The sequence below is a fragment of the Pecten maximus genome, chromosome 17 (genome assembly GCF_902652985.1).
Source record: "Pecten maximus chromosome 17, xPecMax1.1, whole genome shotgun sequence".
In the NCBI taxonomy this organism is placed as follows: Eukaryota; Metazoa; Mollusca; class Bivalvia; order Pectinida; family Pectinidae; genus Pecten; species Pecten maximus.
In genome coordinates, this window is record NC_047031.1 from 17,926,507 (window position 1) to 17,990,086 (window position 63,580).

The 63,580-nt window shown below is 36.3% G+C and overlaps 1 protein-coding gene across 1 annotated transcript; it reads left to right on the plus strand.

Moving 5' to 3' along the window:
- Positions 1 to 36,761: 36,761 nt before the first annotated feature.
- LOC117315796 (glycoprotein-N-acetylgalactosamine 3-beta-galactosyltransferase 1-like) lies at positions 36,762 to 60,678 on the plus strand. The gene is made up of 4 exons (XM_033870195.1): positions 36,762 to 38,129; positions 55,112 to 55,198; positions 57,415 to 58,079; positions 59,542 to 60,678. Exons 1-4 carry the CDS (start codon positions 37,946 to 37,948, stop codon positions 59,785 to 59,787), a joined length of 1,182 nt encoding a protein of 393 aa, XP_033726086.1. The 5' UTR covers positions 36,762 to 37,945; the 3' UTR covers positions 59,788 to 60,678.
- The last annotated feature ends 2,902 nt before the right edge of the window (positions 60,679 to 63,580 follow it).

Genomic DNA, 63,580 nt, shown 5'->3' on the forward strand with positions numbered 1-63,580 from the left:
CTGTACTCCACAACCTATGCACCCACGGCCTTCTTTGTTTACACCCCAGCTGTTTCCTGGAATAAATAAATACATTTTATGAAAATCCATCCTTCTTATCCCTTATAAACAATAATTTTACGCTGTAACGCGAATAATAAAGGCCAGAAATGTGTCTGAGGATTCGGTTTCAAATAATAAAAATCGTGAAATTACTTTAAGAATGGCCATATAGCATTAATAATGCAGAGTTTATTAACTAAAATAAAGAAGGGACGTTTTGGGACAAAGCTATTTGGCCGGTTTTGGCAAATATCCGGATTGGGCAGAGTCCGGTTTGGACAGAGAGCACTGTATATAATCAAAACAAGTCGTATATTACCAGGCGATATACCCAATGCCATAAAATAAGGCTCAATCTATTTATTGTTGAAAATTATTATACTTTTGACGTAATGCTTAGCTTGAATGTAATGCAAACATTATTCAACCATAGGATATTTCTTTGTTGATATGACGTTTAATGATCCGGTCAAACCCTAACCATAAATAGTCCCTACCTGTTCGGTACCGCCACTGTAACACACATTGTGAGCAGGATATTCCGCGAGGAAGGAACAGAGTAAGTTCATGCATGCCACCAGACTCTGGGTAATATCTGGTTGGCTCGCCTTGGTCGACGTCCGCTTCTGCGACAGGAAGTAGATATTTGTTCAAACATTCCTGGGTAACCGGAGCCGTGACATTATTGTGGGGACAGATCCGGAACTCATAATATCCCTTGTGATAAGCTGTCAAGTCAATGGTTACACGGATTCTGGACGTCCCAATCGGATACGATCGTACGATGATACCATTAGCGAACGCCCCACCAGCCTCGTTTTCACGAACATCCGCCTCATAGGGGTCGCCACATACACCACACAATCCGCCAAGTCGTTGAATTGCCTGGAAAAAAATACATACAACATTAAAATATTCATAAACTTATAATTCTGAACCTTATTGTTAAGTTTTTGTGAGGAATTTAATTTGAATCTGAATTTGTTTTGAGAGTTTTATCAAAGACACAAGATATTCCCACTTTTTAGTGCAAATTTAAAGTAACGAATGTAGCGGAGCCATGAAGGAGAGTTTCAGTTTCGCGGCCAAATGAAACCTTTTAGGCTGATTGTTATACTTACATCACGTCCTCCGCAGTACAATTGAGTGTCCTCATAATTTGGGGGCGTATTGAAACCTTTTCTCCACATTGATGACCTTTGAACCGGATCCATCATTCGACCATGTTGGAGAGATTGTCCAATCAAATTCACCAACACAAACACACTTATTAATAGTGTTGTAGCCATTTTTTCTCTTTTCAATTTTCACGATTTTTTTCGTTTCCTACAAAAGAAAGATATAGAATTGGAGATCACAAATTGAACATGTGGATGTTCGGATAGAGAAGCATGTCCTGTGGCGCATACAAGAAGAACAATGTTTCATTACCCTAGTTCTAATTTTGAGATTGTTAAATAGCTTTGCTTTGAACTAGATTAACAGGACGGCTGCAGTTGATGAAGATGAAGAGACGTTTACTATCTCGGAACACCTGGTCGTATTCGCATTGTCCTTCTTCAAGGAGTAGCATGCAAATATGTATATTTGTATTGTACCCTGTGTTTTATGGGTTTTGAACTGAAATTATGACTTTGTTATTATGATGTTATCCTTTGATTAATACCGGGTATGTCAGGTATGTCGCACAATATCTTCAAAGCATGATTTAAATTGTCTGTTTGAAGGGTTTAGGTTTCTTGCAACAGCGAGAGTTATGGGAGGACGGGTGTCAAAGAGACACCTAAAGAAGAAAAACAAATCACAGAAAGAGAAAAAGACAAAACATTGAAAAAAAGAAAGTGAATATATAATGTAATATAAAGTGTGGCAATGGGGGCAAAGGATCTATTTTGGTCTCTTCAATGTTTCCTACAAAGAAGACACGAAAGAAAATTCCCAATTCTTCAGGCGGCCCACTTCAAGTCGCATTCTACGAAAAAAACATGCGATGGAATACAGTGGGTCTTATTCTGGCGCTCTCTGATGGCCCATGATCCGAAGACAAAGGAGAAACCACCCACGTCTCTTAAAGTATGTCATACCAGCTAGCTATACTATAAATAACCTGAAAAGGCATTTCAATTTCATTTTTCATTTCCATTGATGGCGGAAATATCATCTAAATTTGACAAAGGTTTTGTTCAGCCACCACTGACATGGATGAGGTGGGATGTTTCTTGTTCGAGTGTGATAGCAGAAAACTTAATTAAACATCAAAAGTGATTGACTGACAGATGTCATGTGGTGATGTCAGTTTCAACTTCATCTGGTTTAATTTCCTTTCTTTATATAGGAATTGAAATTAAATCAATCCAATTAAAGATTTGGTTTCATATTGTTTATTGTATTTGAATGAATTCTGAACGAGATCATCTTATGCAAATGTGGCTATTTGATATTGTCGTTTCATTGAGAACGTCCATGTTTTTATGCATTAAACAAAATAAACTCTATGTAGTTGTACGTTTCTGCTTTGGTTTCGTATTGTAATTGAAATCCCCAGTTTTGTTTCAAATTGTGTTTCTTTTTTGCATGATTTGAACAGGGGGCACATGCGTCTTAAGTTTTTTTTTATGTTGTAAGAATTATTTAAAGGTGTCGGTTTGGTGAAGATTTCTCTTCTTTTCATGAAATAACCTCAAAATTTAAGTGTTGTTTCATATCTTATTATTTGTCTCGTTTTACTGAATTTCAAAAAAAAAAACACACAAAAAAAACTTATTTACATTACAATCTCGACTTCAAATATTCAAAGTTCATCGATCTTAATTCATAAGTTTCATAATTAATCATTACTTAATAGCGTGAATTAAATAACGTCACATATTTGACGTCGTTAATCTTCTGTTCTTTAGCTCTAGATTAAATACCATTTGTATTCATGTATGCATGAACTAAAGGTCACGCTGAATAGACAATATACAGTCGGTATAAGATGTTTAATTTCTCTGAATGAACTTTCATTTTCCTGTCATTACTAAATTGATCAAAGATTTGTACACGGATTGTATAAAAAAAAACACACACACAAGATATCAGTACCTCTCAAAGAAACTGAGAGTTAGATAAAGTGGAGCATTAATGAAATAAACTGCATCATTCAGCTGTTTGAGGCGATTGAACTCGACACAGATCAAACAATATGTCTTTTATCTAGATGCGGAGGTGCTAACATCTCCATAATTTCAATAAATTATTATCTTGAGATACTGTATTTCAACATATTCAAATGAATATGCTGAGAAAATATTAACATATTCAATTGTTTTCCCTCTTTCTACGATTTAATGATAATTTTAAATGTAGAAACCTATATGAGAAGTTAGGTAATGATATGTTTAAACATAAAAGGTTTTGTGTTAAACCGAAATGTAACAATCTTTATTTCAATGTCAGATATGATCCAACTTAAGAATAATACTTCTATTATATAAATATATGTTCTTGTCCTGAAATAGTTTGAGAGGCTTATGAATTACGATATACAATCACACTGTTTTGTAGTAAATTAACATCTATTAAACGATGCCAAAACAACGCTAACGAGTATATCTTAATTGACAATAAACAACTTGCCTGTTATTATAGATAACAAAAATATACTTATGATCCACAAGGTAATATCAATTAATTTAATTAAGATTGAAAAAGAATGGTAAACAATACATACTAAACTACATCATACAATAGTTCCGTCCTTTCGAAGACAAAGCAATTGTCAAAACGTATGGATATCAGTTGTTTACAGATCATGGAGATTTATGAATTCAAAACAACATCACACAATAGATCCGCCCTTTCTTAGACAAAGTAAGAGGCAAAAAATGTGGAAATCCAACACTATATTTTGAATAGATACAGATCAAAGAGATTTATGAATACAAAACTACATTACATAACAGTTCCATTCAACTAAATCTCAGCAAGAGACAAAAAATGTGAACATCCATTTTTTTAGAAATAGATACAGGTCATGGTGATTTATAAAAACAAAACTAAATCACACAACAGTTCCGTCCTTTCAAGGCTCGGCAACAAGCAAAAAAATCTAAATATTCCGAATGGAATGCAGGAAAATCAAAACTAACCTAAAATATTAATATCTAGTCTATCACTTACCAGTTAGTACAATTCCTTTCACTGTGGTTTAGTCCTTTCTCATTAGGCCTGTACAGTCGTTTGGTGACAACTGATTCTGTCGCGTCTTTTATATATGTGGAGAACTTGTTGAAATGATTAAGGTTAATATGAGCAGGAGGTCAAATGTCATCTATTTTCTTCCTCAGTTCGTGCAGAGCCATCCATCATCGGGATTACAAAGACATAGGCGAATGTTCACTGTCGATATGTCACGGTGACAGGTTCACAATGTTGATAAATTGGATATGAGCGTTGGCAAAAACCCTTCACGAGTACATCTTATAAAAATATGATTTCTGAATTTTTACTGAAGATATAATTATCTCAAATTAATCTTGTGTTTGAAATATTGGCTAAATCTTCATAGCTACGACAAATTTTGTTTTACAAATGATGTAAAGCTGTATTTATCAGAGGGTTTCAGTTCGAAAGAAATGTATCCCTGTATTTATTTATTTATTTATTTATTCATTTATCTATTTATTTACCAAAGAATGTTATTATTGTGTGGATACAGATTTCTTTTTTACTGATACTTGTCAATGTGCATGTTTTAACGTTTCAATTCCTTTTGAACAAATAGCGAAATGTAAAGTTCCTTGACAATAGCGACCGTTTGTTTTGTTTTAAGTTTGAATTTATAACTGTTATTGGTCATATTCGCGGGGTATTTGATTTTGCTATATTTGTGACTGATACACATACCACGAAAGCAAATACCCAGCTAATATTCAAATATACGAACAAATGAGTTAACTGTAGAATGTTTATTTGGCGGTGTTGCGGGAATTTAATACCCACGAACTATACTCTCAGGCCTGTATGTCGTATTGTGACAAATGCAAAATATCAACTTGAGTGTTTTTGCATTTGTGTAAAATTGATTTTCAGTAAAATGTATATGTTACCAATACTTTGTGTATACTTAGTTTATTATTGAGTACTGACGTGCTCGTACCACGTGACTGTACCACGTTAGTATACCGCTCGGTAATCAACCTAATATCATCCTCATTTTACGACTTCTATGTCGTAAAGTAGACCGTCGTGTTATTGAATTAGACAGCGTGAACGTCACACTCTCTCTATTAGTATTTACAGCCAATTAAAAAGATTGTTTGTCAATAAAGTCGACCAATGGCATGCCGCGTACTATGTAAGTAGATAAATCACATGTTCAACCCTTGTTCCGAATATATAATTCTAGCATGCAGGTATTTTACTCTATATTTACATCTTGACACAAACAATATGGGGCGTATCTACTATGACACTATTCGTTTATTGGGTCTCCTGCGTCAGTGATGAATGAAAGTCGGATGTGATTGTAAAAATGACGTCACGATGATTGAAGTGAAAGCCAGGGAACTCTCTGTATATTCCAAGCTCAGTAATGATGACGTAATATTTCCGAATATCTATCGATCTATCAGGGGAATGTGCAAAAACACACAAGATATTTACCCTTTTCAAAATAAGTTCAAGTTTAAGATTGACAGAAGCCAAAACTCAGTTAAACTTCATTATCCTTCCAGGACTCGTCAGTGATGCTAGGGACATCATACAACTGTTTCGTCCTTGATTCGTCCTTGAGGGACTCGACCAGGATGCCAATGAACAAAATATATCAATCCCTAGAGGCGATTAAAAACGCCAAACATGTTGATTGAAATATCAAAACCGAGATGGAGAAGGTTCATAGGACCATTAGTTAATTTTATGATTTACAACGTTGTATATTCTGATTGTGTTTCTATTCACATGAATCTAAATGATTTCACACACTTATGTATTGCATAACTTGCATACACACTAAAAAATAACAATTGCTATATGCGGGTTTCGTCTATTGTTTTGCGTTAAAGTCACACAAATGAAGATAGACATATATGTATCGTACTACAAGGTCTCCTCAGTAAATCTTTAGGCTGAATTAGTGATATTCAAAAGGGTTGTTAGGAAAGTCAATATGGGCCGAGACCAATGTTAATATCTAGCCATATGTTGATACAAATGTATCATGGCCGATTGTTTAATACAACCACAGAACAAAAATATTGACAACATCTTTAATAAAACAATCTCTTGGCGTTACAAATGGAATTCATCATTAAGTTTTTACATTAAAAACGTGGAGTTATTTTCATGAACCATTCTTTGCATCAGCATCAATAAGGGGAGGAAAATTATGTTGGCATGAGCAAAATATCAAAGAGGCATTAAAGAATAAACATTAATAATATTTCACTTTATGATTGAACGTTTTTGCTCTTCAGTTTCTTTTTTTTTAGATTGTTTTTAAATATGCATATATGTCATCTTGTTCATAATAAAATTGTAAAAATTCTATTTGGAAAAGAGCTTCATATACGTTGGGCAACTTGTGTCCAATCCCATTGTATGTATGGATATTAGTAAAATATGCTTAAAAGCCATGTTAAAAGCCATTGTGTTAAAAGGGAATTCGAAATAATCGTCCCATTCACAAGATGCTGAGCGTTAAACAGACGTAGAATCTCCACATCCCTACCATGGAATTGGTTATCAAAAGGGGATGAGCAAGAACTAGCACCTCTTGAACCTAAACATCCACGATATTTTATTTAGAATTCGGATATAATAGAATTCCACAGGATTTTACTGTCTTCCAGATATTTGTGCAGAGAAAAAAGTCAAATGAAAGGCACCTTCGCCTATGGTGGCCGTTTAGGGCCACTTCGTAATCTCGCAACCTCGCAAGGTTACGAGGTGAGGCGCGAGGCGAGGTCGCGAGATCACGAGGCGAGGCGCGAGACAAGGTATCACCTTTTAAAGCGATGACTACGATAAAGCATTGACCGATGTAACCTAAGGCAAATATCCGAGGTAGGTGATTCGACAATCTAATTAAAATATAGATGGTCATTCTCATCACTACGTTACATGAACATCTAACAACATCCCATTAGGGGTCACGTTCTGATGACCTCTGAGATATGTGTATTTCACTTTCACGGCGAATTGGCAATTTTTTGATGTCATCGAAGCAAAACATTTCGTCACAGCATGCATCTGAAGCAAACCATTTCGGCACAGTATATAGCTAAATGCTTTCTGTGACGAAATGACTTGAAACAAATTGACAGATTATACAAGCTATGCACTCTAGTCATGCTAATTCGGACATATAAAATTAACTTCCAAGATTCTAGAAGTAGTCATTTGATTGGCTAATCCAAAAGGTCACCCTGACGTGACCCCTAATGGGATGTTGTTAGATGTTCATGTAACGTAGTGAGAATGACCATCTAGATTTTGATTAGATTGGTGATTCGACGTTCCCTATCCGTGACGGTTTGTGTTTCTCAGGAAGCTAAAATGCAGTCCTGCCTGTGCAGGCGTGTTTATGTCTTTGCGTAAGACACTAATTGCTCTGCATCGAATGCAACGGACATCGTTTATGCTTTTTAGAGAGGTGGTCACCAGCTACTACAAGGAGATCATATCCCAAAATGATTTTCGCTGTTCACGGGGCGATAAACCAAACAAGAAAACACTCAAAGCTCATTAAACCGGAAGGTACCAGTCACTAGAAGGTCATTAGGTACGTTAAACCGTATGACGTTTTTTTAATTGATTATCGGGATGTATCTCACCTGGTTTGTGTTTTATAGTTCTGATGTTTCATTGACAAAATATGATGCATCATAGGAGACTGGCACCAGTAATTACTAGACGTACGCCCTCACCTTGGATAATTACCTACCACTGACACGTCTATACCAATACCTATTGTAGTATATATACAACATTGTACTTTAGTCGTGAAAGGATTATTGAACGTTTAAAACACATGACATGTTTCATTGAATAATCATTTTAAATTGGTAAGACATATTTGAACTCCATATCAACTACTTTCTTATCAATTTGACCTTTTTATAGAATGTTTAGAACATAACATATTTTTAAAATATATTAAAAGTCATTCATATTAACTACATAAATGTAGTTCTTTGCACATTATTTTTTTTTCAAATGGTTGTTTTTGGAATGTTAAACAAATTTTTGAGAATGAAATATAACATTCTTTCAATTCTGGTCAAGCATTTTCAATTATTTCTAAAGAGTAACGTATCGAATATAGAAAAAACGCATATAGGTATAAAGAAATCCAAAAATGGTCGGATATTACAGGATGTCGTTCAAGACAGTGGTCGGTAAAATCAGTGTCGGCAATGACAGCTGGGCATGTCTCCGTTCCTATGGATATGGTCGGATATTACAGGATATCGCTTAAGTCAGAGGTCGGTAAAACCACTGTACTGTATTTATATTAAAATGTGTTATACCTGTGTGTGTTTTGTAAAAGTCTTTATGTTGTGCTAGATTTAATAAGTACATTGGATGATTGACATCAGACCGATATAACCAGGTACCATCGTGTGTAGGGACGGATATGACTAGTAATGTATTCTGACGTACACGTGGTCATGTCGTGATCAGGACCGACCCCAGACAATTCTGTGGTGTTTTGGTCAGAATCTGATATATCTATATGACGTAAGTATACACCTTTTATTTTTTGTTATTTCTTTTTGATCTATTAGATTGGTCGATTAAGGTGAAGAATTTTGATATCAATGTTTACAATCATTCTTAACTATCTGTATTAGGTATCGAGAAACCTTTCAGACTAATATTTTATTGATTTTGTTGCATTTTTTTCGTTTATCTGTCATTACTTTCTATTTATTTATTTTATTTTATCATTTGTACAGCTATGGTCATATGAGACATGTATCGATCTTGGGGCGGTTGTAACAGATAATTCGAAAAAAAAGATGTTAAGAAAACTAAACTTGGTAAATTTTCGGTAACTTGTTCGCTTTTCAAATCACGAAAGAAAAACTCAAGATCGAGAAAATGATCTAACAAATTGAAATCTTATATTTCTGGTTTTTTTTTCTCTGATATTGGTCGTCATCCCACATCTTTACGCTTGTAAAAAACAACACTTCTCAAACACCACAGCTTAAATCACAACAACTTTGCTTGAAGATAATGTGCTGCCACAGCTGTAAATCTTATTGTTTTTTTACTAACCAAATTATAACAGATTATGGTTAGATATGTTATTCAAAATGCGGTATACCTGACACAATGACACAAATACCAGTTTTAGATTGATGGGGTGTACGTAGTATGACGTAACAGCCGAAGTCTTCCTCCAATCTTCAAGAGTTATATTACAGATAAATATGTACATTTACCATATTATTTTATTTACGATCAAATGCCATAGAAAAGCAGATAAAGAAACCATTTAAACTGCTTTGATATCACATGATTCTTGATAGGATATTAAACAATACCTCAAAACAAATCATATTTTCAATGTACATCTTAAGGGTCTCTAGACTTTTGTTCATATCTCGAGTTAGAATTATGGTTTCGTTATTATGTCAGCATTCTCTGTTGTGACTGTAGGTCAAGTATCACGCATTCTTTCATGTCTGCTGTTCTTGATCGATATGTAAGAAAGTAATAAAATTGTAGTTGGAAGTGAAATCTCTCACCTTTGTTTATATTTTAGGAAATAACATTAATGAGGCTGTCAAGGCAAATCAATCATTATGATTAATCCATTTCAAAATAATGTTCTATTGTAAAATATATAAGGAGCAATGCTTAAACAGCCGCGACATTCTTGTACTTAGTTTAGTCTGATTCGTGACCGATATTACCAAATGTGATATGTAGATATGTCTATTTTCGTATAATTTAGATTAACGAAGGTGTCTATTTCACACTACCGCTGTATACATTTCATGAATCATCTGAACAGTATGTGTATAGATAAATATAATTGGATATGAAATTCACTAAAAATGTTCGCCGTCGTCAGTGACATATTAATTCGGTAGAACGTAGCTTCACAAGTGGAACTAATTTGATACTTAATTGTTAATTTGTAATTTAGGAAACGATTATGACCTTACTTCGTGAACTTTACGTTATGTTTAATACATACCTAATATAGTGTACAGAATTCGCTCTAAGTAAATGGTAGTTTACCATGCTTAACGCTTAGCTTTTCGGGAGTGGGAGGACTGGTTCGCCCGTTGTCAGTATAATGTGACCGGGTGGGGTGTCCTGCGGTGTGTTCTGCAGTATGTTTCAGTGAGATAGCACTATAAAGTCGGCATCAGTTCCGCACTATCACAAGGAGACAAACAATATTATACTATATGTTAGGGAATTAGCTTTGTGAGTTTGTTTGCAAAACACGTAGAATCGCCATCATGATCATCATTTCTTCTTATTCTTTTATCTTCAAAAACAATAACAACTATAAAAAAATCATTATCCAGGTACATTTATCCGGAATTAATTACAAACTAATAAAACGAAATATAAAACCAAACAAAAATATCAGAGAGAGAGAGAGAGAGAGAGAGAGAGAGAGAGAGAGAGAGAGAGAGAGAGAGAGAGAGAGAGAGAGGGAGGGAGGGAGGGAGGGAGGGAGGGAGAGAGAGAGAGAGAGAGAGAGAGAGAGAGAGAGGTGTTCTATTTAAAATATAAATGAAGATAGAAATAAAAAATATTCATTATGACTATAGATTATCAAATGAATAAACAATTCAAATAAACAATTCCGATGCGGACAGCAGAAGTTCACACTATTCACTTTTCAAAACACTGCTGTTTCTAAAGTTCATCACATCCTGTGCCATGGTTAGCTCTCTCCGTTGGCTTCCTATGCCTCCTGGAAATTCGTTTCTCTTTTGCCATCGGCATGGGAATAGATATGATAAACACACATAAATTTACACAAATATATAGAGAGAGATAAGGGGAATTAAGATCTATACGAATCAAGAATGTATTTTTGGGTGTTTTGGCATATCGTGATATTATCCTCTATAGGTAAATCACTGCTTCCATACAGTAATAGCTGCAGATCTAGCGGTATGAAATTGTTCAGATTCCGGTACAATTCGATTTCTCTGTTCAACATAATTATTACAGACGAAGAAGAAATGATATGTATCCTCAATAGGATGACCACATTGACAGTGACTATAATCAATCAGATGAGATCGGAAAATGTCATTATTTAAAGTACTACAGCTATTTCTTAATCGTTCATGCAATATATTATACTTTCTATTTCCAACAGAGTAATAATAAGGTAGTTTTGATATATTGATATGTTAGTGATAGACTTTTTAAATAATGAGTATGAGTTACTTTGCCTAGTTTCTTAATCTAGTTGGTTCCAAAGTCGAATAGTAGCAGGGAAAAACGAAATATTGGTCAAATGAAGTCGGCAATTTGGTAAAGAGTAGTTATTGGCGTCTCGGAGGTTATAGTGAGAGTTTTCAGATACTAAAGGAGGCAGTAGAGTGGATAAATAGCTTGGTGTTAGTTGATTTGTGATTTTGTAGTTTTCTCCTAGTACCACGAGTAGCAAGTGGTTCTAAACAAGTTTCAGAATATAACGAAAGTCTGCTAGCAAAAATGGTAATCCAGTAATTATTCTTGCTATTTCTAACTTAGGTTGTTCCAATTTGTCTGTATCACCGAGAAAACACCCGTCCCAAACCTCACAACAGTATTCAAATAATGGCAGAATATAAGACTTGTAAATTTTAATTAAAGTTTGTCTGTTTAAAAGATATTTGAGCTTACGGAGGATACTTACCTGTTTTGATACCTTTTTACAAATGTTGTCAATATGAGAGGACCACCTGCAAATAGATTACTTTTGATATATTAAATATAAACGACCATGGTATGCATCGATAACTCAACGAGTTTAAGTACACGTTCCGTCTTCATTTGCCTGGAATGTATCAAATTGGGATTTTCCAGCAGGCAGAAAGGATGACATCTTTGCATCATACCCCCATTCAGCAAGAACATCAAGGACATCCCTAAACTCACGATCAACTATGACATTGTCATGATTGGCAAGCCAAGCCTTCAGAAATTCAACATCGTCAATGATGAGTTTGGTGATTGACGCATCATTGACACTCCCGAAGTAAGGTCCAATATATAGCCATCTGGTAAAACAATGGACATCAACATGAGGTCATTTGTTGTTTTCTGTCCACAATATGATGATCTCTGAAAAGCATGTTGCGAACTTTTATTGAGGTAAATGTAAGTTCCATCTAGGATTACACTCGTTTTGTCGCCCAAAAATGTTTTGTAAACACTGTGTTATGGTGCATTGTTTCCTTGCGTGTTATATGATTTATACCAAGGTGTTTTGAACAAGGGAGATGTTCAGAGCATGCGTGTCGTGAGTGCGCATGTGTGTTTTTGGAAGCTGCGATGTGTCTGTGTTATGTCTCCTCGTGATAGGCCGGAGCTTTTGCCGATTTATAGTGCTACCTCACTGAAGCAACTGCCGAAGACACCAAGCAGGACACCCAACCCGGTCACATTATACTGACAACGAGCGAACCAGTCGTCCCACTCCTAATATGCTGAGCGCTAAGCAGGAGTAGCAACTACCATTTTAAAGACTCTGGTATGTCTCGGCCAGGGGACAGATCATAAAGCCTTCCTCACAGGGGGGCGAACGCTCAACTAAAGGTCAAAAGTGAGGTATTGTCAAGGGAGACATTAGGAAGAAGAAAGTTGTTAAGAAAGAAGATAAAAGATAAGATCCGAAATTGAGTCGCCTCTTACGATCGTGCAATGGAGGCAATAGGTACAATTCTTACACCCAACCTGCAGAGCTATTTTGAAAACTACCTCCCTGCAAATTATTGTATATATGATAACTTTAACGGTTTTCAATTTTTCTAAATGTTCACCATAGATATTTAACATGATGGTCCACATAATTGCTAAATATTTTGGGTGTACAAGAACCGGAAGTAGTTGTACCAATTCCGTAAAAAGTGATCGTGGCTTAAAATTGGCTTACAAAGTTTGGTATTTTTGGGGTTTAAGATTGTGTAATTTTTTTAATAGTTATCTTTTTGTTGCATAAATGCATCTATGATTAGCAGTAAATAAAGAACTCTAAAGAAAATGATAAGCTTTTTGAAGCAAAAAAAAAGTCAAATGTGCGTTATTTTGACTAAAAATGGAACCCTGTCACACTCCCATGAAAGGTGATATTAAAATGGTCATGGAACCGGCCCCTGGGACCTTTTGAATTTTTTAAACGTATTTCATGGGTTGTCTTATACAGTACTACAAATATCACCCGGTAATTATTAAATTGGCTCGTGGGCAAAAATCAATGTAACCTGTAACAGGTCCTTACTATCATTTGATGAACGGTAGAGTGACCAGGTTAGAAACCTGACTGATATTTATATATAAGTGAGTTTTCAAGTAAATAATTATTTAAAAAATTCACAACTAAGCGTTCAAAAACTTTACCAATAGTACTGAGTAATGATATAGGTCAGTTTCAGTAGATTTTATTAATCTGCGGACAACTTTCCAAAAATTTCTAGGATTCGAATCAGAAAAACAGTCTAAAATACCATTTATGTACATAACATATACTGTGGCCTCCCAAAACACACACCACACGCCTGTATCTCGTACACAGGGGATGGTCATAGGCCAAGCCACCCGAAACGTCATTAATTCATAGTTGGTAAAATTCACGGGGAGTTTATTTTCACTATATTCACCGCGAAATTTAATATCCACTAACTACATGTAGGTCCGAATGGGACAACTGCAAAATCTAATACCCATAACTAGGTCCGAATTGGACAACTGCAAAATCTAATACCCATAACTAGGTCCGAATTGGACAACTGCAAAATCTAATACCCATACCTAGATCCGAATTGGACAACTGCAAAATCTAATACCCATAACTAGGTCCGAATTGGACAACTGCAAAATCTAATACCCATAACTAGGTCCGAATTGGACAACTGCAAAATCTAATACCCATACCTAGATCCGAATTGGACAACTGCAAAATCTAATACCCATAACTAGGTCGGAATTGGACAACTGCAAAATCTAATACCCATACCTAGATCCGAATTGGACAACTGCAAAATCTAATACCCATAACTAGGTCCGAATTGGACAACTGTAAAATCTAATACCCATACCTAGATCCGAATTGGACAACTGCAAAATCTAATACCCATAACTAGGTCCGAATTGGACAACTGCAAAATCTAATACCCATAACTAGGTCCGAATTGGACAACTGCAAAATCTAATACCCATACCTAGATCCGAATTGGACAACTGCAAAATCTAATACCCATAACTAGGTCCGAATTGGACAACTGCAAAATCTAATACCCATACCTAGATCCGAATTGGACAACTGCAAAATCTAATACCCATACCTAGATCCGAATTGGACAACTGCAAAATCGAATACCCATAACTAGGTCCGAATTGGACAACTGTAAAATATCAGCCTCGTGAAACAACTGTAATGAATACTGTAGATAAAACAAGTCCTATTATTCAGCTGTAAGCATAAATAACCGTCAGCTGTCAAACTTGAAGCGCGAGTAGATAAAATAAATATGATCTATTCCGTTCACATATACATTAAATAAAAAATAGAAAATCATATTAAAAAGCGATGCACATTTAGACAATTTACGTTTTAATATTTCAATATTTCATTGTCAAGCAAAGGTGTATTTAAATCATAACAAATTTCATTGTCATGCAACGTTTTATTAAAACCATACCAGACAATGCATCCCACTGGTTAATAATAAATTAAATAATTCATTTTACCGGGAATAAATGTTATTGCTACTTTTATGAAGCATTAAACTCACAATCAGTTGATTATCTTTATTTTAATTTAATTTAGTGCCCCAGATATTTATCTTTTGTTCTTATCATACGAATAATTTAGATATTTTATGATCAATTACTTTATTTACAGGAAATATTCGATATTAAAAATTGAATGATTGAGTTATTACATGATTGTGTTATGAATATGTATTGATATAATAAAGAATGTAAATGTAAATCGCTTCTCAGAAAAAGCATGTTGCACAACGGTCGTATCCAACAGGGCGTTATCATAAGAGGCGACTAATGTGGACCCCCTGAAGAGCCATAAATTTTCTTATGTCCTCATTTAGGTTGGAACAGAAAAGAAATGCTTCCCCGACTGTTATAGATTGTCTTTCCTGACCTGCCTTAATACTGCTTTTGATGTTGTTTCCCCATGTGTCGTCGTGTGACACCTAGGTGTTGTCCTGATGTTAAACCCTAAGCAAACTTTAGGCCAATATTTAATATTTCGAAATATTATTAGGTGTTGAGATGGACGTCAAAAACTTGATAAACCAAATTCACTGGGTAAGGTCTTCTCTCTTCTCCCTTCATCTTCGCTATGGTAGGCGTAGCTGCTACTAAACAGTGCTAGGTTAGGACCCATTCTAATCTGGGAGTCGCTTTCAAAACATAATCACACCATCAATTAGACAGGCGACTCTCTTCCACCCCTCTTCCTCTTTCATATCATACTGTTCCTATTCTACTCAATTTCCTATCTATTCTCGTCCTCTGAAAGGCCGCAAGGCCGTAATAGCGAACTTAAAACAGGTTAAATAGAAAAATAGATATATTCTGAATAAAGTTATCTTATATTTAAAGAACTGAACGAATATTGTGATACTTTTTTTCAGGTTCAATATTTTTTTTTATTATTTTCAAAGACATACAGATACAAGAATGTCCTCATACATGAGGGCTAGCATTCGCCATGCTTCTTTCTTCCTATTGCGATACATTTATTCTTGTGTGTTGTTTTTTAACCGATGAGAATGGGACAATGCTTTAATTTTTCGTTTCGTTTGATTTCGTTTCGTTTCGTTTCGTTTGATTTCGCTTCGTTTCGTTTGATTTCGTTTCGTTTTGTTTCGCACTCTGCAGGTACCCGTGATTTATAGGATAACACTTAGTTTACATGTCGTAATTGATGTTTTTAATCAAATTATCCATTTTTATCAAAGAACTAAAGCTTTCTATTTCGGTCAATAAAACCATGCATCGACTTTATCAAAAGCATATAACAATAAAACCTCCTTATCTCGAAGTCAAAAGAACCATGCAAAACTTTTACATCTCGAATATTCGAGATAACGGATTTTATAAATTTTGCCGCCGGACTGAATTTTTTCACCGACTCAAGCAGAATATTAGAGTTTCAGAGTTCGAGAAAATGAAGATTGATAGAAACTGTGTAATGTCACGATGACAATCTCTAACTATTGTAATACAGATATTTACAGCCAAAAAGAAAATCGACATTTCGTTCTATTAACCGTATCCATGTGTTCCAACATATTGTCAATGTTATGTAAATATGTATGATAATGTTATTGTATGACGCTGGTGAGTCGGAATGCTCAAAGTTGATAAAGAAGTTGAATTGTAAACTCTCGAGTAATCTTCCAATCAGTGTTTCTACAATTGCTGGCACCTACTGTATCTTTCAACAATGTCTGCGTTTCCTTCCCCTAGAGTGAATACATATCTTCAGCGCTGTGATACATCATTTACAAACAAAACTGCCTTTTGGCAATTTCTAACTTCTGTAACACAAATATTTATAGGTGAAAAGACACATGACAGCTCATTCCTTTAGAAATTTCCATACGTTCCATCTCTGGAGTGATCGTCCATTTTAATATTTACAATTGTTTGCCACAAGACCTTCTGACTCTTTCTTTCAGAAATGTCTGCGTTCCCTTTCCCTAGTGTGAATATATATCTACAGCACAGGGATACATCATTCACAACTGCATGACTGGCACGAGGCATAAAACACTCATTAATATCATTTAATACTAAAACCGCATATTTAGATAAAAATGACATACCATTGTAAAATATGAAAGACAACTGAAGGTCGTCCAAAAAACCATTTCAGTATTTGAGGTTAGGAGAAGCCATTACAAGTAAATGTGGTTAAAGACTATAATTATTTTGTTACTGTTTATTAAGATTTACGGATACAAATGTTGATGATTATGTAAAACATATCGTTACGTCCGCGTTCATGCATCTTTAAATGCCATATCCGCCTATTGCATGATCTGAGGCGACTAAATTTAGGGACTGTATTTATAGCTTTTTTTTCACCGGTGCAGCGCTGAACTCTTGCGGTCGTAACTTGCGGATCCTCTTCTATAAAGAGGATTTTAGGTAAATTCCAACGTATGGTCACATTTATTACGTAATCCAAAGGTTAAAGAGTATGCACGAGCTAATACCCCACCGTACTTTTGATTCAAATGTCCATGTACTACAATCATTTCTTAACGTTTTTCGTTTTTGACAAACACTCACGGGTTAAAGTGTCCCAACACTTTATCACTAACCCTCTAACTCTGGGTTCCGAGTTCGAAATTCGCTTGGGACAATTGCCTGGTACTGACCACAGGCGCTTGCATAGAAAATGTGATTTTCATTTTTTTTTTTTTTTTTTTTATGACAGTGGTATGTGTACTCTGTAAATACAAGATTTCCAACTCCGCCATGAGCGAAACGGCACCCCATTTCACTTCAATCGACTAAAAAACACATGTATTCAAACTGACACGGCGCATACTACTCACTCAATACGAATTGTTACATTTAAAACACAATAATCCGTGGAAACATCGCCGAATTCCTCCAACAAAACACCATTTTTCAAACTGCTCCCTCAGCCTGTCCAGATTCTTCATTTACATACGGAGTTGAAAGGTCATGCGATTATATAATCGACTGTCACTAGGTGCATTTTTTGGGGTCATCTCGGCATACTTTATTTTACATGTGCATGCACAGGACGTCGCTTGCGAGATCAAGGACTAATTAGATAGCATGTGTTAATGCCAGTGATGAGATCATCCTTTCCTTTTCTTCAACTGCATCATTTCGGTAGTTGTTGAACTTCGTTATGAAATCGAAAGATTGCATGTAACGGTGCTCAATAACTTGTTCAAGACAGGGCCGGGGCATTAACTACATGAACTAGCAGTATCAGTTGAATTTGTTCGAAGTTGTTAAAATTTGGATGGGGTAATAGCTGATAGTTGTTTGATATTTTGTTTTCAAATTGAACTTGCCATCTATTTAGGGTTATGCCTATCTTCAATTTAATAAAATGGACCGCTACATGACTAGTTAAAAATATATAGACCACACACAATACCGGTAAGAATAAGAGGTTGTTCTGGGTGTTCTGGCGTTAGCCCTAAATTATGTGACGTTTACAGGGTCCGTATCAGTCACTACTGATGATCCATATTGTCTAACATATAATTAGCTTTACTCGAGTCCTCAGTGCAAAAATATACAGAAATATACAGCTGACCTGGCTGTGTTTATGTAATATACATCAAGTACCAACTAGCTATACAGTTGAAATGTAACACAATGATTGCTCAGTTCCTCTGAGTAATCCTACAGTAGAAATACAAATACACCTAAACAGAGAGTTATTTATATTAACAGAACAGAATGATATTCTACATGAAATAATGAGTGCTCCCTGACCAAAATGAACCTTCCCTATCTGGGGTTTATTCAGGGCAATATCACATTATACAACTATAATTACTATGAGGGTAAGAGAGTTTCAACACGCATTGAACGAGTGAGCACTCACTCTGACTGAGTGCTCACTTTTACCGAGCGCTCACTTCACTGAGTACTCACTGCTACCGAGCACTCACTTCTACCGAGCACTCACTGAGTACTCACTTCTTACTGAGCACTCCCTAGCATATATTTAACGTTAGGCATGTACGTACAACTCTGTGCTCTCAGACACTTTCTTATAAACCACGAGCAGACCCAAGGCTATTGATATTAATACACTTACAACGTATGTGATGTACCGATCACATAGACTAACTAGAGTCCCCACGGAGAAGGGAAGCCTTACTCAGGCACATCTACCTCCGTACTCTACCGTAAGTTATTAAATACACAATACAGTACTTTGATATAGGGAAGCCTTGTTCAGGCACGTCTATATCTTAACTATTACCTTTTTGTCCGGCCTTAACGCGTCCGTGTCAGATGAAGAAGTGAACAATATCTAGTTTCGACCGCCGCCTTTTATACTCTCGCGAAAGGGAAACTAGCGCCATCTATTATAAAATCAGGATCTTAAGAACGCTTCTAAACCTCCTAGGTGTATATTGAGGTATAATACTTACCTGACGTCGAGACTAATAAACAAAGTAGAAGACGGACAGTCCGGAACGACAGGTAACATAACACACAACAGTGGTTCACCACACTACTATAAAATTCTGGCTTTGACACAAAATAACTACTACTACCCCTCAAGTATTCTCTTTTCTTTCTCATTTCAATTCAGTTTCTTTATTCTGTTAGCCCTTCAGCCAGCTTGATTATTATTAGAGTAGCGTTGGATGCTTACACACTCAATTAATCACGTAATTCATCAATAACTTAAATATTATATATGCGATGTAAAGTGGAATTACATAGATAATCAGTATTACGAAGAATACTTTACAATGCGTTAAACTGTTTGACATTGTCACTGGCGGATTCAAAGGGGGGGGGGGGGGGGGGGGGGGGGGGCTAAAATTGTCAAAGTAATGGTATCTTAAAAAACGAATTTCCGTAACAATCATCGAAATAATAGTATAAAATCATTGAAAAATATCTCTCATATACTTGTTTTTATAAGACACACTAGGTATGAATCTATTTTGAAATACACTAGACTGCAGTCCAGGGGGAGTACCCACGGACCCCCCCTTTAATTTCGCACACCCCCAAATTGAAAATCCTGTGTCCGCCCCTGATTGTTGACACTTAGCGGCAAAAAATGATATCAATTTTATTAAAATCGAAATCAAGTAAGTAAGTAATACTGTTTTGCAATATTTCGATAAATCTATAGGCAAGTCCCGAGTCTTGTATGTACTCATAAAATTTTGATTGAACTCGAAGAATTTCTGGCAAACATTAAATCTAACATTGTGGGAAATGAAAATAAATTGATGATTGATCATCGATCACAACGTACAAATCGTTTTGCAGGTCTGAAGTATGATCTTCGTATTTGACGACGACATGATATTTGTAAAATTTGTGGAAATAAATATGAACAGGTCTGAAGTAAGCAATGTTGGTACACATGTATACGTTCCAGTAACCTGTCTTATTCGTGATTCACTTTTCTTTTTGTTCCTTCTGATTTCAGTAAACTGACAAAAGGTAATCAATAAATAAGCATTGTGTTCTACTTTTGTGACAAAAGTATGCTAATCAATTTCCCTTTTTTTTTTTTTTTTTTAATTTTCAAGTATAAAATGTCTAGGCCTACTACGTGAATGTGATTGCAGAATAGGTATTCTTGACTTTCGTTTGCTTTTCTTGTGTACTGTCATATACGGTGCATGGTACTCTCACGTTCAAAATAATAAATAATTTATGATTATAAATCATCGTTCATTCGACGAAATTCTTCAAATAATCGTAAATTAGACGAAACTCTTCAACGAGCCGAAGCGTTTTCCGGACAAAATGCTTGCGGAGATGGCCCCAAAAAAGTGAACCTGACGACAGACGATTATATAAACGCATGACCTATCAACCCCGTATGTAAAGGAAGAATCTGGACAGGCTGAGGGAACAGTTTGAAAAATGGCGTTCTCAGCGAGGAATTCGGCGATGTTTTCACGGATTGTTGTGTTTTGGATGTTACAATTCTTATTGAGTGACACGGTAGGTTAAAGATGATTGTTTCCTGATGACGGTAGTATATAGTGTGCACTGTGTCAGTTTGAATAAATGTGTTTTTTAGTCGATTGAAGTGAGATGGGGTGCCGTTTCGCTCGTGACGGAGTTTCCGGCCTTCACTTTTACACAGTAAACATACCACTGATATCATTTTTTTTAATTCTTATTTTCTCTGCAAGCGCCTGTGGTACTGACCGTAGGCCGGTGGTTTTACTCCGGCTACTCCGGCTTTCCTCCTCCTTCAAAACCTGGCACGTCTTTAAATGACCCGGGATGTAAAAAGGACATTAAAACAAAAACAAAAAAAAACACTCGCATGCCGGAGCCTCCTAAAACACACCCCCTCACACTCCACCCTCACAAGACGCATGTATCTTACACTCACTCGGGGGAGACCGTCCTTAGAAGACCTCAACTGTCAATCCAAAACCACTCAGCAGCTGTAATCGGATTACATTCGAATAACTTCTCCTTCAACATGTTCTACTTTTTACTTCTCAATGCGGTTCTGTTGGACACGTCCTAACTGGCAAACTTCGCATTATTCAAAATCCACCTCGGTAGTCGGGGTGGTTCAATTCACCGATCGGACGTGAAAAGGTATGGGATCACCTGCTCGACCACGTGGGTTTTCCCCGGGTACTCCAGTTTCCTCCCACAGTAAGACCACTCGCGCGCCTCCCTCCGAACCAACAAGAGTGATTAATTTAAGTTGATATACAACATGTTTAGAAACTCCCGTGTGGAGGTAGAAAAGGGTACTTATGAAAATGAAATCGAGGCATATAAACTTCCGGTTTACACTGACATTCCTCAAAATTCACAATTTTTCAACCTGTAGTACAAATATGTTTATCAGTATGAACTTTGAAGGATTCCAGGTGCCATTTTGGAAACGTTATTTGCAAGAGTGGAGTATAACCTGGCTGTTTGTACGGTAAAAACATTTAGTTACTGTTCAAGCTACCGAGTTGGACATAGAGGTCGTGACCTGTGACAACTACCACGACTTGGACACCCTTAGACGTTGTAAAATAAATAAAGTTTACTTTTTTTATTCCTAATTCTAAGCTATGAAAACCTTGCCACGAGGGCCGGAGTTTTATCGAAAGACTCCCTTTATCAAAAAAGGAATATGATTTCAAGATATGATTCGATTCCTTCGAAGAATATACACAAGAAATGGTAATCAAAGAAACGTATCCAAACTTCACTAAGTACTAAACTGATGGTTCTACATGTAAAAATCGAAAAATTCAATAAAGTATGGCTAGGAGTTTTCTACCTGAAATAGCATCAGAATGTCAACACTGGTTTGGTTCACTCCAGTGAGTTAATAGTGATAGGATCGCCGTAAAGAATAATTGTCCAAACTAAATCAGACAGGCAAGCAGTAATAATCTCGGAAAGTCTTCCTGCTCTTCGGTCTATAGAAACCAGAAACAGTGCCAAACACATTACCGTTATTTCCAGGAATGCGTTATGTTCATTACAACTTCTAGATGATCAGAGTCACAGTAGAATTTGCATATATTATATCTCGTATGGATATCCCAGGTTCTCGTATCCTTGTACGGTTAAACATTGTGTATTGGCATGTAAATATGTTTAATTCAGTAACACAAACCTTTTAATATAGAGAAAGATCCTTTTATGGTTGACAGTATGATCTGATCGAGAAGTTTATATTTTATATATATGTTGTTTTTACCAACAAGTTTCTCGCTTAGGCACTGCATTTCCTGGATCTGTGTCGTCGTCGTTGTTAGCGACCACTTGTCCTGGACTTAGCTGTGATATTAATTATTAAATTATCAAAGACCACTACAGGAGTATTTTATGAACTTACTTTATTATTATTTTTTATCACTTTAAATCTTCAGCCAAAAATTAAATCAAAAACCAAAATATGTTTCAAAAATAGTTTATTGATACAACAAAAGATTTGAACAACAGGCTTTGTCTATATAGGCTGTCTCTATTAAACACAGCTAAACAAAAAATAAAATAAAATGAAATAAAATGAAAAAAAAAACATGTTATGTTTCATAAATTCAAACAACTTGTAGAAACATTGTTACCTTGTTAAGATGACAATAGTTTACATTAACCTTTGTTCATTTCCTGGTAACAATGCTTTATAGAATACAATAAACAATTGTGTTTCAATATTTGTCACATTAATCACTCTGCAAAGGACGTGCATGTTGATTACATGGCTCCGACAACAATACCGATTCCTCAAACAAAAACATTTTTGACTTTGTATTTGATTATATTGTTGATTCAAAAAGATCCTAATTTCATCTGATGACATCCCCCCCCCCCCCCTCCCACACCTCCTTCACTCTCTTTGCTTTACCTCTTTCCCTCTATCCTCACTCTATCATCATCCTTCCTCTCCACCTCATCTTCTTTATGTTATGGAATGTATGTGTGCGTGAGAGAGCGTGTGTTATGATTACGTCTTGTACATACTGTATTGTTTTATGTGTTGAGGAGAGCATCTCGTAGCCCTAGGGCTGTTTGTGATCCTCATTATACAAATAAAGAATTAGAATATGTAAATAGACGAAATTGAAAAAGATAGATATATGATAGATTGATAATCATTTATGATACAGCTGATTCGTCCTTTGTTCAGTTTTGTTTTTCTTTTCTTTTTCTTTTTTTTTTTATTTTCTGTGAAGGCTATTATCATCGTGGCTTGCTGATTATGTATTTCAGTCTTCATGATAAATTGTTTTGTTAGGAATGTTAGCAGCTTTACATAAGTTTTTCTACGATGATGAAATTCCAATTTCTGGTTGTATGAAGTGCAATATGATTAGCTTGTCACGAGATTGTATTAATAAAGCTCATTATTTTGAAATAGGGTTTTAAATTAACTGAAAACCTTATACGATATGCCATAAATTATGGTAACAAACAATGATACCATAATGATCTGGTAGTATTTTAATACATAACGTTACTGTATTTATTTTGTGGTATGAGATATGATAAATAATTTACAGATGCTTTACATACATATACATATTACGGCATTAATTTGGAAAAAAAAATCAAAAGTATTTTTTTTTAAATAAAACTATTATAACCATTTTCATATTGGTCATTACATGGTTGTAATAACCTCAAAAATATCAATCTCGGACTCCGTCTTCTATTTAAGGTTGATAAAACCGCGTAAGGCTATAATATTATAATTCATCTGCTTGTAAGGAGGTACTTGCATTTTTTTCATTTATATACATAATATTATGTATTCAGGACGCATAATCGCGTTGATTTGCATAATAATGACAAACAGTTTTAAAAAGAGATAAATCACACTCCATTAGATCGATTACATGCCATAGCTAATATCATTTAATAGTGTTTTAGCGATTGCCGTCAAACTGGTAACATAAATCATTTAGTTGATAGCGGTACAATTCAAGGGAGGTAAATCTTCTTCGCTTAGTCCTGGTTCTCATACAGAGCGGAGAGGGTTGTTGGTTTGGTTTTTACATTGATAACGTCCTATCAACAGCTAAGGTCATTTTAGGACGGCTTCTCTTGTTCCCGAGATGCATGCAGGAAGTGTATGTGGGGAAGTGTATGTGGGGAAGTGTATGTGTGGAAGTGTATGTGGGGAAGTGTATATGGGGAAGTGTATGTGGGGAAATGTATGTGGGGAAGTGTATGTGTGTATGTGGGGAAGTGTATGTGGGGAAGTGTATGTGTGTATGTGGGGAAGTGTATGTGGGGAAGTGTATGTGTGTATGTGGGGAAGTGTATGTGTGTATGTGGGGAAGTGTATGTGGGGAAGTGTATGGGGGGGAGTGTATGTGGGGGAGTGTATGTGGGGAAGTGTATGTGGGGAAGTGTATGTGGGGAAGTGTATGTGGGGAAGTGTATGTGGGGAAGTGTATGTGGGGAAATGTATGTGGGGAAGTGTATGTGTGTATGTGGGGAAGTGTATGTGTGTATGTGGGGAAGTGTATGTGGGGAAGTGTATGTGGGGGAGTGTATGTGGGGAAGTGTATGTGTGTATGTGGGGAAGTGTATGTGGGGAAGTGTATGTGGGGAAGTGTATGTGTGTATGTGAATTTATGGCCGTCCTGAAATAAACTGCGTTGTATACGTTGTTTTCGGGTCTGTTTATACAAAATGTATATACAAAATATTGAACTCTCTGAAAGTTGTCGGTCTGCTGTCGGCCTGTATCACAATTGTGATATTTGAGTAACAAGAGTCACTTAATCGAGAGTTTATCAATATATATTTATATTTTACATGTTTCTTTTGTTTGATGTCAACTTCAAGCCCATGCCATCATTGATGGGGTCTAGAAGGACACATAGATGTTCTTTGTAGGGTGATCCTAATATTTCTCCAGCTGACAATATAAAAATCGCCAAATCTGCACATTTCTTGGTTCGACTAGCTATCAGTCCGAACCCCCCCCCCCCCCCCCCCCCCAACTTCTTTCATCGCCTTATTAGTTCAAGGCATCTCTCTCTCTCTCTCTCTCTCTCTCTCTCTCTCTCTCTCTCTCTCTCTCTCTCTCTCATATGTTTAAACTAAAACTTAAATCATATGTTTAAACTAAACTAGAAGAACACCGCAGCTATGATTAAGATAAATAAACTCCTCTGGCGCGTTAGTCGCCTCTCACCTTAAAATACATTATTTTGTTGTAACCCTTCTAGAAACTATATATGTACGATTTAATTGTTCAAGTTCACATAGACCTATTCGTGAGAAGCCTAATTTCGCTATATTCGCGGTCAATGTTTAGATATATATATAATGTATATAATAAATACTAGCGATTAATTTACACACACAAATTATCTACTGCGCAATTTTTACAAGTCGATCTTGATCGAAATGCCGCGAACTAGTTCCGACTAGGAAATTCCGTCCTATGAAATTTAATAGATAACTTTAAACTTTATTCTATTTTACAATTGCGATTTTTTATATCAACTTATATATATACATACATATAAATATATATCACTCTTGTTGGGCCGATTGGAAGCGCGAGGGGTCTTTTTACTGTGCGAGGAAACCGATTTATCCGGTCGGGCAACAATCTTTACCTTTAATTTTCAACACCGATCGAGTAGTCGAACCGCGGGCGCCTAGGTGAAAGGAAAGCGTGTTAAGTGTATCTGATTATATCACAAGATTACTCTCTCGAAGGTGCTTGTGTTTGAACTCAAACAAAAGTTTTCAATTATTGTAACGCCGGGCTTGTTTTTCTTGACGATCGATCATTGATTCCATTATGGATTTTTGAGAGGTTAATACTTATAACGTATATAGAATTATCGACAGCGCGTGACCTAGAAATCAATTTAGGTATACCATTAGTCTAACATGGACTCACAGAGGACTGTATCGTACAACTGTTCCGTCCTTCTAGGACTCCTCAGTGACGGTAATATAAAACTACATCATGCAGTTGTTCCGTCCTTCTAGGACTCGTCAGTGACGGTAATATAAAACCACATCAAACCGTTGTTCCGTCCTTCTAGGACTCGTCAGTGATGGAAATATAAAACTCCGTCATACAGCTGTTCGGTCCTTCTAGGACTCGTCAGTGATGGAAATATAAAAATCCATCAAAGAGCTGTTCCGTCCTTCTAGGACTCGTCAGTGGTGGTAATATAAAACTCAATCAAAGAGCTGTTCCGTCATTCTAGGACTCGTCAGTGATGGTAATATATAAATCCATCAGACAGTTGTTCCGTCCTTCTAGGACTTGTCAGTGATAGTAATATAAAACGCCATTATACAGTTGTATCGTCCTTCTCGGGCTCGTCAGTGATGGTAATATAAAACTCCATCAAACAGCTGTTCCGTCCTTCTAGGACTCGTCAGTGATGGTAATATAAAACTCCATCAAAGAGCTGTTCCGTCCTTCTAGGACTCCTCAGTGATCTAAGTCGGTAAATTAACAAGTAGACCAAAGCAATATTAACACGTAAAAGGCTGTGTGAATCAACTCGTTTAATCAAATATTTTATCAGGCGAAATAGAATACATTTTAAAATTACGTGTTCATACCAAATTAAATTGTTCCTGTACCTTACCCTCGATTAAAAGATTAAACATAACGTGCCTTCAAGCTAGAATGAGGCTTGAATAACCAATGAATTTAGTTATTCAATGACCTTTGTAAACTTGACCTTGGCTAAGGATATGAGTCGTGTGTATTTGTATAGACTTATAATGCTTTCGTTAACGGTTTATCGAATAAACACTATTTTGTATAATGGACTCTTTTCGAAACTATTGACCAGAAATAAACGCTAATTGGTGATAAGTTGTGTTATTGAGGTCTAGGTCGGATAGACAGTTTAAATGTTTCCTTTTTTATGTTTACATTATCAACCGTGGTTTCTCTGTGGGGCCAGATCAAGCTAGCGAGTGGTTAGGAACAAAAAGCATTTCTTCTTAAACAGTGTTCGGTGTTAAGGAAGCGGAAAAGATTGGCATGCCAGACGGCAGTATAATGTGACCGGGTGAGATGTCATCCTAAAGTATCTAGGTCTCAATCTCATCGATATATCTTAAATCAGAAACATTCCTGCGCATAACTTTTTCCGTATGAAATCAGTTTCCTAAATTAAGATTTTGTTCCTTTTTTCCATTAATGCTTTCTCATGGGAGAAAATTAGGGAAGATATTTGCTTAATCAAGTGAAGGATGAAACGGGTGCCATGTGTGACATTTCAGCATGATGACACTATACAACAGTCCGCCAATGACCTGATCGTTCACACCGTATTTATCTGACCATAGCATGATTGGAATTAAAACAATACCAAATCAAATTTCCTTTCAATTCAGTTTATTTCAGAAAGTGGCACAACATATAGGAATTACATGATATTAAACGCACATTACAATTCATTTGGACAGAATGGCAGAGAACACAGCCGAAATAACTATAATTCATACAACATATGTATATAACACACTCTCTTAAGAAACAAAATAAAGAAACCTGACAAATGCTGAATAATCGAATTCAATTATTCTGTAGAGATTTTATCTTTGACGAAGCATGAATAAGATATTCATTAAAATTTCTTAACGTTTTAAAATTACTACCTGCAAATAATTCAGATAACTTGGATACAGAGAGGCGGCGATAAAAATACGACTTGAAATGGGGCATAATAATATAGAATGGGTTTCATCTTCAACTTATCTTCTATTACATCAGAAATACAGCCTTTGGGCTCTACGGATACCTAAAAAAGCAATGTCCGGCGTTAAGCTAGCCGAATAATGTGACCGTGTGAGATGTCACCTCAAAGTGTCTAGGTCCCTATCTCATCGATATATCTTAAATCAGGAAAAATCCTTCACATAACATTTTCCGTATGAAATCAGTTTCCTAAATCAAGATTTTCTTCCTTCTTTTTCCATTAATGCTTTCTCATAGGAGAAAATAAGTGAAGATATTTGCTTAATCAAGTGAAGGATGAAACGGGTGTCGTGTGGGACATTTCAGCATTATGGCAGTTTCAACTCTTAAATCGTGTGCTTATATCCTTACAGTAGTGAGGATATGTTTTTATGACGTTAATGAGACAATAATTTACCTGCTCATCCTATACGCCGTGATTTTGAGAGGCGACTATGTTTAAGCATTGAACGGCTTTCAGTTGGCATTCATATTGACTATGAATGCCAACTGAAAGCCGTTCAATGCTTATATTTACCATCTGCGATTTTTTTTTATTTGTCGTGCGATTTTTATTTTTTTTTTTTGAAATTTTCAGTTGGCAGTTCATAAGCTGGTGAACTCGCAACTGAATTGGTAGGGTTATATAGTGGCGGTGCCATACAATGGTAAATATTTGTGTATCAATAGTTCTATGGCAGTACTTTTCCCCAATCCCACCTTTGAAGCCAGAAAACTGTAGACTGTAATGCACGAAGTCATAACGAACAGTACTGGATAAGCTTCGTGACACCCAGCATTAAAGGGATATATGTTTATATAAGTAACTTTATCAGTAGCAGTATAATGGACAAGGTATGTCAATGTACCGATGATTTCATATTTCAGTAAAGTGACAATTTGAATTGGCGTAATTGAAGACACCGCTCAGTTTACATTTTCATTTTTTAGATATCAATTAAGATTTGTTGCAGTCACTTTAAATTTTAGTAAGAAAAAAAGAAAGTTTAATTAGATTTGTAAAAAAAAATCTTTTCCTCAAAACGATTTTAAACAGTGTAGTCGCTCTAAAGGCTTGTTTGTGTTGAGTAATGGCGTTGTCTGCCCGAGGTCATAAGGTCAAGTACAAGGTCAGCAGGTCAAATATAAGAGAAACACATTAAATTTATCGATAATATCAGATTCATTTTATCTACCATCTACCAACAGTTGACCACTGTCCAGCTTGACCTGAGGGTCAATGACCGTACGGTTGTACATGTGTGTAACACGTTTAACATCTGTCACTTGACCACTTGACCACTTGATCATATCGTGTACTGTGAATGCATCAAATAGCGCTCCACAATTCTTCGACAACCTTTGAACTTTGTCAAAATTGTAAACCTATCAACTCTAACTCCGATATAGTTAACGGTCCTGTCTACCGTTGTATACATAGAGGTTACACAACGAGTGGTTGTTGGATATGGAGTTTATTTCACACGGAAAATAAACCGCAAAGCGGTTTATGAAGAGAGTACACTCCAGTTTTTTTTATGTTATGACTGTATAACAGAAAAAATAATTAATGTTAATTCTTATAATTTAATTTCGTCTTATACACACCAAGATATTTCACTTTCTTTGGCGAACTCTTTTCTGTGATAAATTATTACGCCACGTCATCAGCCAATCAAAAATGACGTTACATTTCGCAACGTCAAAAAATTTGTTATGGAGGTATAACAAAATTATTTCAGCCAATGAAAATGCGTGTTTCATACAAAATTAAATTATTTAAAAATAAATTCACTTCTCTCCTCTGTAGATTCTCTAAAAGGATTGCTATAACTCAGATCGATATCTTTTCACTTCGTTATCTGTTTTATATCGACCCCTTGTTATCTCGAATCAATGTGTCTGTACGGTTTTTAACCCTATCATGCTAGTGTTTACAGTGTAGGTTCTATACTTACATAAACTACAGCCCCTTCGTGGGTGACTCTGAGGAGGTCTTTAACCAGGCCTGGTCGACAGTCACTGACTTTGAGCTCGGTGCAGATGAACTCGAAGCATCCAACAATATGAGCTTTAAAACTTCCTTGTATAAATATAGTTCTTGTGGATAAGTGCCGATAATAAATCAAGTTATATAAATTATGTTTGACATCGATCTGTGATAAGTAAATCTCCTATTCAACCATTAACTGAGATGTGATCTGAACTCTTACAGACCGAACCTGAGTCAGAAAAGAAAAGTTCATGCCTTGCCTCCCTGGTTGATGAAAGGGGTAACTAAAATAAGTTGAAATTGTAGAATGTGTATTGATTAATTCATTAATTGATTTAATTATTAATTAATTTAATAATCTTTTAATGTATCTATTGCTGAATTTATTTATCAATTTATTTAATTATTTACTTAAAGAGTTCTATTGAGTTTGACGATCCGGTTCTACAGACATTGTCAATTGATTACACTCATGATGACGTCATATCCGTTGTCGGGGTCGATCTATTAAGGTCAATAAAAATTTATGTACATGTTCCCATTGAGCAAAGTCATTTCTTATACCCTGGTCAACTCCGTGGCAATTTAAACCTATTTTCTGATTTTTCAATTTCATATTGTTCCAAAATTATGGACATATGTCGTAAAATTATTGAATTCCTCTCTTTTTTATTTAAAGAAAAATGAGATATATAAAAAAAAATCTTGAAAATCCTATTTCATTTTCATTATGTGTTTTACCTCTAAACAAGAAATCGAATAATAACTTATTGAACAAGTCCTGCTTGGCTAAATATTGTTATCTACATACACTATATGAACATATCGCATCAACCAATTTCGCCAATATTGCATACATAGAATATAATATTTCGTGTCAACTTGTGACAAAGAGGGAGATTTTATCCCGGACAGACAGCAGTGACCAAAGCTAATAAAGACGCTTCACACACTACACCCACTCGGAACTTCTCGATCGTGTGAGGCAAAGCCGAGGAGTTCCGATTGCACTACACCTGGACAAGGCGTTGGTCGATAGTAAAATTGTCAATTATGGATTTAGTAGTGTGAGGTTCTCATTTTCATTTATTTGGATTTTTCTTTGTTTCCTATTTTTAAGATGAGTAAAAAGTAAGAGGTTACATTTTTTAATTGTAGAGGGTCAGTTTAGTGGTAATATGGAAGAGGCCTCTAATTGGCCTTGGCGAGTGTGAAGATCAGAGATAAGGTTTTAAGTAGTAATTGATAGAGTTAACACCAGTGGAGGTTGTTTAAGCCTGTTGTAATTATTAGGTCTTAAGTATGTTAGATGTGAATAGTTGTCAGTTCCTTCTGGGGATGATATATTGTACCTTGGTGGTCATTCTCAGAGGCTGGGTTAGGTCCATATGGGTGGTGTATAAATAGACCTGTGGTCAGTCTCCAGGACGGGTATATGCATAGCCGCCTGGTCAGTCTAGGGGACTGGTTTATAAATAGGTATGTGGTCATTGAGTGGGCTGCCTTAAAATAGATTCTCATGCTGTGGTATAAATAGGTATGAGGTTATGATCTGTTTATAGTCGGTTCCTAGAGGTTGTATATATAGAACTTGACCATGATGTCATTCTTTGATTAGACTGTGTTGGTGTTTAAGTTTAGCATCTATTGTGTAGGGTAGTGGGGTTAATTAAGTGATGTCACTGGTCAAGAATAGTTTGCTGGCCATATATAAAGGGCTGTTAACTTAGAGTAGGGTTTTTGTTTTTTTTTGGACATCGAGTGGTTAGAGGAGTTTTCAGAGTGAGTCTGGAACAAGGAGTTAGTTTTAGAGAGTTTTTAGAGTTAGTGCTTAGAGTATATACAGTCAAACCTGCTCTAACGACCCCCTGTATATAACGACTGCCTGTCTATAACGACCGGTTTTAAGATTCCCCGTGAGATTTTACTATATAACGACCCTCTGTATAGCGACTACCTGTCTAATGTGACTAACGACCGGTGATTTCGGACCATTTTGAGTTATATTTTGTGTTTGGGTCCACAAAATCATTAAATATTAAACCCTTCAGATTTATAAAGTTTATGCATTTATTTAACTTCTGACTGGTCTTCTGAATGCCCTGTTCAATGACAATTTATTTATAGCAGTTTAAAGTAAATTGGTTGGTGCAATAATTTTGACCTGTCTATAAAGGCAACCTGTCTATAGTGACCGTTTTACTGCCTCCCCTTGGGCGGTCGCTATAGACAGGTTTGACTGTACATTCATGTACGTAGGTCTTATTAATTGAGAGACATTGGATTGTTATGTGCTTATTTTAGATAGAGAGTATAGAAATGTGTAGTTTAGTTTATGGTTTTGAGTCTAGTTTAGTGATATGTAATTAAGAATTTTACAGAACCTTTTATTGTGCAATTATTTTCTTCATCTTGGTTACTTCTAAAAGGAATTGGAGTGGATTTTATTTAGATACTGCTGGAATTTATTCAACTTCAGGCTTTCTTATTTACTTTGTGAATTATTTGTGAATTTATACGTTCTACTCCTGGAGTATATATTGGATTGGAATTTGATATAGTATCTTGGTTGGCAAGTACTTTGAATGAAAGTCATGTTTTAATAAAACTGAAGGAATTTTATATACCTGTGTATGTTTTGTTTTGAATTTCATCGATTAACGTAACGATGTGGTGTCAGAAGAAATAAACGGTTAGCAGAAACGCAACAGTAGCAATGTATATACTGTGTATCAAATATCCTCTCACTTCGATTTTTCTATATTGTGTATTTGTGTAGGTAGATAAAAGTCAGAAAAGGTAATAAGTCTATCTGTTCATACAGTGGTATGACAAGCTCATCAGGTTTCTGTCATTCTGAATACAATGTACAGTAGTCCGGAGGCTCCCCATGCGCTGAGAGAGCCGATGAATGAAACTGGAATTAATGCCAAGGACACCCTACCTGACGCTCGACACTGAAAATGTGAATAATTAATCGTACCTGGTCCATGATATTGTCGTTGTTATTGATCGGGAGAGAAATCATACCAATGTGTCTGTGACAGCATTTAAGTGAAATGGCATTTTCATGCGACCTTTAAGTCGGCCAAAATCACGATAAATGATCTTTATGTGATAATAGGAGGTTTAAAGATTTGAATTATCACATCGGTTTCTTTATGTTAACGTGATAATTGTCATATCATCCGCTTGCTAAAATTTGAATGCTAGAGTCACCTGATGTTTCCTTACCGACATAATCAAGATACTGTAATTCTAGCCAAAACTCGATAGAACGAGAGTACAATACGGATAAAATTTATAATTAAAAACGAATAAGGAGAATAGGACCAGGAATTCCGGGAGAGGAAGCGTCTTCTACTTCAATGACGACATCCACCATACAAATGTAGGTCACAGCGACACCCGCCATACAAATCTAGGTCAAATTTGGGTTAAGCTACATTCTCAAATGACAAATTAATGTTGTAATAAGGCAAAAGCATGATATCCACAATGATTTTCTTTATTGTCTCACGAAGGATGACTTTTCTAGATTTGTATTTTTTGCTGTCATTCTTCTTTGTTTTTCTTTCTTTGTTATCAGTATAAAAACATTGGAGCGAAAGTGAAACAGGGCTGAAAATTTCATTTCAAAAATTATGTGGAGACTATATGTTAACTATTATGGTTAGGTTGGGTCAATGGCGTGATGTTGACAGTAGACAACGAGGGGGAGGGGCGTGGCTGATCTTGTAATAAAAGTACGTGTTTAGACAAACATACAACGTATAAAACATTGGACGTGTGACGTAGGCAACAGCATTACATGTACCTTATACACCCTTACGATTTTTAAAAAAACACTTCAACACAGTCTCGAAAAGTGTTTGGTGTTTAACACGTCTGTACAGAAAACACACTTTTCCCTTTCAGTAACATGTAGGTTTACAACTACGGACTGTTCTGTAGGAATGGAGTATTTGTAATATTGTAATTCAATTGATTTTATTACCTTTGGCTTGACAGCCTATCAGTTAATATCAAATATGAGCAGAGCAATAAAACGTGTACACAAACCGGTGTAAATTACAACCAGAAAAGAAATCCGAGCCATCTGTTTGCTTATGGAGATCATTCATGGCTACAGGTATAAACCTATACTGATGACGATATCTCAATCATATATATGTACAGAATGTAAATTGTTTACTACTATAACTAAACCTTAAGTTAAGTGAATTTAATACCTTAATTCAGGTTAAGTTAAAACCTTGAGTTAAACCATTAAGTTAAGTTAGAATATTAAGTTATGTTAATACCTTAAGTTAAAACCTTGAGTTAAACCATTAAGTTAAGTTAGAATATTAAGTTATGTTAATACCTTAAGTTAAGTTAAGCTATAGCCTTAAGCTCAGTTAAAACGTTAAGTTCATTTAATACCTAAATTTAAGTTTAATTTAAGTTTAATAAGTTGTAACCTTAAGGACCGTTCATCTACACCTTAATTCAATTTAAGTCAAAACCATAAGTCAAGTTTAAGCAAAGTTGAAGTATTATCATTAGTTAAATAAAGGATAAAACCTTAAGTTAACTTTAGTTTAACGTAGTTAAAACTTTAAGTTAAGTGAAATTGAGTTAAAATTTTAAGTTAAAACCTAAAATTAACTTAAGTTAGGTTAAGATAAGTTATGTTAAGTTAAAGTTAAGTTAATCACTCGTACACGATCAATTAAGGTTCTCTATAAAGAACTCAATTATACAATAGCAACAACAGTGAGATCAATATCTACAGGATAACTGTCTTTGAATTATATATAAAAACAATCCTGAGCTGACTAATATATACATCTAATTATTTTTGATATTATTATCACTTACGTATGTAGACAGAAGGTTTTATCTACACGTAAAGCAAATATGTTTAATTATGTCCGGTTTACTTTGCTGTAGATGTTTTTTGTTTTGTTTTTAGTAGCCTCTTGTGCTTGATTGTTTGTTTGTTTGTTTGTTTGTTTTTTGTTTTTTGTTTAACGTCCTATTAACAGCCAGGGTCATTTAAGGACGTGCCATGTGTTGGAGGTGGAGGAAAGCCGAAGTACCCTGAGAAAAACCGCCGGCCTGCGGTCACTACCTGGCAACTGCCCCATGTAGGTTTCGAGCTCGCAACCAAGAGCTGGAGGGCTACCGCGGCCCCCTGGCCTCTTGTGCCTTTTCCCATTTGAGAACATTCCGCTAACAAAGCTATCGGTGGCGTTGTTGGTAAATTTAAATACCTCAGCCACGACCTTCTGACACTGTCGAAGACTATTGTTGGCCATTTCAAACCTTTCTTTAATCTTATCCTGGCAGAATATTTAAATGTAAGCATTTTCAATTAAGAGACAAATGATTTTCTTTTTCTTTTAGAATCGGCATTTTTTTAGGTTTCAACAAAACACGTTGTTATACACGTCTCTGAAAACACGAAGTTTAAATAGGTCAGTTTTTTTTTTTATTCTTGCATAAAACAATGTTCATTTGTTAGAGAACAGTCAAGCTTTAATCAGTCTACGAGAATGGGTAACCTGACCTATGTTACGTTACAGATGTGATGATGTACTGCCGAGTCAAAATACTTCACTAGAAAAATATCAGTCTACCACTATAAGGAATATCGGAAGATAGTAAATTGTTCCTTAAAAACTATAAAATACTACAAAATACAAGATTCCCTTTCCCACGGACCCATTTTTCTTACCTTAAAGAAAAACCTGAACTCAAAAAGAATTCTAGAAAAGTTCCTTTTCCTTAAATCCATTTACGCCACAATCCAGTTATGTTTCCTTAAGAAAAAAATAAATTCAGAAACCTTGATAAACCAGTGCCTGGTTTACCATTGCCACTGGCCCCATGGGATACCTAAAAACGACCCCAGAACCCAGACCATCCGAATCAAAATATACTCCTTTTCTAATTCAAGCAGTAAATAGGCAAGGGATTACCACACTCGTTCCGTTATATTTTTAAGACACCAGACATTAGCCGACGTTTACATATATTTATCCACAATTAGGGATCTACGATAAATTAATCCTTTCGTTTGCTCTATCGAATTTGAACCTCTGTTTGGGTTATTTCTTATTATCATTTGAGCTTGCGTGGCTACCACTCTAAGTCAATGACAGGGTCACAATAACGGTATACACAATAACTAACTATTGTACGGGTATATCCTGCTCAGCGTATTATTAAGGGGCAACGTTCCGCTCAGTCGATTACAAATGGTTATGCATTACGCGCATGCGTAATATGGTACAATAATCATAGTCATGCAATTCCAATTGAAATATTCTGCCACTTGTAAAGAGTCTAAAATAGCTTCCTGGCATGATCGAACTTAAAAGATCGGACCATAGGTAACGAAAGCCAGTAGGATTATGCCTACTGATTGTATAATATTTATTTAGCAGTTGTATTTTCTGAGCACACAGGAAAGACCAAGAAGGATATTGAAGTTTTATAAAAACATCTGGATGTGACTATCATATGTACAATGTGTTGTGTAAATAGCGAGGGAGATGGGTATCACTGTATGGAAACATCGAATGGAAACCGGCCGCGAATGTTAGGAAATCTTAACAAAACAGTAGTTGTGGATACTTCGAAATACTGACAATATATTGATGTGTTTGGTATAACGGATTAGCGGAGATACTGCAGCTACGATTTCTAGGAAATATACGAAACCGGAGAAGTGAATATTACGGATTACCGATAATACGGAAAGAGTGAATATTTCTGAATAGACAAGAGTGAAATTGAAAATAACGGAATAAAAAAATAGTGTTTGTTTTTCGGAATATCGAAAACTCCGGAGCAGTGAAAAATCCGGAGTATCGAAAATACGGAAGCAGTGGTAATTACGGAATACAGTCGCGTTACAAAAAGGGGCCTTGAGAAAACATAGTCATTAGATACTAATATAATAAAATATACAAAGGTTTACAGGTAGTGATAATAAAGGATTTTCTGACAGCAAATTTTAATCAAAATATTGTTCCGTCTACTTATTATGATAGCATGATTGTTATGACTGCAGATACAGTAATTGTATAGGGCACCCTACATAGTGTTTATAGTAACTAGACAATGCGTATTTTCTAGGGTGAACCGAGTTGTCATGCTGAGGTGTCGAATTGCTTAAGAATCAATATCTATTTTATGCATAATTCTATAGATATTATTTTTTCTTTGTGTCGATTGCCATATGGACGAGTGTCAGTAAAACCCGAGATGAAAGAGTAAAATGACAGTATTTGCCGAACTGTCATCCTCGTATGCATGCATATTCTGCCGAACTGTCATCCTCGGGTGAATGTATATTCTGCCGAACTGTCACCCTCGGGTAATGTATATTCTGCCGAACTGTTATCCTCGGGTGAATGTATATTCTGCCGAACTGTCATACTCGGATAAATGTATAATCATTCGAACTGGATATGGTATTATTAATTAACAATTGCATTGGAACGTTCCTTTCTGTCCCAGAAGAGCTATTACATGTACTGTATATTGGACAGCTAAGTGTGTAATCGGATTTATTTTTCATGAGAGCAGAGAGCGAGTAATAGCTAAATAGACGTTTATGTACTATGTATGCAAATCAATTTATTTCTCAATGCCATTATCTCACCTCAGACCGCACTTTACCAGGACAAACACTTTAGCCGCTACTGTCTGTCTTCCCTGCGGGTTTCGTCACGCTGTTGTTTGCCATTTGTTATTTGTTTAACGGTGGTCGAAAGGTTTTGTCGCGGAGCTAAAAATAGCCCAAGATGTCAGCTCATATACTACCTGTCGGTGAGCGCACATGTGCCACACAGCTACACGTGTGTGGGCAGCGGCGCTGTTTACCGGTCAACATCATGAGGACAATCCATCTTCGCCGGACGTATATGTGGGGATTATTTATCGTGGGATTATACCTATACATTCACCTGCTGTACATCAAAAATAAAGGTAAGACAATCCAGCTAATTATATAGAAGTTGACCGAATGAATCGGATTATAAAATCGCGGCCATCTCTGCGTTTGTCTCAGGTATAGCCATTACTGTGTGTCCAGGGTTCTACATGCTTCGGTGGTTACCATGCGTGCTTCGGCTAAGTGGTCAAGCTCGTGCAATATTTATGCTATGGTAAAGTGGCCAGATTGAATTGAATTATTGCACATAACCTACCTGTATACAAATATATCTTGTAATTTGAGCAGGCGTTGTCGAAATCTGGTAGTGAATCCACGTACATGTACACATTGACAGTACTAATTGGGTTCAACAAGCCTAGTAGTTTAAAATTCCTTTTAACAATAGTGACATACCAAAATACAGATTATGAAATAACAGTAGATTATATATTTACCGGTAAAGCCTTTGCTAAAGGTTTGTTGTTCTATAAATAGAATTTTTGTCAATTTATATTGTATCTTCGAGTATTTTTTTAACGCTTATGTTATTCTCCATTGAAAAAATACCTTGACATGCATATGAAGGTACCGCTACCCCCCTCCCCCCTATATTTAAACATGGCAAATTGGTATGATTCATGAATAATATGGTGATTTATGTTATCAGGTGATAGTGCCCCACGAAGACAAGTACAAGGGTACACTTGTTTCTACTTACTATGTATATGTGGTTTAAAAACTTGTGAGACACAAAATAAGGCCCATGTGACCTCGCTCTTGACGTGAACTTTGATATGTATATTGTTCATTTTATGAATTGGTGGTTCCTTTAAGGAGACAATCCTTGGAATCAATATATTTTAGCGTCACGTTATGACTATCGACCGTTGCCTTATATAAATTAAGAGCACTCTTAATTGAAGTCCAATTATTGATTTTTTGATATGTATATTTCTATATCTAGGTATATACACAGGGACCGGGTACAGTCCGTATACATTGTTTATGCACAGGGATCCGATAATTTGAGACCATCTTCGTAATTATTGCTATAATCTATATTTACCTTGTATCAATATTCCGTGTTCTCCTCCAAAACATTACATTTAGATGGCGCTTTGTAACCTATCAACTTCTGAGGGGAAAGAAATAACGTGGACAGATACATGAGGGGTGGGGGGGGGGGGGGGGGGGGGGGGGGGGGTTTGCTTTGGTCTAGGCTCCTATTTCTGAAATAATTTCATGCGCATGCTCAACTCAACTTACTTCACATGATGGCCCTGTGGTTGGTTTGGTTTGGTTTGGTTTGGTTTATTTTGTTTAACGTCCTATTAACAGCCAAGGTCATTTAAGGACGGCCTCCCGTGTGTGCGACATGAATGCGTATGTGTGTTTTGGGAGGCTGCGGTATGTTCGTGTTAAGTCTCCATGTGATAGGCCGCAACTTTTGCCGATTTATAGTGCTATCTCACTGAAGCATACTGCCGAAGACACCTAGCAGGACACCCCACCCGGTCACATTATACTGACAATGGACGAACCAGTCGTCCCACTCCGTGTATGCTGAGAACACTAAGCAGGATTTAACTATAAGAGTTGTTACATTAAGTACATATTGTATGACTATAATTGTATTCAAATTAAAAATCTCGACTTGTCTGTCTAGACACGAATATCGAAAACAAGGAAGACAAATTCAATGGGATTTCAAACAACGTCGTGACGTGTAAAGTGTTAAAGTGTTCAAACTTGACTGTCAGAACCATTGACATATTGACACAGAACAAGTTCTTTTCTAGTTGTAAATGTCGGGGTTTTCATGGGAGGGGGGGGGGGGGGCTACTAAACATGCCCGCGTAACCCAAACATCACTGTAATTCAGTCGTTATGATCCACTTAGTTTAAAAAACAGTGGCACTGGCAGATATCTTTCATGATATTTATGTTTGAATTTTCAAATACCTCACTGAGTGGATGGTTCATATATAGAATTGTTGATTCACATACAATATTGAGTGGTTAGTCCACATACAACATTGAGACATATAGAACTTGATTCACATTTGAGTTGTGATTTCCATACCTCATTCATGTTGTGTTAAATATCGAGCCTACCAATTACACACATTTTTATACTAGACAATTACACTACATGAAAAATTCATTAGCTCAGCAGGATAACAAAATTAAGCTTTAAACAGAAGGAATCCTACAGCGTGATGCCACTTGTTATCACATATGTTGACTTTTGGAAATGAAGCGAGAGATGAAGAGAAAATGATGGAAGTATTTGAAAAAATAAATATTCTTGTTCCTGAATTAAATCAGACACGATACTCATTGTACAGGGGAAGCCCATCTCTGATTGAAGGTTCAAAAACTCTTAACGTCAGTATTTTTAGACGCGTACGTCACTAGTCTAGTAAAAAAAGTCCTTATCAAAATGTGTACAAGGGGTAATCACTTGCTGTGTTCATTATATATTATGTGTGTTTTATTGGTTGTAAGGAGAGTGCGTTTCATAATTGGATTGTAATAATTTTCCTGTCTCTTTTAATGTCAAATAAAAAATGTGTAAACTAAAAACTCGCTACGTGACGCAAGATTGAACATGACGTAAGATTGAACATGACGTAAGATTGAACATGACGTAAGATTTAGGAGACTCGTTGTCGTGAATTCAACATTCACCCACCCCAAAATTTCCCATGCAGGTCTGCTGCGCTTCCATAATTCTGCTAAAAATCATGAAATCCACGGTCGTTTATTCCGACATTCTTGATTCTGTTTACAAAGAATAGCTAAGTTGTTTACAGATATGCTAATAAAAATGGCGGATTGAGTATTTTTCAACCTCAAGTTGTTTACACTCGATAACCAATCATCGTCAAGTTGTTTACACTTGTTAACCAATCTTTGCTCTTATAGATATGATATTGTTTATACGAATATTTTAATATGTAAAGCTAATATATCGCGTCTCTGTGCATATTTACACTGTCGTCTTAGCTATCTAGTATAATTAAGAACTATGAGAGACCTAACACATAACGTTTTTAAAAGCATGTCCGTCTTGTCTAATCATGACCTCTAACGGCTTCTGTAAGGTCATTACATTCTTGTCTTACTTCCTTCCGCGATATGAGATACCAAGTCTAATGAACGCACACTCTCCCAAATCGTGTACTGTCGCCATTACGGAGTATTAATTGTTTTTCTGTCTCCCCTTGGGTGGTCGTTATAGACAGGTTTGACTGTATATATATATATAAATAATTCGTAATGCCGGCAGTACAGTACAGTACAATAACTGTCGTTATTACTATATATATATATGTCAAGTAGTAATAACGACAGTACAGACAAGTAAATTATCGAATTTTCGAGGCAATCTGCCCCTTCATCAAGACACAGGTAAATTACATACGATCACATATAGACATAGAACATGGAACAGTTACACAAATATAGTAGGTATAAACAACAAAAAATATCGTAATGTTGTAAAAACGACCCCCCTCGGCCTATACTTAATTCGCCGAGGGCCTATTATGATTAATTAGGAAACATCTTAGGTGGTGTACAGATGCTAAAAGTAAATAAATAAATAAATATAATTTAAAGGTTTAACAAAATAACATTGCGGGTTGATTCGATGTTATGGCAGCGCGTGCTATGTCGTGAATGTTTTTGTTATATATATATATACACTATGTGTTGGTGATCCGAAGATATAAATTTATACACATATTTATCCTGCAACTGCCACCGCATTGTCGGAATACACCCACCGTTTAAAAAGGCGAACATATTTCTGTCATTTTTGACACCGTTTCACTTCAAAATGGTTATTTTTGATGATTATTTTGATTACTGTTGCAGGATAAATAGAATACATGGTCAGTGTCTTAAAATATAAGCTGTATTTTTGGCTCGGGACAGAAAGACAAAAGTGGCTCGCCAAGGCTCGCCACTTTTGTCTTTCTTTACCCTCGCCAAAATACAGCTTATATTTTAAGACACTGACCATGTATTCTCTATATATCTGATGTCTTTGTTCAATGTCGTCACACACCGATCTGGTCGATAGGCCCTATACCGTGTTTACATAGTCGGTACTGTAGTTATATAGTCTACAGTGTACAGTACCATTTAACTTAAAGTAGGAACTTAAGTTTAATCCTTGATTCACCTCGACGAACTTTAAAACTCAGCCATTTTCTATAATATAATACCATTACACACAATACCATACCATACCATATACATGTATACTTTTGGTTTATATACTATGTATATTTTTCAGGTACAATTTTTTTCGATATCTACAAGTATTCCTCTTGCAAGAGGGCTTCACCATTCATTGTAAACTTGATTCTGTTTATTCATTCATTCTTACATTTATTATAATATTGATTGATTGATTCATTTATTATAAACTTGATTCGGATCATTCATTCAATCATTCATTCAATCATTCAATCATTCAATCATTCATTTATTCATTCATTCAATCATTCTTTCAATCATTCATTCATTTTCAATCATTCATTCAATCATTCGTTCAATCATTCATTCATTTGTCATCATCTTGATTCGGTTCATTCATTCATTCATTCATTCATTCATTCATTCATTCCGCCATTGTTAAAGCTTTATTATAGCGTAACTGTCCGACACGACAGACAGTAGAATGATACTTTGTTTAAAGTTTCAATTATTTGTATTTTTTCCTCAGCAGCAAAGGCTTCTGTTATGTGTGTTACCACAGGATTTTGACATGAATTACTAATCTACGGTCCAAATACATGTATAATACATACCATGTATATGGACCGTTGGTTCGGCTTTTGTGCCAAATCCCTGTGTGTAGATATTTTGAATGGGGTCGCCATGACGTCGAGGAAAAAGGGTCCTAAACTACATATTATTATTGCATTTATTACAGTTTCTGAATACTATTACGGAATGTGGGCGTGTCATTATTGCAGTGTCTGAATACTATTACGAATGTGGGCGTGTCATTATTGCAGTGTCTGAATACTATTACGGAATGTGGGCGTGTCATTATTGCAGTGTCTGAATACTATAACGGAAAGTGGGCGGGTCATTTCTTCATTGTGCTTATTTCTTTAAATTCGATTCTGGGCTAAGAATTAAGAGCAGAATGAGAACGTTTATGATTCATTATATAAAGGTGCATGTACACGTCTATGTCAACAAATCATTTCACAATGACCGCTTGTACATCCCGGCTCAACCAGCTGAGCTTAAGTTGTAATAAAACTCAATCAACCGGGTGGGTGATTTTCCTATCACACAGATGTGAATAAATTCAGTCAGAATCAAAGACACCCACAACGTACGTGTGTCACGACACAAAACGATTGTGTCTACCTTCTAAAGACCAGGTGTCGTAGCCCTAAACAAGCTGATGTCGGCCAGCCTTGACACTGATATCAGACCTCGTATCATCATCCTGCCCCGGTCAAACGACATGCTTGAGTGGATTTGAATAAAAACTAACGATAATGAAAGGATGGAAATCTGGACCAGTTTTTATCGTGTCTGACTGATCTAGAGCAAGTCAAATGTTCACCTCTGAATGAAATGTGTCGTTGTTAGGAAGGGGCTTAGGAAATTTACAGCTGCCGTAGACTCTCCTTCGTAGATCTTAGCCTCATCCTCCATGGCTCAAAACCAGTATGAGAAGCGAGAAATAGAATAAACGAACGCTGAATTACATTCCCTCTTCCCTTCCCCATTTCCCCTCTCATTCATCCCCTCTCTCCCAACCTCTTGGAGTGGAACGAAGGGCATTGACTCTGGTAGATGAGGATGGAGTACCACAGGGTTCGTTCATTGATCCCCTATTGTTTATTATCAAAGTATATTTTTTGTTGTTATTTCATAAAAAAAACTATCGTACATATATATGTAATAATTAAGTTATTTAGATGAACTGGAGAGTTTTCTGTTGTCATCATCTGAAGCTTGTTAAAAAGCTGTTATCAGGTGTGTTTAGAAAACAACACGCTACATTGCAACACAAATGTACATATCTTCTATGTCGATGTCGGTGCAGTGAATAAAAAGTAACGTTCTGATTGGTTAATATTAAAGGTTATGTCATGTGCCGACAATATAGATCTACCGCCTTATTGTTACCCGTTATCTTTATCCTATCGGATCTATTCTTTTTTTCCCAAGTTTGTTTATTCGTCTCAAATTTCCTCTGGTCCTGACGTCGTGTCTGGTGTAGGACCAGAGCGCACTACTATATGAAAATGTGAAATTTGTACTTGCGTAAAACGAGGGTCTATACGGACGGAATAGAAAACCTATATGGAACCAAATGGGTGTTTAGGGGTAAATAAGTATCTCATTTATCCATATATGTAAGGTAGGTGTTATGTCACACCCAGTTTTATTGTATTTGCACCAAAATCTTAGCGACACAAAACGGTGCCGGAGAATTCCACGTTTTCATATATTAGTGCGCGCTCTTGGCCCTGCAAGAAACATGGTGTCAGGGCCAGAGGAAACTCGCGCTACACCAGACATGGTGTAGGGATAAGATTCTTCCTCTTTCCAGAGGATTTCTTCTTTTTTTGAATTGGTTTCCAAGAAACAAAAACTTTTGGAATCAGTCTAAAAAGCCCAAAAATGATGATTTTGCAGGTTGGGTTAGTATTTTCCCTCCTTTTTGGAAAGCACAAATCTCACCCCTGATGGTGTCAGGGCCAGAGAAAACTCGGGGTTATTAGTCCCTAAGTAAGAATAACATTTTTCTGCCCCCTTTTTTAAATCGTCTATTTAATCCTCATATGTTACATGTACATTGTATGTTCCTCGTTTCTGACAAATTTCTGAGTTTTGACTCTAATTAATCGTATTTCATTAATATGGATAATTGTTTATTGTAATCTAAAACTTTAATGATTTGTAATTTCAGCAATCGTGCTGTATATCGATGTTATTTAATTATGTATGAGAGACGTTAACGATTTGCTACCTTATGGATTACATTTTTTCGTTCATTATATTTCATTAACTGACCTATGACCCTACAGTAGCCTTACATAGCCAGCACAGTAAACGCCTCTCGAAATAACTACGTCATAACAACTTCTTTCTAGGAATCTTTTCTATTTGTGTCTCCCTAGAATCCTGTCCTCACATCACCCTGGCTGTTGGTGTCTCCCTAGACACCCGTCCTCATATGACCCTGGCTGTTGGTGTCTCCCTAGACACATGTCCTCATATGACCCTGACTGTTGTTGTCTCCATAGACACATGTCCTCATATAACCCTGACTGTTGGTGTCTCCATAGACACCCGCCCTCACATGACCCTGGCTGTTGGTGTCTCCCTAGACACCCGTCCGCATATAACCCTGACTGTTGGTGTCTCCCTAGACACCCGTCCGCATATAACCCTGACTGTTGGTGTCTCCCTAGACACATGTCCTCATATAACCCTGGCTGTTGGTGTCTCCTTGACACCTGTCCTCATATAACCCTGACTGTTGGTGTCTCCATAGACACATGTCCTCATATGACCCTGACTGTTGGTGTCTCCATAGACACCCGTCCTCATATAACCCTGACTGTTGGTGTCCCCTTGACACCCGTCCTCATATAACCCTGGCTGTTGGTGTCTCCATAGACACCCGTCCTCATATAACCCTGACTGTTGGTGTCTTCATAGACACCCGTCCTCATATAACCCTGACTGTTGGTGTCTCCATAGACACCCGTCCTCATATGACCCTGACTGTTGGTGTCTCCATAGACACCCGTCCTCATATGACCCTGACTGTTGGTGTCTCCATAGACACCCGTCCTCATATGACCCTGACTGTTGGTGTCTCCATAGACACATGTCCTCATATGACCCTGGCTGTTGGTGTCTCCCTAGACACCCGTCCTCATATAACCCTGGCTGTTGATGTCTCCATAGACACCCGTCCTCATATAACCCTGACTGTTGGTGTCTCCATAGACAATCGTCCTCATATAACCCTGACTGTTGGTGTCTCCATAGACACCCGTCCTCATATAACCCTGACTGTTGGTGTCTTCATAGACACCCGTCCTCATATAACCCTGACTGTCGGTGTCTCTCTGACACCCATCCTCATATAACCCTGACTGTTGGTGTCTCACTAGACACATGTCCTCATATAACCCTGACTGTTGGTGTCACCATAGACACCCGTCCTCATATTACCCTGACTGTTGGTGTCTCCATAGACACCCGTCCTCATATGACCCTGACTGTTGGTGTCTCCATAGACACATGTCCTCATATGACCCTGGCTGTTGGTGTCTCCCTAGACACCCGTCCTCATATAACCCTGGCTGTTGATGTCTCCATAGACACCCGTCCTCATATAACCCTGGCTGTTGGTGTCTCCATAGACACCCGCCCTCATATAACCCTGGCTGTTGGTGTCTCCATAGACACCCGCCCTCATATAACCCTGACTGTTAGTGTCCCCTATAGCTAGCCACCCGCCACCTTTGATCCCCACTGTTGCGAGAATATGTTAAACTTTGTTCAAATTTGTGGAAAAAATAGCGCTTTTGTCAAATAAAAAAAAATCTGATATTCACCTTCCATAACTTATGTCGAATACACATTTTCCTTCATTGATAATAAAATGGATCGCCATTAATTGAAGCAAAAAAATACATGCGATGGAAACGAATTCAATGAAAGCCAAATGAATGAGTCGCAAAAACAAAACAATATTTTTTTCTGGGTGAGATGTTTTAATCGAACATGAAGTAAGTACTCTGTTTAGATATGACGGACAATCCATCACACATTTAAAATGTAAATCTTTGATAGTTTATTTGTGTTTCCGCATGTTCCGGTTTTCACAAAACTTATTTGCTCTTTAGAAAGAGAACAATGATGTTTGTGATTGTTTTGTTATAATCCGGGCTGTTCTCTATTGTATTCTCCCGTAAACAATAGCTCATTGTATTATATTACAAAATACTTGACGTTAAATCGATAAGATTCGATGTTCAGTTCGCGGACATATTGTTCATTCTAAGTCAATTGGACGCTTTACTTTTCACAGATCCGTGTTAATCGTTCAGCAGCCCGTAGAGTATATACATTCAATTGGAGGCTGAACTTTTAACCCGTACGTGCTTGCGGCCTGTAGCAAGGCTATTATTAGTATAAAGCCTGGAAATTATTTTACAACTGCGAAGCAAATTCACACCAATTTTATTTTATAAGTGTTCTTGTTAGCCCTGATTTAAGCTTATGATGAATCTTACTGTGGGGAGAAACCGGAGCATCCGGAGAAAACCCACGTGATCTGGCAGGTCAGCTCCATACATGTTCACGTCCGATCGGGGAATCGAACCCCGGCCGCTTTGGTGAAAGACAAGTGTGTTACCACTGTACCAGAGTATGCTTATGAGCCGTAAGGCTTAAAGTGAATAAAACATTGAACCACACGACCGCCCTTAATAGCCTATGATTAGTCCTCGAGGAACGAACCTGCGACCCCAAGCTCATTGGCATGCAGATGTCCTATTCCGGGGATTCAATTCAATTCATTTATTGACTTTAGGTCTATGACCCATCAGTACATAAATTAATATACATGTATTTATATATGTATATATATATATATGAATACAACATGTATTACAATAAAATTACAAAACGTAATTGACTTATTATCATTAAATACGGAAACCGATTAACCGACATATGTACTATATTATGAGGAATATTAACCAACCATATTGTCTACCGGCAACATCAGCAAAAAAAAAATACATTGTATTCCACTTAATCTTACAAGGGCTGCGCCCAATCACAGAATTGATACTAATTATAATACACTGTTACAGAATAAGGATTATAGGAGAACTTTTATAACAGTCAGTCAGAGAGACATGGAAAAAAAGTATCAGATAATACCATTTGGTAAACACGACAGACGGACACCGGGAGGTTCAACAATGTATAAGCACACTATTATGCAATAACCTGTTACATCAAAACTCAACACCTACACAAACCGAGTATATTTACACAATTCTGCAACTAAAAGCTTCTTTGATAAATCTTCCTAGCAAATTCAATTCTTTAAGACTATTTGTGTTCAGTAATTCTATTACTTTGAAGACTGAAGGTTTTTTCCAAAAATATTTCTTTATATATTTTCCTCTAAGAGTTGAATATTTTTGACATACGAGTAAAAAATGAAATTCATCCTCAACTTCTAAAGAATGTTTGAACCTCGACCTCAACCCCAACTTCACGTTTTTTGACGTTTTGTTCCTACACGTACTTAGGCGATTAAAGCCCGCCTCCTCAGTCAGCCGCAAATTGTGCCCCCAACAGGGATCGAACCCCTGATGATTTGAATTTTCTTTCTGGCAAATCTTGACAACAACTTTGAAGTCCTGTTTAAATATTTATTTTTTGTTCAAGAGTTATACCCGATATCTTATAATTAAAATAGAACCGGCTTGTCCGCATAAACGAAAAGATTCTTCGTTTCCAAAATTACTATGTACACAATTTTATGGCATAATCTCTTCTCACTTCATTGTGTTCTGAAAGCTTATGTGAAACTGAGCACACGATCAATAAAATTCATTTCACTGCCTCGAACCCAGGACCTCTGGCTGATACTCTCACGCTCAACTGATCGAGCTCATGAGAAGATCTCTTTAACCGAGCGGTACACTACGGCTAACAATTACCAGGATTACAAGTATATTGATCATAAATCACAGACTTGTCACTTACCGAACAAGCACAACCTTATATAGGGAACAACCAACCAATTGAACAATAGACTTTTGAAACTTGCCCCTGTGTATAGAACATTGAGCCAAGGATAAAATATCTGGCTGCCACTGATTGGCCAGTATATTATTCAGTTCCAAAACAGATAGGTAGCCTGATAGGTAACTTTCCATGGGTAATGTTGATATAAATTTGGTAAGTCAGATTAATTTTTTTTTTTCAAAACTAGAGGTCATGAAAAGTAACAGGTGAAAATGTCAGATTTCGGCGAATTTTTAGTGCGGAATTCACCCAATTTCAAAATGGCTACCCGGGAAAGAATTTGAGCTGAAGGACCCAACATTTATACTTTTTTTATAAATGATAATTTTCCAATTGAATTCAAGAATTTTAATGAGATACTCTAAAACGTTAGCACTGAAGTCTATCGAAAATCAATTGGTTGGTTTGTCTCTATAACAAAGACACAAGTGGTTTAAAGTACACGAATACTTACCGATGTATGACTCGTGTGTCTCCGGAAACAAAGAACGGGGGGTTACGTGCAGCTCTCGTTAGAGCCAAGGAAAGAGATTTTGTGAATGTATGGTTACATTCTTTCCGGGTTTTCTTCCCACGTTTATTATATTCTTTTTAAACACAGGTCATGGTAGATAGTTTTTATGTTTAACCCGGACACACTACACTCGTCCGAACGAACTGAAGAGAGAGATTTTCTGTTGTCGAGAGATTTAATCTATCTAAGAGGTATACTGCACCATAAATTCATTATAGAATCTGGTAGATGGACTCATGTAAATTATCAAAAAATAGAATTTGTCCACACTGTGCTTCTAACAACATCTGTAACGAATTTCATTATTTATTAAAATGTCCATTTGTGACTGTTGCACGGAAATTGTATATTAAGAAATATTTTTCTAATATTGTTAAATTTTCACAGCTAATGAACTCTACCAGCATAAAAACTTTAGGAATTTATGAACATTTATCAAAGTACTGTTTAAAAAGTTATATGATTTGCCCTTCGTATATAGTGTTATTTGTTGAATGTTGTAAATATTTTCTCTCTCTATATTGTATTTTTGTAAAGAGGAGGGATACGTAAAGTTAATTAAACAGCTGTTAACCCCGTAATAAAACTTGCTGTATCCAAAACCGTGAAATATTAACATCCATTGATTTAGATATTCATACGATGTGTGCTATGGTGATTTGTCAGAGTTTCGTATTTCTGTAATATCAGTTTCATTTTGTATTTGTGGTTAATATAAACAAGATTATGTTCCAATCCGATCCGGGGTTTTGTGACACCAAACTCTTAGAACGTCTACATTTGAAATTCTGTAAACATATCCTTAGATTAAAAACATCTACACCAAACTTTATGATATATGGAGAATTGGGAAGGTTTCCATTAAGTATAAATATAAAAGTTCGTATGATTGAATTTTGGGCCAAAATGATGGTCTCAACTCATAATAAATTGAGCAACAAATTTTTCCAAATTTTAAGACATTATAATGCTCAATGGTCTAACTATATTAAAAATATTTTTGAAGAATGTAATTTATTAGATGTTTTTGAAAACTATGAATTTACTAGTATACGCTGCTTAAAAAATACTGTTTTTCATACCCTAAGAAATTTGTTCATATGTAATTGGAAAAATGACGTTTTCAATTCTCTGAAAGGGACCAATTACAGAATTTATAAACATGATTTAAGTTTAGAAAAATATCTACTTGACCTCCCTCCTAAGCTAGCTAATTCCTAATGTAAATTTCGAACTTGTAACATTAAATTACCAATCGAATACGGAAGATGGAATAACATCCCAAGAGAAAATAGAATCTGTAGTCTGTGTAACCTGAATGAAATAGGAGACGAATTCCATTATCTATTTAATTGTAGCGATCATCAAATAGCATTAAACAGAAAAAAATATATATCTAGATACTATTATGAAAGACCAAGTACATTCAAATTTAATACACTTTTTAATTTTGTAGTAGACGATGAATTGAAATCTTTTTTGGTTTGTTTTTGTTTAACGTCCTATTAACAGCCAGGGTCATTTAAGGACGTGCCAGGTTTTGGAGGTGGAGGAAAGCCGGAGTACCCGGAGAAAAACCACCGGCCTACGGTCAGTACCTGGCAACTGCCCCACGTAGGTTTCGAACTTACAACCCAGTGGTGGAGGGCTAGTGATAAAGTGTCGGTACACCTTAACCACTCGGCCACCACTTGTGAAATTAATTAAAGAAATAAGTATACGACTCAACAATATTTAAGATAATCTCTTGCTTAACAAATGTATCGATGTATTATATCATATGTCCTGTACAAATTTTGTATGTATATAATTCTCTACACTTTATATGTTTATGAGAATAAAATATTGTCATTGTCATTGTCATTGATAGACCTACGTCCTCGGTTAATGTAATCACTAGGGTCGGACAAAGGTTCCTGCAACGGATCAAGCACGTCTGTAAACAAAAGATTTTACATTGAAATTTGATAATCATAGTTCCCGTGTGGCATATAATTTTGCACGTTCTACAACATAATTAACTTTTTTTCCTGATCGCTTAGCGACGAAAACAGCCACATACAGTGTAATGTGATACATGGCGAGAGAGATGCGACCTGTTCAGCAAAGGAATTTCTCGTTCTGTTCCTTGTATTATTTGAGGTTTGTCATTGAAGAATATCACATTACATTCAAAGGGGGAAAGACAATGTATGTACGTACATACAGTACTTACGTATAAAACACCATTGTGTCCAAATTCGGTAAGTCATTTCATGACTTTATAAGATAAAATATATTTTATTTAAGTGTCACACATTTTAAATACATAAAAGTACATTAATCACACATATATACATATTACATGGAAATGTCCGACCTGATGAGACTTACGAGACACTATAAACATTTACATGTTCAATATTAAAAAAATAGATATTCATAAAAACCACTTTAATCACCTTTCACAGGATATGATATTGATGTAGTAAATCGTTTTTATATCATTAAGTATTAATATCACTCGTAATATGGATCTATACATGGTGTTATATTAACGCTAGTACCAGCTACACATTATATTGGGACCAGACTATCTAGGTTACGTTCGAGATATTAAATTTATATAAATATTCATCATAGTATAACTACAAAAGAAAATTCAAGGAACGTTGACGTGGAGCAGCGGTATATTTCTGACTGGGCGATTGGGTGCCGTAGATCGTGAGTTCGAAGCCCGGGTAGGGCACGAGTCATAAAGTTATCTTCCTTCGTCATTTGTGTTAATATGTAATTCAACATAAATTTATATATGGTGATAAACTAACTCAGCAAAATTTTCAACAGAACATTTTTATATGTTTTTAGTTTAATCTTTTGTCAACTAAAGAGATAAATGGATAGGGCACAAGTTTTTGCAAGTTATGAAACGCCCCCTCTCCCAAAATACATCAAAATAAAGACAACAATGAACTTTGACAATAGCGTTTGGTTATATACAGTATTTATTTGAATTTAAAAATTCAGTCATTTTTTTTTTACTTGATGTAATAATATACGTAGTTGAAAATATTTTATTTGTCGGCATACAGTTAATTACCATACAATGAAACCTTCATTTATATTACACTAACTTTAAACTTTATTTCATTATTGTAAATTGAAATAGTACATACATCACTAAAAAAATGAAGGTATTCCGAAACAAGTACTTGGTACTTAACTACTTATGTAAATCCGTCTCCGTGTGTTTTATAACAGCTATGGATCAGTATTAATATATGCAGGGGAAAGAAAGAGAAATGGCGTAACTTAGGGTTTAGAAAGGGATGATGCTGGGGGCTTTTTCATTTCAGAAATAAACGCTAAGCTGGTAGAAATCCTAGCTATTGTTGACTATATCAAGATAAAAATCGAACATGCAAATTCTTTCAATAAATGATGAATGTTTGAGTTTGCACAATTTAATTTTTGATATTAGCATTACCACATTCACGAACAATTGCTTTTGTCCATTTGGGACTAAGCAGGAATGTTACCTATGAATCCAAGCCAGCGATTGGTGTTTGGAAAGCCAACACGTGACATCTACTTCCTGGTTAGAAAATCAACGTGCTCCGTTAGGAGTGACGTCTGGCCAGGGTCAGATATCAATAAGCCTTTTGTCGATCATTTAAAAGGTTGATCAATTGAGATTATGTTTTTGTGTGGAATCATTTTTATGCCCCAGCCATGAAGTGGTCAGGGACATATTTAGATGGTGCTTTCGTCATTGTTCGTCAAACATTTGTTCAGATCTTCATTTTTTTCAGCCAAAATTGGAAAGGTGAATGATGTTTTGATGATTTTTTTGGCTTTGCTCTTTTTCCATCAAAAGTGGGATGGAGATGAGGAAGGTGTGTGTGGGGGGCATATATATGAATATATTTCTAGTTGTATTTCAGTAGGTGGTAGGGGCCGCGGTTGCCTAGTGGTTAAGGTGTCCCGACACTTTATCACTAGCCCTCCACCTCTGGATTTCGAGTTCGAAACCTACGTGGGGTAGTTGCCAGGTACGGACCGTAGGCCAGTGATTTTTCTCTGGGTACTCCGGCTTTCCTCCACCTCCAAAACCTGGCACGTCCTTAAATGACCCTGGCTGTTAATAGGACGTTAAACAAAATAAACCAAACAAAAAATTCACTGAGGAATCAATTACATATGATCAATGACACTTGTTGTTTCTCGACTGTTTCTTAAAAAAAAGGTTTGTTCTTACATGTAAATGTAATATATACCAATCAATCAATCTGTCAATCAATCAATCAAGCAATCATTATCGTGTCATGCAATACGTCACAAATAACATATACAGATAAAACATGCATAGCATAAACATTACTGGTAAAAGGCATCGATTTAAAATACTTCTCCATAATTATAATTGATGTACTGCCCAGCCACAGACGGCTTATGAGACTCGTATCACTTATGTTGACGCCTATACTTATACATAAAAGTAAGCGACTACGCAAATACAATTGTAAGCCATTACATTGTAATAGATATAAAAACAAGTTTTGATGACTGCTAAGATTACGAAAATGATCAGCTCTTCTTTAATATTTCCATTAGCAGGGAAATCACATGTTTGGAGAGAGGGGACACGTCACAGTAACTCTATCCCAATGGTATAGTGTGAAACCCATTCGGATCATCCTCCGGTGTACATGTATTTAAAAAAGAGGAGTTCCGGATGTTGTGAAACCGACCAATCGGAACATCTCGCATCTGTCTGCGATAGAGAAAATGACAAGGGGTTCCGATTGGAAACCGACCAGTCTCTGTACGTAAAGGGAGACAACCAAGTCTGAATTTAGCTAATGAACTACGATACCAAATACGTACAGACTGTAATGGGTCATACGGCCTTAAATCAAGTAATTATTTTGGCACGGCCTGTTTTAGTGACGTCATTACAGTGTGTAAACATAATGATTGTTATGTGCTGTATAGCAGTATTATAAATCATTGCACAGCACGCGCTCACGAGCTGTTTGATTACTCGCATCGATTTCGCAGCTGTTCTTTGCTTGTGATTATGAGCTGTTCTAAAACGTATGTTTTATCATACAGTAGGTGTCTGTAATTAGCCCTCGAGATCTACGGATGTTCGGGATATTTCGAGTTTGAAATGACGCAAGTAATCTGCACTTACAAATAAAAAGACATCCCTGTCGGTAATGAGATGTGATCAGTATTCTGTCCCAAGCTTTAGTCCAGGAATGTAATTATAAGCATATCGCCGCTTGCAATTCTGTTCAAAATCATGGTAATATACATGTAGCTTAATATTTAGACGTGACCCCGGTGATCAACTCTTTATATCGACCCACTTTCTATATAAACCTTTCTGGGTACAGAATTCAGATTTTTCAATCATCTGAAATTATGTCATTTAAAAGACTATCAACGACATTTATCACATAACAGTTATGGCGTTATAATTTGACAGTAAAACGTCAATTTGTCTGTTTTATCTAATAACACGCGTTGTTGGTGACGGGTTGTGGTGTGCTTTAGTTCAAATCATATGAGGACACACAAAACAGCATACAGTGAATTTTTGAGGTCACGTGACATCGTGTCGTAACAAATATATTTACTTAATGTGTGTGGTATTTTAAGCTACAGTTGTACTTTCTTTATGTAACTTTTTATATTTTTCAGGGATGTGGTTTGACTACGAAAACGTATCGAATGATATATCCTCAATTCAGAGCTACCGTCCCGAGGACATCGAAGATGACGATACCAGTATGTATTATGTATTATAAGATATCTATAGTGCGCATGCGCAATGAAATTTAAACAGAAGGTAGTATTATTAATGTCATCGATATTTCAACGGGAAAAGTGACATGTTCTATTGGAACATAGAGAATTTAAAATGAAGATGACGTCATCAGGTAGCTGACGTCGTGTTACTACGTTGTTACCGACCAATATCATCTAACATTCAGCAATGATTTGTCCCTATTGTTTTTACTAGAAAGAACTTTGGGCTTGCTCATTATCCTTTTTTCAAATCATACGAAATATCTCTTCCAAGTTCCTCTTATGATGACAGTTTTTGATGTCCTTAAATTCAGATGGAGCCTCGTACACAGCAAACTCAGTGATTATCGCCCTTGGTTGCTATTTCTCTCTTTAAGTTAACAAACCTTAACGTTCTCTAAGCCAGACGTCAAATAAGACTTCCAGACTGTCTGTCCACCCCTTTATAAGACCCCACACTGTCTGTCCACCCCTTTATAAGGCCCCGCACTGTCTGTTCACCCTTTAATAGGCCCCAACACTGTCTGTCCACCCCTTTATAAGACCCCACACTGTCTGTCCACCCCTTTATAAGGCCCCACACTGTCTGTCCACCCTTTATAAGGCCCCGCACTGTCTGTTCACCCTTTAATAGGCCCCAACACTGTCTGTCCACCCTTTATAAGGCCCCACACTGTCTGTCAACCCCTTTATAAGGCCCCACACTGTCTGTCAACCCCTTTATAAGGCCCCAACACTGTCTGTTCACCCTTTATAAGGCCCCAACACTGTCTTTCCACCCCTTTATAAGGTCCCACACTGATCACGAATAATTATAACTGGAGAATGAAGGTGTAAGTTCGTGTCGCTCAGTAAATATTTGTATTCTACAGTAAGGACCGAACAAAATAAATATAAAAATAACCACATCATGTCTAGTTGTTTAGTACCTTTCATTGTAATACCATGGTCTAATAGTTATTGAATTTGAAGTTTTAATTTCGAGTCCCATACTGGTGCCAATACCATATTATGTAATAAACGAAATCATTGTAAACTAATACACCTCGGTTCCTATTGAATCGATTATAGCTGAAAAAAATAGGTATAAGGTGTGGGGCCTCGTCTTTACCAACTACATTTTACGCTACGTTTATCACAGGATCCTGAGTTGTCTGGTGTAGGTGTTTCCTCTGGCCCTGACACCATGTCTGGTGTAGGTGTTTACTTTGGACCTGACACCATGTCTGGTGTAGGTGTTTACTTTGGACCTGACACCATGTCTGGTGTAGGTGTTTCCTCTGGCCCTGACACCGTGTCTGGTGTAGCCAGAGTTTCCTCTGGCCCTGACACCATATCTGGTGTAGCCCGAGTTTCCTCTGGCCCTGACACCATGTCTGGTGTAGCCCGAGTTTCCTCTGGCCCTGACACCATCTCTGGTGTAGCCCGAGTTTCCTCTGGCCCTGACACCATGTCTGGTGTAGCCCGAGTTTCCTCTGGCCCTGACACCATGTCTGGTGTAAGGCCAGAACGCACTATTTGAAAACGTGGAATTCTCCGACGCCGTTAAGTGTCGCTAAGATTTTAGTACAAATACAATAAAATCGGGAGTGACATAACACCTACCTTACATATATGGATAAATGAGATATTTATTTACCCCAGAACACCCATTTAGTCCCATCTAGGTGTTTTATTCCGGCCGTATAGACCCTCGTTTTACCAGACATGGTGTTAGGGCCAGAGGAAACTCGGGCTAGATCCTGGCCCGTACTATAGGTTCATCTCGATTATAATTGCCTCGCATGTGACGAAGTATTGAAATGAGACCATGTTGTCACTTTGGGGTTAAAAACCTTATATTTTGAGAAATGTATATAAAATCATTATTACTTTTCCAATTGTTTTAAAAATTATATAACGGACATAATCGTTCTGATTCGCAACTCCGATTTGTTTGAAATGTTTCATTATTATATCAAAATGAAATCTGCTATAGTCTCTCGAGATATTAAATTTGTGTATTTTTTCTCTCAATACAAACGACAATTTTTTTTATTTATTTATTCAAACGTTGTTCTTATACATGTATTGATAACTCGTTCCGATGGTAAACGCAAAATATTTCAAGATATCCGTGCCATGCCATCGTAAATTCATAAAATAATGAAAGTAATCTTCAATCAGATCTTAGTTATTTTTTTCATATTTTGCAGTTTTGGTGAATACATCTGTAGCAGACGAACTTTCCAAAAAGCTCAAAGTTTTTTGTTTCATCGCCACGACGACGTCGAATTTACTGACGAAGGCTAAAGCCGTCAACGACACGTGGGGGAAACGCTGTGACAAAATTCTTTTTGTGACGTCATCTCCGTCGAAATTATCCATGACGATTTCTTTTGACATCGAGGACTCCCGAAGTCATCTAACGGGAAAGACAATGTCAATGATTAATTACATTTATCGTCACCATATCAATAATTACGAGTGGTTTATGAAAGCTGACGATGACACCTACGTCATAATGGAAAATCTTAAACTTTTGTTGTCAAAATGTGATCACGATAAACCAATTTATCTCGGCCACCATTTCAAAGTACATTTAAAGCAAGGCTATATGAGTGGGGGCGCCGGATATGTCATGAGCCAGACAGCTCTGCGCATGCTCGTGGAAGACGGTCTCCAGAAAGATCGATGTGATAGGGACGGGAATGATGAGGACGTAGATGTCGGACGGTGTCTGGAGACTGTGGGTGTCCAACCTTATAAAACCACGGATAAATTCGGACGGGAAACCTTCCATGCATTTAGTATACTTAATTATATCATCGGGCCAGTGCCGGTATATTTGTTACAATACCCACACAAACCTGCTCGCTCAGTAAGTAAAATACATATATCTCTATATATATATATTCATTATATCAAATCCTGTGCGTTCATTAAGTAAATATTGTATATGTGAAATTTCCAAAACTTAATTGCTTTGAAAGTAAAAGTATATATTTAAAATTCCAAAGTCTGTGAAGGTAAAAGTATATATTTGAAATTCCAAAGTCTGTGAGCTCAGTAAGTAGAAATATATTTAAATATAAAACTATATTTCAAATTTCAAAGCCGGCGGGCTCTGTAAGTTAAGATATTCAAAACTAAACGCCGAGTAAGTAAAAACGTTTTTTTTTTAAATCCCAAAAACTGTATGAATTTGAAATTTCTTTTACAAAGTCATTGACATTTTGAATCTTCAGATAGTGAGAGGTTTTTGTCGTTTTGTAAATTCAGAACATGAAACCATAAAGTAAAAGTTGGAAGATCGGGGATGGAGACAGTATGGTACAAAGTAATATAATTTATTAAATTAAATTTAATGATAAGTTCTGTTAAATTGGTTTGGGTTGGTTTATTTTGTTTAACGTCCTATTAACAGCTAAGGTCATTTAAGGACGGCCTCCCGTGCGTACGACATACAAGCGTGTGGTGAGTGCTTATATGTGTTTTGGGAGGCTGCGGTATGTTTGTGTTAAGTCTCCTTTTGATAGACCGGAACTTTTGCCGATTTATAGTGCTACCTCACTGAAGCATACTGCCGAAGACACCCAGCAGGACACCCCACCCGGTCACATTATACTGACAACGGGCGAACCAGTCGTCCCACTCCCAACAATTCTGGAATTTTACATTTCCATAGAATGTCACACAACTAAATATTTCGCAAGATCTCTTTACTTGTGACTCCATCCCCTCACTCGGTCATTTGAAGTTGAAATGATGTGGATTTTTTTATCAAAGACAAGTTTGAAAATTCGCTACCTGAAAAATGATGTTAATTTGTAGGCAAATAAGAGCATATGGGTACTCGAAAGACAGTAACCCTGGCGTTTACAGTGGACGGGGAAACCCCTACCTGGGGCCTTTTGCCATCTGTAGTAAATACGTCATCATTTTCTTAGTAGGAGTGGGGTTTTGGGGGTTTTTTTTTTGTGTGTTTCTTTTGGGGGGGGGGGGGGGGGGGGGGGGGGGCTCAAGTCTTTAAGACATTACTCTATTCTCGTATATGGAAAGTACCTATTCCATATGTTAATTACCCAAGAAAAGAGCTACAAACTTCAGAAATACATTTTGGTTAGGGATTTAGTTCTGAAAGGAGAAACATTAACTGATCAGCTGATTTTGTTATGAGTCCTAGAAGACATTTAATTACGGAGTATAGGAAAATTCATTTTCAGATTTTCCAGAAAATTCAATAAAGATTTCCTTTGAAAAGTTACAATTAAACAATGTCCTTTAGTTAAGTTATATTGGTGAATATGAAGCCTTTATTCATGTACTTATGATAATTACAGGGGAAAAACTGCTGCAGCCAACTTCCAATCACATTCCACTATACCACGCCAAAGATGATGTACATTACCGAATACTTCCTGTACCGGACAGCGGTCTACGGGAGACAACTCGCGAATATTGACGATGATTTTTTCAAACAGGAAATATCCCGACTGGACAAAGATCCGAGTTCGGTCTTCATGCCTTACGGAGTACACGGGATCTCATTGGTGGACGCTAAATCAAACAAAGAAAATGGCGGGTGAATGATTTCGACTCCTGTTGAAGTAAATGTACCTGCCGCCCGGATAAAGATCGGGTTAGTGTGAGACTGTTCCTCAATATGTGTACATACAATATTGTGTGAAAGTCAGGTGTACATACAATATTGTGTGAAAGTCAGTTATCAGAACAACTTTTTGCAGATATTCAACCTTGGTATGTTATACAATCACTCAACCGTTAGGTTGAATAAAGTGCAATGATGAAAAACAGTTAAATGAAACCCAACTGTTAATTGATTCATATATATGAAAGTGCCCGAATGAAATCTGAATATTAATTATTCCACTCATATGAAATCCAGATATTCAGGGATCACCATTGTCCTGCTTAAAGTGCTCCTTAGGTGAAATCTGTGTATTAATTTGTCCAAAGAAGAAATATCTGTGTATTTATTTGTTCACAGAAGAAATCCTTTTTACAGGGGCCTCTGATGAAATCCTGCTTCACCTAGTCCTCAGATGAAATTTGAATATTGGTTTTGTCCTCAGAGGCAATCCGGCTTTCAAATCTTCTATTAATTTGTCTTCTGATGAAATCTGACGACTAATGAGATTTCAAACGAAATCTATCGATGGTTTCTCAAACGAAATCCTTCTACAAATCATAGATGAAATCCAACTATTAATTGTATGGTCTTATGATGAAATAAGACTTTTTTCTTCTAAAAAAACTTCGGCGGGGCTTTCGGATGAGGTTAGAATTAATCAAAAGTTCTGAAGAAACCCATTTATTGACATTTTTTGTTTTTCATTCGTTCATTCACTTGCAAATCTTCTTTCTCTTAAATCATGACTTTTTAGCTCGTCTCTTCGAAGAAGAGTGAGAGCTTATGTCGTCACTCCGGCGTCGGCGTTGGTTTTCCAAATGTTCAATTTTTGGTGCAAGTGTTGAAACGCATAGTAATTTATGGTAATATGGTCCCTGTGGGGGTCAAACTATCCCCTGCCGGAGTTAAACTAAAAGATTTGTTGGAGAAAAAAAACAGATTTTTGAAAATTTTTGGACTTAGAAAATGTTTGTTAAGTCTTTGGTGCAAGTGTTGAAAGGTAATAATACATCACTTCATAATTGTACTAGGATGCTGATAATTGGCAATAGAGTCCCTCTGGGGTTAGACTATCCCCTTCCAGAGTTAAACTAAAAGAAGTTTTGGGAAAAAACCAGAATTTTCAAATTTTTGGACTTAGAATATTTCTGCGTTAAGTATTTGGTGCAAGTGTTGAAAGGTATTAATACATCACTTTATAATTGTACTAGGGTGCTGATAATTGGCAATAGAGTCCCTCTGGAGTTAGACTATCCCCTTCCAGAGTTAAACTAAAAGAAGTTTTTGGGAAAAAACCAGAATTTTCAAATTTTTGGACTTAGAATATTTCTGCGTTAAGTATTTGGTGCAAGTGTTGAAAGGTATTAATACATCACTTTATAATTGTACTAGGGTGCTGATAATTGGCAATAGAGTCCCTCTGGGGTTAGACTATCCCCTTCCAGAGTTAAACTAAAAGAAGTTTTTGGTAAAAAACCAGAATTTTCAAATTTTTGGACTTAGAATATTTCTGCGTTAAGTATTTGGTGCAAGTGTTGAAAGGTATTAATACATCACTTTATAATTGTACTAGGGCGCTGATAGTTGGTAATAGACTCCCTCTTGGGTTAAAATATCCCCTGCCGGAGTTAAACTAAAAGATGTTTTGGGGAAAAAACCAGAATTTTCAAATTTTTGGACTTAGAATATTTCTGCGTTAAGTATTTGGTGCAAGTGTTGAAAGGTATTAATACATCACTTTATAATTGTACTAGGGTGCTGATAATTGGCAATAGAGTCCCTCTGGGGTTAGACTATCCCCTTCCAGAGTTAAACTAAAAGAAGTTTTTGGGAAAAAACCAGAATTTTCAAATTTTTGGACTTAGAATATTTCTGCGTTAAGTATTTGGTGCAAGTGTTGAAAGGTATTAATACATCACTTTATAATTGTACTAGGGTGCTGATAATTGGCAATAGAGTCCCTCTGGGGTTAGACTATCCCCTTCCAGAGTTAAACTAAAAGAAGTTTTTGGGAAAAAACCAGAATTTTCAAATTTTTGGACTTAGAATATTTCTGCGTTAAGTATTTGGTGCAAGTGTTGAAAGGTATTAATACATCACTTTATAATTGTACTAGGGCGCTGATAGTTGGTAATAGACTCCCTCTTGGGTTAAAATATCCCCTGCCGGAGTTAAACTAAAAGATGTTTTGGGGAAAAAACCAGAATTTTCAAATTTTTGGACTTAGAATATTTCTGCGTTAAGTATTTGGTGCAAGTGTTGAAAGGTATTAATACATCACTTTATAATTGTACTAGGGTGCTGATAATTGGCAATAGAGTCCCTCTGGGGTTAGACTATCCCCTTCCAGAGTTAAACTAAAAGAAGTTTTTGGGAAAAAACCAGAATTTTCAAATTTTTGGACTTAGAATATTTCTGCGTTAAGTATTTGGTGCAAGTGTTGAAAGGTATTAATACATCACTTTATAATTGTACTAGGGCGCTGATAGTTGGTAATAGACTCCCTCTTGGGTTAAAATATCCCCTGCCGGAGTTAAACTAAAAGATGTTTTGGGGAAAAAACCAGAATTTTCAAATTTTTGGACTTAGAATATTTCTGCGTTAAGTATTTGGTGCAAGTGTTGAAAGGTATTAATACATCACTTTATAATTGTACTAGGGTGCTGATAATTGGCAATAGAGTCCCTCTGGGGTTAGACTATCCCCTTCCAGAGTTAAACTAAAAGAAGTTTTTGGGAAAAAACCAGAATTTTCAAATTTTTGGACTTAGAATATTTCTGCGTTAAGTATTTGGTGCAAGTGTTGAAAGGTATTAATACATCACTTTATAATTGTACTAGGGCGCTGATAGTTGGTAATAGACTCCCTCTTGGGTTAAAATATCCCCTGCCGGAGTTAAACTAAAAGATGTTTTGGGGAAAAAACCAGAATTTTCAAATTTTTGGACTTAGAATATTTCTGCGTTAAGTTTTTGGTGCAAGTGTTAAGAGGTTTTAATACATCACTTTATAATTGTACTAGGGTGCTGATATTTGGCAATAGAGTTCCTATGGAGTAAGACAATCCCTTCCTGGAGTAAAACTTAAAAAAATAATGATTTTTTTTCTTTTTAAATCTGTGTTTTTTTGTTTTTGTTTTTAAATATTTGGACTTTGTGTTAAGTTTATATTGTGAGTGTTGAAAGGCATAGTAATACATGGTATTAGGTTCCCTGTGGGGGTTAAACTATCCCTTGCCGGAGTTGAACTGAAATATTTTTTGGGGAAAAAACACATTTAAAAAAAAAAAATTTGTGCAAATGTTGAAAGCTATTTAACACATCACTTTATGATTGTACTAGGGTGCTGATATTTGGTAAAAGAGTCCCTATGGAGTTACACTATCCCTTCTTGGGGTGAAACTGAAAATAAAACTGTGAAAATGCTCACAATAGACAATTTATACCGGTCCACATTTTTCAAGGGAGACAACTCTCATTAGGATAATATTTTGTCAAAAAATTGAAGAAATATGTCCAAAAGCAATTACATTTGTATCTAATATATTCATTTAATCTACAACAGCATAGCTTGTCTCCCGAATGTTTGTCAATAAATAATTTATATATATATAAATTGGTATGCCTACTATGGTTTTGAAAATTGCATGAATTCACAAAACATAATCTGATCAAGTAAACAATATAATTATTATTAATGCAATTTGCGAAACCATTCCAATTAATATAT

Coding starts and splice junctions, on each gene's coding strand:
- LOC117315796 (XM_033870195.1), top strand. CDS start 37,946: ATGTCAGCTCATATACTACCTGTCGGTGAGCGCACATGTGCCACACAG. Junction 38,130..55,111: donor GCTGTACATCAAAAATAAAG/GTAAGACAATCC, acceptor TATATTTTTCAG/GGATGTGGTTTGACTACGAA. Junction 55,199..57,414: donor CATCGAAGATGACGATACCA/GTATGTATTATG, acceptor CATATTTTGCAG/TTTTGGTGAATACATCTGTA.